At 32.3% G+C, this 72,089-nt stretch overlaps 6 protein-coding genes and 1 long non-coding RNA gene across 10 annotated transcripts; 5 read left to right on the top strand and 2 right to left on the bottom strand.

Annotated features, from left to right (window-relative positions):
• The first annotated feature begins 13,682 nt into the window (after positions 1-13,682).
• LOC102620019 (uncharacterized) lies at positions 13,683-20,446 on the top strand. Of its 2 annotated transcripts, none has more exons than XM_006487490.3 (5): positions 13,683-13,826; positions 15,875-16,369; positions 16,794-16,907; positions 17,032-17,474; positions 19,478-20,446. In XM_006487490.3, the coding sequence occupies exons 2-5, from the start codon at positions 15,881-15,883 to the stop codon at positions 20,157-20,159; spliced, it is 1,728 nt and encodes a 575-aa protein (XP_006487553.2). In that variant the 5' UTR covers positions 13,683-13,826; positions 15,875-15,880; the 3' UTR covers positions 20,160-20,446. The 2 variants fall into 2 exon arrangements, with proteins under 2 accessions (XP_006487553.2, XP_052288323.1); XM_052432363.1 differs by having other exon boundaries at positions 19,429-19,620.
• A 4,812-nt stretch (positions 20,447-25,258) lies between these two features.
• Positions 25,259-28,368, top strand: LOC102620304 (ethylene-responsive transcription factor ERF113). 2 transcript variants are annotated; one of them, XM_006487492.4, is made up of 2 exons: positions 25,259-25,855; positions 27,643-28,368. In XM_006487492.4, exons 1-2 carry the CDS (start codon positions 25,714-25,716, stop codon positions 28,194-28,196), a joined length of 696 nt encoding a protein of 231 aa, XP_006487555.2. In that variant the 5' UTR covers positions 25,259-25,713; the 3' UTR covers positions 28,197-28,368. The 2 variants fall into 2 exon arrangements, with proteins under 2 accessions (XP_006487555.2, XP_006487554.2); XM_006487491.4 differs by having other exon boundaries at positions 25,265-25,855; positions 27,640-28,368.
• Positions 28,369-43,786: 15,418 nt separating this feature from the next.
• Positions 43,787-46,440, top strand: LOC102620754 (uncharacterized). 2 transcript variants are annotated; one of them, XM_025102124.2, is made up of 5 exons: positions 43,787-44,144; positions 44,635-44,998; positions 45,636-45,706; positions 45,910-46,038; positions 46,132-46,440. In XM_025102124.2, exons 1-5 carry the CDS (start codon positions 43,875-43,877, stop codon positions 46,222-46,224), a joined length of 927 nt encoding a protein of 308 aa, XP_024957892.2. In that variant the 5' UTR covers positions 43,787-43,874; the 3' UTR covers positions 46,225-46,440. The 2 variants fall into 2 exon arrangements, with proteins under 2 accessions (XP_024957892.2, XP_006487556.2); XM_006487493.4 differs by having other exon boundaries at positions 43,788-44,144; positions 45,940-46,038.
• A 1,786-nt stretch (positions 46,441-48,226) lies between these two features.
• LOC112499312 (uncharacterized) lies at positions 48,227-50,832 on the top strand. Its single transcript, XR_003066960.2, has 3 exons — positions 48,227-48,466; positions 50,305-50,442; positions 50,608-50,832. It is a non-coding gene; the product is annotated as an uncharacterized LOC112499312 (long non-coding RNA).
• Positions 50,833-55,057: 4,225 nt separating this feature from the next.
• LOC102621048 (glycine--tRNA ligase, mitochondrial 1-like) lies at positions 55,058-60,106 on the top strand. The gene is made up of 9 exons (XM_006487494.4): positions 55,058-55,599; positions 56,313-56,695; positions 56,869-56,986; positions 57,253-57,447; positions 57,559-57,783; positions 58,008-58,067; positions 58,196-58,276; positions 58,364-58,769; positions 59,661-60,106. The coding sequence occupies exons 1-9, from the start codon at positions 55,093-55,095 to the stop codon at positions 59,891-59,893; spliced, it is 2,208 nt and encodes a 735-aa protein (XP_006487557.2). The 5' UTR covers positions 55,058-55,092; the 3' UTR covers positions 59,894-60,106.
• A 9,892-nt stretch (positions 60,107-69,998) lies between these two features.
• On the bottom strand, positions 69,999-70,451 carry LOC127899363 (uncharacterized). The gene has a single exon (XM_052432722.1). The coding sequence runs from the start codon at positions 70,449-70,451 to the stop codon at positions 69,999-70,001; it is 453 nt and encodes a 150-aa protein (XP_052288682.1).
• A 171-nt stretch (positions 70,452-70,622) lies between these two features.
• On the bottom strand, positions 70,623-71,843 carry LOC107174496 (uncharacterized). The gene has a single exon (XM_015525451.2). It carries the CDS (start codon positions 71,841-71,843, stop codon positions 70,623-70,625), a length of 1,221 nt encoding a protein of 406 aa, XP_015380937.2.
• Positions 71,844-72,089: the final 246 nt, after the last annotated feature.

Raw genomic sequence — 72,089 nt, 5'->3', positions numbered from 1 at the left:
TTGGCAATATAACTATGGAGCTAAATATCTTCAACATTGCCAAATAACTACACAATGCAGATTATGGAATTGTTGATGTGGATTTAATAGAAGAATTAATAGATAATACTTTTCTTTCAAACCTTAGTGATGACCCTTTACAAACATGTTTAACTCACTTTGGTTTGGATTTTGATATTGACAGATCAGTTGATGAGGTCAACGCCTTATTTGATTTAGCACCATCCATGGACACTAATAAATAGAAGTTAAGAGTTGAACAACTAGCACCATCAGAGAAGAAACCCAACCCATCATCAGAATCACCACCAAAACTCAAGCTCAAATCATTACCCAACACTTTGGAATATGAGTTATTGGGAGAAGAAAGCGCTCTGCCAGTAATCATTTCATCATCTCTAAACGACAAACAAAAAGGTAAGTTGTTAGAAATTTTAAAAGAGCACAAAAGAGCATTACGATAGACCATAGCTGACGTAAAATGTATAAACCCGGTAGACTGTATGCATTACATTCACCTTGATGAAAATGCTAAACCTACTAGAGAAATGCAACGTCGGTTGAATCGTAACATGAAAAAAGTTATTAGAACTGAAGTCCTTAAACTATTAGACGCATGTATCATTTACCTAATTTCTGATAGTTCATGGGTCAGTCATGTGCAAGTTGTCCCCAAAAAGTCAGGAGTCACAGTAGTTACCAATGCTAATAATGAATTGATATCCACTAGAGTGACTATAATGTAGCGCGTATGCATTGATTATAGAAAGTTGAATTCAGTCACACGTAAAGAAAATTTTCTTTTACCATTTATCGATCAAATACTTAATAGATTAACAGGTCATGAATTTTATTGCTTTCTAGATGGCTATTCAGGATATAATCAGATTTCTGTAGCACCAAAAGATCAAGAGAAGACCACTTTTACTTGTCATTTTGGTACTTTTGCATATAAGAGGATATCATTTGGATTATGTAATGCACCTGCTATATTTCAACGATGCAGTTAAGCTTTTTTCTTATATGGTTGACCGGTTCCTTAAAGTCTTTATGAATGATTTTTCTGTCTTTGATGATTAATTCGATCAATGTTTACATCATCTAACACTAGTTCTGTAGAGTTGTATAGAGAAGAATTTAGTTTTAAATTGGGAGAAGTGTCATTTTATAGTAAAACAAGGTATTGTTCTTGGTCACATCATTTCAAGCAAAAGTATTGAGATTGATAAAGTTAAGGTGGATCTCATTTTCAATCTTCCTCTACCTAAAATAGTCAGAGAAGTAAGATATTTCCTTAGGCATGATAGTTTTTATAGACTTTTCATTAAAGATTTCAGCAAAGTTCCTAGACCTTTATGCAATCTACTTGCTAAGGATGTACTTTTTATCTTTGATAATTCATGTCTTATGGCATTCAAAAAACTAAAGCAGTTGTTGACATCATCACCCATCATTCAGCCCTCAAATTGGAACTTACCATTTGAGCTCATGTGTGATACATTTGATGATATATTAGGAGCAGTATTAGGACAAAGAGTTGATCGAATTCTCCATATTATTTACTATGCTAGTATGACATTGAATGATACACATTTGAACTATTCAACCACTGAAAAATAAATGCTAGAAGTAGTGTTTGCATTAGAGAAATTTTAATCTTATCTCATTAGTTATAAAATAATTGTGTTCACAGATCATGCTGCTCTTAAATATTTATCACAAATAAAGATACAAAAGCTAGACTAATTCGTTGGGTGTTACTTTTATAGGAATTTGACCTTGAATTCAAAGATAAGAAAGACACATAAAATGTTGTGGCAGACCATCTCTCTCGTCTCAATTTTGACACAATTTCAGAACTATTACTATTGAATGAATCATTTTCAGATGAACAATTGATGAGTGTGGAAGTATTACTATAGTATGCTGATATAGTTAACTATCTTGTTATAGGTCAACTTCCAGAGCATTGGACTAAACAGGACTAAGCCAAATTTTTTGCGAAAATAAAGAATTTCTTTTTGGATGACTCTTATCTGTTCAGGTATTGTGCAAATCCAATTGTCAGATGATGTGTCCCAGAAAGTGAATTTCAAAATATTCTTTCATTATGCCATGAACAAGCTTGTGGAGGCCATTTTAGCACTAAGAAAACAGCTACTAAAGTTTTACAATATGGTTTCTATTGGCCAACAGTATTTCGAGATACTTACACTTTTTGCTCTTCATGTGATAAGTGTCAATGAATGAGGAGCGTTACACGAAAGAATATAATACCACTAGCCCTAATTTTAGTGGTTGAGATTTTTTTTGTATGGGGTATCTACTTCATGGGGCCCTTTCCCCCTTCTTTTGCCCATCAATACATATTGGTTGCTGTTGACTATCTATCAAAATAGGTAGAAGTAATTCCATGTGGAACCAATGATCACAAAGTGGTGATAAGATTTTTGAAAAGTAACATTGTTTCATGCTTTGGATTCCCTCGAGCAATAATCAGTGATGGTGGTGCCCACTTTTGTGACAAATCATTTAAAGCTCTTTTAACAAAGTATTCCATAACTCACAAAGTGGCAACCCTATATCATCCGCAAACCAGTGGCCAAGTTGAGATCTCCAATCAAGAAATAAAGCACATATTAGAAAAGACGATAATACCAAAAAAAAAAGATTGGTCATTGAGACTCGATGATATATTATGAGCATATAGAACAACTTTCAAGACCCCAATTGGGATGTCACCTTATAGGCTAGTGTATGAAAAAGCTTGCCACCTACTTGTGGAACTCGAGCATCATGCGTAGTGGGCCATCAAGAAATTCAACTTTGACATGCAGCAAGCTAATTCAGAAAGAAGATTACAGCTAGCAAAACTTGAAGAAATTTGCAATGATGCATACGAAAATGCCAAGATTTACAAGCAGCGAATGAAAGTCTTTCATGACAAGTAAATTATGACAAAATCTTTCACCCTAGGTTAGAAAGTACTTTTATTCAATTCTTGCTTGCACCTATTCCCTAGTAAGTTACGGTCTCGATGGTCTGGCTCTTTTATTGTTCACATTATTTTTCCACATGGAGCAATTAAAATTAATGATCTAAAGAACGATGTCACTTTTAAAGTTAATGGTCAAAGATTAAAGTCATTTCTAAAGTACCAACCATATCGAGAAGATATCGAAATAGATCTGAGTGACCCACCAAATTTGAACTGAGATTTTTTTCTTTTTTTTCGGTGATTTAATTTTTTCTTTTCTTTCTTTTTACTATTCTTTGGTGATTGAAATTATTTTTAAATAAGTGTGTTTGTTTAACCATTAAGTTTTCTTTTGTCACTTTTAATCATGTATGCCTCAACTAGACAGATCCTCTTAAACTTTCTTAGACAACTTCAACGTGTACAATCTCATCTCAGATGCCAGATACGATTTTGTAAAACACATCATATTTGGAACTAAGACCACCAGAGTTAGTATCTCATGTTGAGGCTTTAGAAAGACAACTCAAAGAAATTAAGGGAGGTATCTACGACATCCAATTAGAACTTGAGGTAAATTCAATAAGAGGATGTTTGTGAAATTAATTTTCTTTATGTGCTTTAGTTTGTTACCTCGGTTAAGTGACGGATAATGGTACTCCGTGCCAATCAAAGTCGGTTACTTCAGTTTTCCATAATAATTGATATTCTGAGATGAAATTATGGACAAGAATGCGATTTTAGCAAAGCTCACAATCAATTTCCTTCACTTCTTTAGAATGCCCTCCTTACAATCTATAAAGTTCGGTTCAAACACATGCGATTGGTTATGAGGAATAACATCTCTACTGACATATGTTGGTTAATCGAGGCCAAAGTACGATTAGTAGGTGAGTTGCATCTCAAATTTATTGCATACATGCCTGGTTGTGATAAAAGAAATTACTCAAGAAAACAAAGAGCTCGAAAACTTCCCGTTGCTTGTCATAAGTGTGCCAGAATAAGAATCCATGTTCTTTAGGAATAGTGTCTAATAACAAAAATACAAGATTCAATTCATTAGGGATGACTTGAATAAAGAGTCATTGAATGATATCTTTTTGTCTCTTGAAACGCATCCCAGTGGATACGTACAAAGAGCAATTCTCCAGTTATGGCCATTATTTCAGAAGGAGCGTGCACAATATAGTCTCGAGAATCTGACTATAAATGACCATGTTTGCCAGTTTATAAGAAAATTGGATGGGAAGCCTATCATCAACACATAGAGGGCGTTCAAGTCGTTTCTGCACGCAAAACCAGAGGAAGATGTGAGCCACAGTCACAACTACCTGTAAATGTCTTTTTATTTCACTGTTGTTTTATCATTTGCATTCTTGTCTTTAATAATTTTATTTTATCATTGTTTGCTTTTTCTTTTTACTATTTCTTTTTTGACTCTCGAGTCATGTGCTTTACGCGTTAATTGATACAGACATGTTACCTTATACACAGCTATGAACCATTATCACCAAGATCCTTAAATATGATATTTTTTAACACTCGCAAATTATTTTTGAGAAGTATCACAATGGTAGCTACTCTCAATAAACAATTAAAGAACATTTGTGTACTTTCTAGGTTTAACTATGGCAAATATAAAGAGTTCATTGAGGCAACCATCGATCTTGGTCGAAGTATAGCGAAAAGAAAATTACACTTGGTGTATAGAGGAGGTGACCGATGGTTATTAAAACTGGTCTCAGAAGCTGCTTATATCAAAGGGAGCCAAGTGTTAGGTATCATCCCAGAATCCTAAAACTTTTGGGCTATTTTTCTAACTCACTAATTGGAGAAGCGTTAGTCGTCTCAGGTATGCAAGAGAGAATAACTAAAATGCTAAATCATGCTGATACTTTTATTTTCCTACTAGGAGATCTTGCGACTCTAGAAGCATTAATCACATTAGCATCTTGGGCCCATCTGAACATTCATCATAAACTCATCGGTTTGTTAAATGTTAATAACTTTTATGATTGTTTTATCGCATTTCTAAACCATGCAATAAAAAAACTATTTCATTCTTTTCACAGCGAAAATTTTTTTTTATTTGTGCTCATACTGCGAATGAGCTACTTGATCTCCAGAGTTAGATTCTAGAACCTTTGTGTTGGATTGGCCAACTAATTATGGTAGCAGTAGCCGCACTAAGAAGTGCAAATTAGATTTAACTCTCTGCTTGTAAATATTTTCTTCTGTGTTGTAGCACCCAAGTGATGCCTTCTAAACTCTACTTTTTTCCTCTATAATATTGAGGACAATGTTTCATTCTGGTTGGGGGGAGGGAATAGTTGATATTTCTGGAATGTCTCAATTCTGGTGAAGTTTTTACTGATTTTTATTGTAGAGACTAACTGTGACTAAATTTTTTAGTCGAAGATGGTTGAGTATGGAGTGTAGTGACTCTAAAAACACATCTTCTTAGTTTGGAAGTTAAAAAAGAATTACTTTCCAGATATTTTCTTTTTCTTTATTATCTTATTATTAAGCTTCGACAATCATTTTAAGTGTGATCTTTCTAACTTCTTTTTTTACCAATTAGTTTTTCTACATCATTTTCACCTTTCTGCATGCATATTTTTCATATTTAGAATAGGTTTGAGGGTAGAATGTCTTTTAAAAAAAATTATGACAATTTTATAGGATCTTTTAACATTGGATGACATTATAACTTTTAAATTTTAGTATTTGTATTATCTTTGGTCTTGAGTTATGTTACACCATGTTTGCTACTCTACATGTTGATGTCGGAGACAAATATAAGTTTTTGAGCCTGTCTTTTTTGAGTTTTTGAGCCTGTCTTTTTTCTTGGAGAATAACCATTTTTACTCATTCTTCATACAGCTTAGCAGTTTATTATTTTATACATGATCTCTATATTTCTTTTGAGTCAACCCTCTAAAACAAATGTGTGTTGCTACATCTGAAGGTCTATATAACTAGTAGATATGGAAGATTATTTAGAGCCCTAAAAGATAATGGAAATTGTATATTTGACCCGTTTGAGCCTTTCTAGCTATCCCTTTTGTGAAATATCCATAATTAACATTTTTAAGCCTTTTATATAAAAAAAATTATTTTTCTTTGTCAACTTATCATCTGGACCCACTCCGATTTGGAATATTACCTGATATCTTACAAGTTCCATCACCTATTTATACTTGAGAAAAATGTAAATAATTATTTTGTTCAGTAAAGTTGTGTCATACAAAAAAATAAATTTAGATAAAAAAAATAATAAATAAGCAAAATTTAACTTGTGATTTCCAAAAAATCTCTATTTTTTCTCAAACATATATTTTGTTTTCCCCCTCATTTGTTAGCCATGTCCCTAACCTATATTACGTCCTAATAAAAATCCTTCTTGATTTATAGTTATAACAAAGAAGTTAGTTATACGGGCTAGTCTGAAGTAGAAGTAGTTATACGGGCTAAAAAGATATAATGGTGCATAAAAAATGAATACATTGGTTTGATTAGCATTTTGTTTGACTTAAGATTGTATTATTTCTAAGCTGTGGGTATATTTCTTTCATCTTTGTGAGAATGTGTGATATTACTTCTTTATTATTTTCTCTCAATTTACCATTCATTGGAGTGACTATTTTTATTGGGTTTAATTTCTTTGTGAGAGTGTCACTACTATCGGTGAGATTTTGGGGTTTGACATGTCATTCTTGAAAGTGGCTTGATTATTGTAGCTGTGACAAAGTCTACTGGACTGATTCATGTGGATGGTTGATGTGGAGGTGATATTTCTTTAGGCTGGAGATAATGCTTGTGAGAGTGTCACTACTATTGGTAAGATTTTGAGGTTTGACATGTCATTCTTGAAAGTAGCTTGATTACTGTAGCTGTGACAAAGTCTATTGGACTGATTCATGTGGATGGTTGATGTAGGGGTGATATTTCTTTAGACTAGAGATAATGGTTATACTTTTATTTGATTGCTATCATTAGTCTGATTGAATAAACACGAATGTTTAAAAAAATCAAAAAATCATTTTGGGTTTGAATGTTGATTTCACTTAATTTGCTAGGGACTAGCAACAAGCTGGTTGGGTGTGTGTTGAAGTGCCAGAAAGTGTATATTTATAAAGGACAAAATCGTCATTTTACACTGCAAGTCTCACTAACATCCCTACTTCTATGTAGGGGTGGCAAAAAAGCCCGGGCCGGCCCGGCCCTTATGCATGAGGGCCTGGACAAGGGCCCAAGAAAAAAAGCCCGGACAAAGCTTAGCCCGCTACTTTTTTTAAAAAATAATTTTATAAATTAGAATAATATAATTAAAATTGAAAAGTAATTTTAAAATAAAAAAGAAAACTTAAATTCTTAACTTATAAATCAATTATGATTCAAAAAAATTAAAATTATGATACTAAATTCTCTCTTTTGTGTCAATTAATTAAGAGAGCATTTGAATTAGAAAATCTAGTATTAAAGAAAATTAAAGTTATGAGCTTTTATTTGCTTTATTTATTATTTTAATTTGAAATATTCATTTTCTTTAATTTATTTATGATTTTAATAACTTGTTGATCATTAATTTATTTCAAATTTACAATAATTTAAAATTTTAAAAATAAATAAATAAAGCCCAAGTTCAGCCCGAGCCTGGCCCGGCCTAGGCCCGCACGCTTAACTGACATCGGGCCTGGACCTGGGCTTAAAAAAGCACGGCCCAGGCCCGTTGTTTGCCATCCCTACTTCTACGTATTAAAGTCCCTTGTGTTTTAATTATGTGTGTTTTATTATAATTAAGTATTTTATATATTTTAGGGGCATCATGGTCATTTCACAATAAACGAGAGATCAGATAGCAAAACGAACAACAATTTTGAACTCAGGACAGTCGAAAATTTTAGGAGAAGCATAAAATGATAAACGACATTGTTCACATGTACGGTACTGTTTATGACATTGTTCACATATACGGTACGATGATGTGGCATTTGACTGCTTATGTGGCGTTGAGTAATGATATGGCATTGACTGATGATGTATCACGATCCTATTGGACTAAAATACTAATATGGCGTTGACCGGTGATGTGGCAGTATGTTAGTGGACTGAAAAACGTGCGTACAGTACATGCATATACATAGAATGGCAGCCCTGATGATGTGTTCTATCCAATCAGAACTTGCCACGTGTCGCAATCCTGAGCATCCAAATTGTTTTAATCTGATGGCCATGATTTACTCATTATATCTATAAATAGGGGGCTCCCCCCTAATTTGACACCCTTGAATTCATTTTTCAACTCTATTTTTTGTAATTCATTTTCTATCTTGTATTTTCTACTTATTTTATTAAATTCTCATTTTACCCTAATTCAATTATGAGTAGCTAATTTTTTTTCAAGTTTGGGTCGAAGGTGAAGTCTCAACATGTTCCATGGGCTTAATTTGGTAAATTTACTTTCTCTTCCCCTCAAATTTATGTGGATGTTTTGACTTTTCGTCGATAGATAGTAATAATATTGTCTAGATATTTCACTGGTATAACCGTCTCCCTAGTGTAAGATTATTATTATTTGGCACGATAAGCACTTAACTCCATATTTTTTTTAGTGAGATTTATGAGAAGTGAAACCCCCCCCCCTCATGATTTAATTGGCACTAATAAGGAATATTAATCATATGGTACATGTTGAGTGCAGATCCAAAAACTCAAGTGTTTCATTTCAATAGTTTTCACTTTAATTTATTCCCACCATTTTAATTTAAATTTTAGGATAGTCTAAATTACTTTCACCACAAATCCAACCACCCTCTTAAAAAGTTAACTCTACACACAATTAAAATTCACTTCCTCATGGGATTGACACCCATCACCATTGATCTATTCTACAATAGATTCATACACTTGCGAGTTCAATAAAATTTGCACAACAGCTACGCAACTTAAGAGGCAAGTGATTGGGTTTTTGAAGCGAAAGCATTAAAACTACACAACAATTTAAACTAATGCCTTAATAAAATCAATAAAAATAAGTTTAACAATAAACAATATTAAAAGGATAATGGAAGAGAGAGCAAACAAGAGAGCTTTTATGTGGTTCGACAAAACCCACTTACGTCCACGCCTCCAAGCAAACCAAGCTTGAGGAACTATCCAAACCTCCCAAGGTTTCAAGAGTTGTACAATTGACTTTTATGGTGTCAATTGACCTTTACAATAAGAGATTATCCAAAATCTCTTAACCCGAGTGTTTGTCACACTTACAATCACTCAACTTTTGATAATAAAATGAAGATTAAAAAGAATTCACTCTCACAAGTGTATGTATAAAAATGGTATCTCAACAATGAATCAATGTATGAAGATTTGCAAAATGAAAGCTCAAGATATGTTGTATGAACTGATTTTTCCGAGAAAAACTTATTAGATTTGATTTGGATTTGAGTTTACATAGTTTAGACAAGTAGACTAGCCGTTATTGACCTCCAAAAAATAGCTGGACCACCACTTGAATCAAGCGGTTAACTGCTAGGCTTATGTGGTAACTTACGGTTGCAGTTTTGAAATTAAAAATTGGCCCAGGTGATCAACTGCTACCATCAGGCGGCTAGCAGCTAACTTTCTGTCTTCTCAAGCGGTTAGCCGCCACATTTTGGCCGGCTAGCTGCTACAGTTCCAATATTTACATTTTATAAATTATATTACGGTCTAAAATGTTTTAATTTTTGCAGATATATCCAATTTTGGAATTTAAATCAATACTTATTGAAATCAAAGATTGCAAAACTCTTTCATTTTAGTTCATATCTTGAAAAAACAACCCATTTTATAAATTTACTTATCTTATAATTATAAAACCTTTAAGTTATAAAAAATTATGATTTATTAAATAAAATCTTAAGCTTTTTAAATGATAAATCATGCATATATTAAATCATACCAACATTACAAAAGTTATAGAAATAAAGATCACTTCGAGCTAATACTTGTTCTAGGTCGTGTCGTTATCCGTTGAGTGTCTTGAGCTTGATTTCACTTGATTCACTTGAATAAATTTTGCCTTTCAAGTGCTAGTGAAGTTGTAAAATATAATAACATATGTTTATTATTATCAAAATTATTGTTTGTATACCCCTTTAGGCTAACATAGGATACTACAAACTTGTATGAAAAAGAAATTGAACCAAGATATATCCAATCGTTGACCATAAATAATGCCCCCAATGATCATGTCTATGGTTCACCAAATCTTCTAGTTAGTTGGCCAGCACTTCCTCAAATTAACTTGAAAGTTAGAGAGTTCAAGTGGCTATCGGAGATTTTTAGAAACATGTTTAAAAGGTAATTTAATATATATTTATGAGTAATTTTCTAATAAATGATCATTTATTTTATTAAAATAAGAAATGAATTAAAATATAAAAAGCACAAACTCAAATACAATATGTCTTGTCATGTATTGAATTAAAATTTATGATTTTCTATATTTTAACTTGGTCCTTACCATACTTAAAGTAAGAGATCCTTTATAAAATCATGATATTTATAATATTATTTATTAAAATCATGATATCATTTATTTATTTAATAAATTATAAACATAAAACAATTAATTTTTTTTTAAACTAAGATATAGATTAATTTTAAAAAGTTTATACTAATAAACTACATTAAAAAGTTTAGTTATTTATAAAATCATAACATTTTATGTTTACCTTTCATTCAAAAAAAAAACTTACTTTGATATACTTTGGCTCACATGTTATCGGTGGCTCATATGCCGCATGCTAGCCCACCAATCAAGTGTGCTTATTACGTGTTTTTTTATGTGCCGTGTTTTAACCCATCTCTAATCGTGTCATGTTTTTTCGGCTTAATTTCTAAGCCTGGCCCGACCCGCATGCATGTCGTGTCGTGCCACGTGCCTTATCAAAATGTACTCATATTGTACCGTGTTGTACAGACACGTGTCGTGGCACGTGCTGCCTGGCCCATTGGCCCCACACACACGCACACGCGCGCACACACACATATAATTTTTCTCTAATAAAGACATTCTCATTTTGACAAGTGAGGATTCCACTAAAAGGAGAAAAAAAACATGTTATCTACTGTATTTCTGTATTATTTTGTATTTTAATGGTATTCTCACTTTAACAAACACGTATATATGTTTAAGTAAATTTCACTTGATGTTATATCTATTTTAGTCATTTGTATTCTAACAATAATTTAACAATAATACTTACGAAATAATTAATTGGTTATCTATTAGGGAAATTATCAGTCATGTACCATTAAATGACACCAGTATCAAACGTGTTACAACACTTTTCAAGTGTATCACTCGTATACCCTAAGTTGACAAAACACTTCTGTCATCCACCAATCCATTAACTGTCATTTGCGAGCGCTGACATCATAAGGGTAATCTATTTTTTTAAAAAAAACGACATGTCATCCCATTTACCTAGTAAAAAACGACATGTCATATGATATATTTTGATAAAAATGACATGTCATTTCATTTATCGGATAATTGTTAATAATTGCTAAAAAAAAAGCTACTTTATAACCGAATCTACTCCTCCAAAATTTAACCTAAATTATAGAGGATCTAATCCTCCAAGCTCCAACTTGAATTTTTTATGGTATAATATGTATAATTATAAATAATATGTTGTTAATAATTTTTTATGGTATAAGATGGATATTTTTTATGGATAATTGTTAATAATATGTACCATTAATAATTCATATTTTTTTAGTAAAAAATGTATTGTTAATAACCAAATAAAAAAATTTTGTGTATTGAAAATTTACATTAATTTCAAGTTAAATTTATCTTTTTACCTCATTTTGATTTTAAAGGGTAAAATAGTCATTTTGCTCAAATTTTGTTAAGTTCTTAACGATAGTAAACGAAAAGGTGGACGCCATAACTCTTTTGTCAACTTATTGTATACAAGTAATATAAGCAAAAAGTATTGTAGCATGTTTGATACTAGTGTCGTTTAAGGGTATATGACTGATAATTTCCATATCTATTATTTCCATAACACAACTAACAACAATTATTTCAAAGAATATTATTATTTTACCACTCAATTTTTCTGACCTGTCACTTTACTACTAAAGTTTTTTGACAATTACATTTTCCTATTTGAAGTTTTACTTTATATCATTTTACTATCAAATTGTTAAAATTAACATAAATTGCACTAAAAGTCTATTTTACCCCTAACCTGTATAAGTGTAATTTAACCCTCTAAATTAAAAAAAAATTAATTGTATAAAAGAAATAATACATTTATCGATATCATATATATCTAAAATAATTAATTGGTAAAATTACAAATATTACACCTTGTAAAATTTTAAAAATATTAAATATAATGAAATTTCTAAAATAACTCTGACATTAGTAATTTATTAATACAGTTAACGCTTTCATAATAATATGAAAAATAAAATAAAATATTAAGTCAGAAAAATAATTGTTAGAAAATTTTAATAATAAAATAATATATCTAAAAATATAAAATGATAAAATAATAATATCTCTTTATTTTAAAAGGTACACCATGAGATACTTTTTATTTTTTAAAAGATATAAAAAAAACTGTGGGTAATTAAAGATGGCCAATGGGCCGGGCGGCACGTGGCACGACATGGGTACGACACGTGTCCGTACGGCACGAGCACGTTTCAGTAGGGCACGAGGCGCGGCACGACACACAAGTGGGCCGTACCGAGCCTAGAATTTTAGGCACGCGGGCCTCAAAAACATGATACGATTAAAGATGAGATAAAACACAGCACGCAAAAAAACACGTAATAAGCACGGTTCATTGGTAGGCTAGCACGCGGCCCATGGGCCATCAATAGCACGTGGGCCAAAATATATTTAAGTAAATTATTTTAATAAAAAGTAAATATAAAATGTTATGAAATTAAAGTAAAATATCTTGAAATTAAATGTTTTAATATATTTTTTAGCATATACTTTTAAAAATTAATTTAAATCATTAAATCTTAGTTTAAATAAATATTCTAATTTTTTTATATTTATAATTTATTAAATGAATAAGTAAATATCATGATTTTAATAAATAAAATTATAAATATCATAATTTTATTTATGATATTTATTAAATGAATAATATTATTTATGATATTTAATTTTATTTATGATATTTATTTAATTATTTATTTATGTTTATAATTTATGAAATGAATAAGTAAATAAGTAAATATAATGATTTTAATAAATAAATTTATAAATATCATAAATTTATAAATGATAAATAAAAAAATAAAAAATTTACAACATTAATAATAAAATATTTTTTATATGAAATATTTTTCATATTAATATTAAATCATAACTTAGTTAATATTTAATAGAGATATGTTTTATTTGTGAATGAAATATTTTTCATATTTATTATTATTATATTGGTAGGCTTAAAAAAATACGCTAAACACGTGGACTTGAATAAAACACGTTAGATACATAGACTCTTTTAAGCACATAAAAAAAAAAGTTAGTGTTTTGGACACGGCCCACAGTTACGCTGGGCTGAACTAAAAAAAAGGTGGGCACGGCATGTGCCGTGCCGGCCCACGAGTCCTTATGGGCCGACAGTTGATGGGCACAGCATAGCCCATTGGCCATAGTTACGGGTAATTGCATCTGCTGACGTCCACGTGTTATCCAGTGATGAAATCAGGGCTGTTCCTTTTACCTTTCGCTATTTAAACGAAAAAAGAAAAAGAAAACGTTTAACTGTCAGTGCTTGGCCGTCGCCGTTTTCTTGGCAGTCGTCGTTCATGTTTTAAGGTATAAATTATTCTTGTTGATTAAACTCCTTTTTCATAATTTTTTTTTTTGAAATTCGTATTCAAAATTCTGTGTAATGCTTCGACGCGGATTCATAGGCATTTGAGATTAATAGAACTAATTTCTGTAAATGATTTATCATTTACAAAATTAAGAGAAACGATTTTTCTTTTTTAATGGGGAGGGAGGGAATGTTAGGGTTTTCAGTAAAAATAACTTATGAATTTGTAAGCAGATACTTCAATTTGATGTGCATTGTCTGCATTGTAGTGAGAGGATGATTGCTCTTAAGTTGAAGCATTGATCAGTTGTGATTGACAATTTGAGGAAGGGTGTGTGGGAATTGAGGCCATTTTTGTTTTAATCCATAGAATGAAATTGTCTGTTGTCAAGTATAAATCGATGAATAGTTGGTAACACCTAGCTACTAAGTAAACTTTTGTTCTTTCAAAGTTAAGCAAAAGTACAGCAGTCCTAAACATACACAAGCTTGATAAGTTTCTTGTTAAGGTAGAAGCAATCACATGAATCTTGGCCTGCAAGATGAAGTAGAATGACCTTCTGTAAGTATCAGGTTAAGTAGGGATGCATATCTTGAATGTTGAGGATGACTGCTACCTTTAACAAGTGTTCAAGAATATATTTATCTATTCATTTGCACAACCTGGTGTTGCTGTATGTTTTTTAACAGTGATTTTAGTGGTCTATCAATATATAATGCTGCATTTCTTTTTAAAAAAATTTGGTTGATCTCGTTTGTCTCTATTCAGTTTAGCTCACGTGAACAGAAAAGCTTAAACCATCTGAAGGTTTTTTATCATTAACATTATATTTATTTTACATGTGTAATGATCAATATTTTTTACCTGATTCTTGTTCTTCAATTTGATCCGAGTTGGCAAATGATTGTTGGGTTTATTTTTCATTGATTTAGGGTATATTTTGTAAAAACCAGAATAACATTGTCTTTATTCATTCCTACGAGGCTATGACCAGTGCCGCTGCAACAAAATGTAGTAAAATGTTGCCAAGCTTGTTGAGAATGACCACTGATTACTTAATAGTTTAGTTTGAACCAGTGCAAAATAAAGTAGATGTTTGCTGCTACATCATAGATGCATGCAGTAATGTTTGTGGAAGCCAACAGGTTGCTAACAAGTGCATAATTTTAGTGAAGTCTTTCTTTTAATATGAACATCTTGTGATACTTATGATTTGAGATTCAGTTTCAATCCCTCCTTTTGCTATGACTTTTTAATTTTTTCTCGCATCTAATTGATCACCTTGTAGGCGAAGAAAATTTAGAGTGTAAGTAAGTAGTAATAATGGTTGTTATTTAGTTCAAAAGTATGATTGTTTGCATGCTGGAAGACTGAATGTTGAAGATAACCCCATAGGATTAAAAATGAGCTCATATGGATCCAAATCTACTTGTATTTTGAATTTTTTTCTCTGACATATTGCAAGTGAAATCACTGTTACATCCTTTATGTTTTACCCCGAAAGGACTACTAATACTGGTAGTGAAACTCGTTTACACACACACACACACACACAGAGAGAGAGAGAGAGAGCTTGTTCTCCACTGTTAATCAATTCAAATGTCAAGGGAGATCATTGGAAGATACCATATTTCCTTTTGGTGCATTTCTAAAAGAACTTTCTGTTGTTCTAGAACTAGGATAACTTCCTAGCAATGAACTTCTATTTGCTTCAATTCTCATATATTAGGCTTTTGACTAATCTAAAAGATAGTGAAATTTTGGGACTCATTTCATTTGGTTAAAGTGTAAGCAAATATCGATGATGTACTTTTTATTAATTACTTGCCTTTTAGAGGAAGGTCTAAAACTTTTAACTTATCGACTAGTAGGTAATAAATATCATGGAAGGTTTTTAATGAATTTTGAGACCTTAGTTGCATTATAGTTAAAGATTGATGTTAATGGGGTTTATTTTTTAAGTATAACACTTTTTTCAGATTTGATCTTTTTTATTCAGGATTTATGTCAAACTTGATAACCAACTCATTGATTTAACTGTAACAGGGAATTATGGCAAAGAAAAAAGGCAAGAAGATTAAAGACCAGGGATCATCAATAAATCAGTCGAAAAAGAAGATTGTAAAAGCATTGAAGATAGTTAAGAAAAAATTAAACATAAAAGCAAGTGCTGTGCCTTCTGATGGGCCCTCATCTGAGTCCAAACTTCTTCCTGATGTCACTCCAACCACTGTTATGACATCCTCTATTGTTGCTCGTGGCAATGAAGGTGCATCTAGAAGAAACCCAAAGACGGAAATTGCAGAACAAACTCCTGGGTTTATATTCATGTGCAATGGGAAAACAAAATCTGAGTGCTATAGATACCGTGTTTTCGGGTTACCGACAGGAAAATTAAAACTTGTAGAGAAAATCAAACCAGGTAGCACACTTTTTCTATTTGATTTTGACTTGAAGCTTCTTTATGGTGTATACATAGCAATGTCAGAAGGAGAGTTGGGTTTGGAGCCAACTGCATTCAGTGGGAGATTCCCTGCACAGGTAAACGATTTCATAAGCCACATGGGATAACATTCATGCTAAAGTGGGTGGAATGTTTGATGTAATGCAATGTGTGGTTATTTTGATAAAATTGAGTTTCCAATTGATTCCGTTACCTGGTGAAAATTTCTTCAGTTTGGCAATTAAATTGACCTGAATGAAATTGTCAACTTGGCATTTATCTAGTTAGAAACTGGATTGAGCTAAAATATCCATGGATGAGCTTTATTGAGTTTTCTTGCTTACTAATTAGAAAACAACGTTATAAAATACTTACTTCATGATTATGGGATATGGAGAAATTAGGATCCACTGTCTGCTTTTATGTTTGTGGGGGGGGGGGGGGGGGGGGAATACAATTTTGTGTACTGCATTAATCTCTCTCTCTCTCTCTGTGGTGCTCTGGCTGGGTGGGGTTGTTTAGGTGAAATTTAGGATTTTTATGGAGTGTTTGCCTCTGCCTGAGAAAGTTTTTAGAGAAGCTATTAAGAACAACTACCAGGGTTCCAAATTCAGACAAGATTTGAGTGGTGAACAGGTGAGATTTCAATTCACAATCTTTTTCACTGTACTGATTTGTTATTTGAAATGTTGTTATTGGGCATAACTTAATTGCAACAGTTCCATATTTTTGGGAATTTGGTCTATATTTTGTATTGTAGGTGAAAAATTTAGTGGCTTTGTTCCGCCCCATTTGTGCATCTGCTTCTGCTGCAGCTGCTAACACTCTGCAAAATGTTGCTTCACCCCATACATCACGGGCCCTAGTTGTGCCGGAGAGGTTTCAGCCGCGGGCAAGGCTGACTTCACCACATGGTTCATATTTACCTGGGATACATCATGGTTGTGCCTTTCAAATCCCTCTTTATCAATCCGAGAAGACCATTATATACCCACCATATGATCAATACAAATCAGGAGCATGTGGTGGGCTTGTGCAGCCCCCTGCTCAGTTACAGCTTGTTGTTCAGCAGGCTGCTCATCCTCATCCCATGGATCCATACTATCTGACAGAAGGACATCAACCTTATGTGCCCGAGAATCCTGGACATCAACCTTATGTGCCCGAGAATCCTTCCACGCACATTCTAGGCCCATATGGAAGGTACATTCTATTTTCTTTTAAATTTTTGGCACCATTGCATTTTGCCCTAATATTCTCTCTTTAGGCTGTTGCACGCAGCTCTTAGGACATTAGTGGTTCAATGTCTGATCAAACTTCTAAACTATTTGATTGCCCCATAAATAAAAGCCTGGCAGTAGCCATGGTTCTGTAATTGTAATTAGGGGTGTTCAAGATCGAAACCAATTCAATCCAACCAATTGATCCAATCCAAAACAATCAATTTTTTGTCAGATTGAACCTCTGATTGGATTGGATTGCAATACCAATCCATCATGGAAAATCCAATGTTATTGGATTGGTTTATGGATCAATGTGGTCAAATCCAATATAAACCAATCCAACTGATTAATTTTTATTTTCTTTATTTATATTTTAAAAGAGCATGTCAATTTTATATTTGACTTGCTAAAAAAACTAAGATCTAATTTCCCTAAAAGAATAGAACCTAATTTTGTATCGTTATAAATATAAAACAAAAATATAGAGTACAAACTGTAAGCCACAAGTAGCATTTGCTTTTCTTATTCAAATTGCAATTGTTTTTCTTTTCAATCACATGATAATAAAATATATGAATCATGAAATATAAAAAGAGTTGATTTTTTTTTCCAATTGTTAGTAATTAGAACTCTAGAGAGCAATTGACGATTTCTGTTTATAAATTTTTGTTGTAATCGGATTGATCTGACTGATTGAATCAGATTAAATTGGATTTAGGTTTTTATTGGTTTGCATTCTATTGGATTTCAATCAGTAATTGGATTGGATTAGAGCCAAAATATAAAATCTAGCAAATGATGAATTGGACTTGGATTTGGCAAAATCCAATGAATTTGAACCATTGAACGCCCCTAATTGTAATTGATAATTTTTTCTAAGCTTGCAAGTTTCTTCACTATGTCAATAATTGAGTTAGTAGTGCCCATCGTCTATCATAAGTTGCTGCTACCATCAATCTCCATTCACTACTTTCAGATATATTATAAAGTTATGGTTTTTGGTTTGTTGTATCTACATGCCTTTGGCATGCAACAAAAGATTTTCTAGTTATTTGTACACAGATTTACCAACGAAGTTTATTGTCTTAGCAACTATAAAATATTGGATAAGATGGTAATAAAAAATAGATAAAAATTTGAAAGAGATCTTCCTTTTAATTTTAGAAAATTTTTACTGGTTAAAGCCAAGCTTTCAACACAGTATGAAACAGAAATTTCAAATGATCTCCAAAAAAAAAAAAAAGCCTGTTTTATATCATTTCAAATCTTTCCTGTTTTTGTCATTTAGTGACAACACCCTTTCTATGTTCTCTATAAAAGCAGACTTTTTTTCCTTCAAATCATTAGAAAGCTTGAAAAGTGTTTATAGTGTACATGAGAGTGTGCCTTTAGACGAGAAACATTTTCTAAAATTGAAAGTAAGTTTCCTTTTGGTAATTGTATGAATTTAACATTATCTTCTTATAATGGCTATGTTATTTCATAAATTATAGATAGTATTCTTCTATAGTTTAGTATTAAGAAAGCAGAACAAAATTTTTGAGGCTACACAATAATGTGATCAGCTTTGGTGTAGCATACTAGCATTTGTGGGATTGTTAGGAACTGCTTCCTGCTTTGTTAGATAAATTTGTTTCAAAGTGTCAATGCAAATGTCAGGTTCTTTTAGAAAAGTAGAGTTGTTATACTAGAATATTCCATAAATAATATTGATTCCAAAGTTTTGCTGTTTTATTTGAGAAATATGCCCAAAGGTGGGAATGTGTAAGTATCGGATTGGGTTTGATTGCACATCCTGTAATTTGAGCTTGTATATATATCAACTGTATTGGTTGGCTCAGGTTAGGTCAGTTGGCTGTACTTGTGGCTCTGTTATTTCCTTTCAATCTACAGAAATTTATGGATGACTTATGTTATCTCCTATGCTATGCTAGTGAGCTTGGAAGGAATCCCACCAAATATTTTGGCATTGAATTCTTACAGGTATAGGCAAAATATGGAGGTAGTCCATAGGGAGCTAGTTCCAGGATATGAAAGGGAGTATCGTACATTTCTATCAGCAGAGAATAAAGAAATTGATCAACATTCACAAAATGTGGTCAATTGCTATAGTCAAAACCAGCATCCAGCTCCAGCCTTGTCGCACACTCTTTTACAAACAAATGCACAAGGAGAACATTCACAAAATGTGGTTAGGTACTATAGTCGAAACCTGGCCCCAGCTTCAGCCTCATTGCATGCTCTTTTACATGCATATGCCCAAGGAGAAAATTCACAAAATACGGCTAATTACTATAGTCAAAACCTGCCCCCAGCTTCAGCCTCATCACATGATCATTTACAGATAAATGCACAAGGAGAACATTCACAAAATATGGCTAACTACTATAGTCAAAACCTGCCCCCAGCTCCAGCGTTATCACAAGCTCTTTTACAAACAAATGCACAAGGAGAACATTCACAAAATACAGTCAATTACTATAGTCAAAACCTGCCTCCTGCTTCAGCCTCATCGCATGATCTTTTACATACAAGCACACAAGGAGAAAATTCGCAAAATATGGTTAATTACTATAGTCCAAATGTGCCCCCAGCTTCTGCCTATCATGCACCATTACAAACCAATGCACAGGAGGGCTGCTATCTTTCTTACCAACCTCACTAGCCTGTAATGACCAATGAGGGTTTACAGTGTGCATACGCTGATCCTCTGCAAAGGCCTCTGTCTGGGAGCACTACTAGCTTGGTTCAGGTTGAGGCTAATTTGCCACACTCTTGGTAACAATTTTGCTGCAGCAGCTCCAACATATCGCTAAATGGGATGGGGCTGGGTGAGTTATTACTTACACTTCTGGTAAAAGTTAGTTTTTGTAAATGAGGTCATTGTCAAATTGGAAACCATTTATCTTGCGAATATCAAGTTTTCAACTAGAATCACAAATCTTTTGGTAAGCTCACATCCACCTATTTTATCAGTGCAAGCATTAGAAATAACCAAATTAGACACCATTGGAAGTTTGAAAATGAAGTGTGTGTGTGTGGGGGGGGGGGGGGGGGGAGGAATACAAGTTCTTCCTTTTATTATTATTATTATTATTTTTGGGTGGAAATGCAAGAATTAAAGCTTTGATTTCAACATTATTTCTGAAGTCAACTCAATACTGGAGGTGATAGAAAGCCAATATAAATACTTAAATAGCATAAAAAAATACTTACAAATAAATAAACACCCAACTAGATACATGCAACTTGAACTTGTCATACTGTTTCTTATTTTATGTCTTGTTCTTGAATTTCTTGTGTTTGTTTTTTACTTTTGACTTTTTTTTTTTCAAATTTAAATTATTTTTTAGTGCCTTTTTCATTTAGAAATTTATTGCTACCATATCTAAGTGAAATATATCTTCACATATTTATTCATATTACGTGATTACTTTGATTTTGACTGTGTTTCCATTCAATATTGTGAAGATTTTGATGCTGAAGTGAAATCAACTTGTACAACGACAATAAAGATTTAAATGTGATTTGAGTTCAAATTCTTGCTCGTATACGCGAGACATCCTATACTTGTTCTAAATTTAAAAATAAAAATAAAAGTTATATTCTTTTACGCAGTCACCCCCGTTGAGGTTGTTTTCGGCCTAAATATCTGCGATGCCCTTTTTAGTAATATACCAGATGTGAGACTTTGATTATAAATCTAGCTTGTTTCATAGCAATAAATTTTTAACAAAAATTTTCTTCCAAATATTATGAGGATTATCAAAGATTTTCTTCTAAATATAGCATTGAAATAGTTTTGGGTTCTGATATCTGAACTGTATGTGACGACGCATTGAAAATTGATATAAAAGAATCTTTGACAAAAGTCACGGTATATAATAATAAATTCCCAAAAACAATAGGGTTATCCGTATTGTGAGGCAAGCATGTGGGATAGGGAAGAGTCAACACAAACACAAGTTGAGGGCGTTGGTTCAAACCTCCATTTCTCTAAATTTTATAATAGAATGAGCTTTCAATCAGGATCTTAGACTATGGTAAAGTTGAGATAATTTAAAAAATAAAAAAAATATAAATTTTAATATATTATAAAAATAAAATATATTATATTAAAGTTCTCATTTTTTTATCTTTTAATTCATTATTTATTTTAATATGATCAGAAATTTTTTATTTAAAAATTATTTCATGTATACATATCTCCTTACATCTATGTCGTGAGAGTAAATTTTTGAACTAATAATAGATCAGCAATCCCTGAAGCATACAAATGTCTTTATCCATGGCAGAATCACGTAACAATTTGAAAATAAAGCACATAAAGAATTAAGGGCACATGAGGACGAGACATATAATTGTGTGAGAACATGCGTTATGTAATAGCACATGCACGTACAGACAACTAAATAATTATATAAAATACCTATTTTTAGTCCTTCAAATTCTCATCACAAAATATTCAAAATTCAATTCAAATCTCTGTTTTTTTTTTTTAATTTTTTTTTTTATAGTCAGTCAGTCGTGTGTCTGACTTTAATTTAATGATGAGATCGATGTAAATAGATATGCTCCGAAAAAATTCAAAGCCACCCTATATTTTTTTTTAATAAATATAATACGGTACACTACGATGGACACAACATCAACAAAATGAAACATGGTTTAAAACAATTTTTTTTTTTTAATGCGAACTGGTAAATTTAAATTTTTATATATGATTATGCATATACCTTTTCTTTCACTCTCAATATATTCCCCCCACAAAAATCATATTTATTATCAGTAGCCCCAAGTATTTTACCACAATGTTCTAAATTATACCATTTGTTGGTTTCGTGCGTGCTATCCCCTCCAAAATCCAACTAGTGTGTGTGAGTGAGATTCGGATTCTCTTATTCACTTGCACACTTGTACATCAATTTCTTAAACAATTCGCCAATGAAGATCGAAGCAATTTATACTACGTATGGCAAGTAGAATTGGATTGGACTGAGTATTAGGATCAAACTAGATTAGATTGTATTAGATTAGGTTGGATTATAAATAATCTTATTTATGTTTAGCACAATATTGGATTAGATCATGTTAAATTAAATTTAAATGAAGTTAATTTAATATTTAAATTTAAAAATTAACTATTTATAGATATTTAAATATTCAATTAGTTATTAGGTAGTCATTAATTTTAAAAAATAAAACTATTCAAATAATAAATTAATTAATAATTTTTAAGTAAATCATGGATAACAAAAAATAAATTACTTAATTAATAACAATAAATAAATAAATAATTTTTAAGTTCTAAATAAAAATACTGTAATAAATTATAGAAATTTCATAAATGGACAAACATTTTTCCTCTCATTTTCTAAAAATTGGGATTATTAATCCCATGAATTTTGGATTAAAATTAAAATTTAGTCCATTAGTCCAATCAAGTAAGCATGCCAACCACGGGATCACTACTTTTTTTTTCCCTAAAAATTTGTTGAATTCTTCACTTAATCCCAACATAGCTTTAGTGTTAAAGAAATATTACGAAGTTTACATTTGTGAAAAATGTGTATGTTTAATTTGCAATACTAATTTTTTATGTATGTTATATTCAAATGCAAATATCTACAGGATTTTTAAAGGATAATATTATCTTTTAGCCAAAAAAAAAAACCTTTTTTTTCTAAAAAAGCAAATCATCCTAAAAATTAAGATAAATTTACACGCAGATTTTTTTTCTTTTTTGTTTGGTCTATGTTTTGCAACTACATGTGCATGAAATCCTTCTACTGATCAAATCCATTGTTGCTACTGCAAAATCTATATTAAAATCTGCAGCTTCTTGTCTTCATATATATGTTCCGGGGACCATATATATATATTGGCCGCTATAAAAGAACTAGAATTCTCTTTTATTTAAACTTCTATTACTTAAATAAATATAATAAAGTCAATATGAAGTATTTGAAAACTAAACATTAATGCTGGTTGTTGGTGACTTTCAAAACCAAGATTAATTAATTCTCATAGGACCAATTGGTTTGATGCCGTATTAGTTAACTTGACCCAGAGCCAAACTATACAATAAATTTTAGGTGGAAGTGCAATAGAATTCATAGGGGCTCATATTGTTTTATATATAAGAATAAATTTTATTTTATTTTTCTCAAGTATGTCCTTATCTCAATCTCTATAATTGGGATTAAAACTCTTTGTAAATTGTAATTGAGTCACTCTTGCACAAGGGCCTTACTATGCAATACTAGAAGGGTAATTTATTGTTTAATTGGAACTGGACACTTATTTTATTAAATATATGTATTTTTTAAGAGCGTGATTCTTAATGTTGTATTACTTTTTGTATATTTTTTTACTCTTATATATGTTTGTAGAAATGTTTCATAAATAGATTTGTTAGTAAATAATTTGCATTTTTATGTAATTTTTTTTTATCTCTTGCCATTGTTGACTTGAATGTTAATTAATGTACTCTTCTGAATAGAAAATTACAAATGTTGATCATTTAGCAACAATAAAAGTTATAAAGCATTTATATACTATTTCACTGAAAAGAAAAGATTTTGTTTTTGTTTTTTGCGGTTTTTTTTTTTTTTTGTTTTTTGTGTTTTGGTTTGAATTGGAAAAGAAATTTGGTTGATCGCAAAACAATAGACCTTAAAATCTTAAGTTGGGGAGTTTTAGAGTCACTTAATTAACCAAGTCGATGCCAGCAAAAAGGGCTACTTTCCATAATCAGAATTAAGGTGATGCATTACGGAAGTTGAGGGTGCGCAGTGAGATTTGTCAAAATTGATGGGTGTAGGCGAAAATTAAACCCAACAAAATCAACTGTTTAGAACTATAATATCAATAAGCCAAGAGAAATGAAATAAAATAAAAGATTACAAAGCAAAGATTAATCTGTGAAACAAGAGAAATTTATGTATTTATCTATTTATAATTGGGTGTGACTATTGTACTTCAGGGATATCATACCCCACAGTATGGATACCGACAAATAATTAGATTTTATTGATTTATTGATCATTTAACGATGTCTAAAATGTAAAATATGTACTAATAAAATATTACAGTTAGACCCTTATTATTGATACCCATTCATTATTGATACCTATTCCTTTCATCTAATGGTCAAATTAAAACCTTAAATTCTCTATACGGTGAATCACTAAATTTAACAACTTAAACTTTTGTTTTGTCCTAATTGCTTTAGAAAAAAAAAAAACAATCATATTATTTGAAACATTTTGAAAAGGATACAGCATTTTTCAAATTAATATACCAGTCAAGAAAAGGATGCCGCTAGATAGACAAAATAATTTTTTTTTATCTTTTTATAATACCTTCTTTTATTGACATAGAAGATCTTTCAATAGACTCTAAACAAGAATATTTTATATGGTGGGACAAAATTTGAGGCAATTATCATTTATGGTACATACAACAAACTTATTGGCCAAGTGCATGTGGTGAAGATCTATTCCTCTATTTTGTTTAACCAAAAATAAATAAATAAATTCGAATTCGTCTTGCACTAATTTCAACTAAAATATAATGATAAAGATTAGCGTTTCATGCTTTTAATATGTATTTTGAGAGCACATATTAAAAACACTGTTTATGTTGACAATGACACATACAAAAATGCTAATACCAAAAACAAGTGTCATTAGAGCACGTATACACGTCATATTTTTCATGACAATATTAATGATCACAGTAAAAATGGTGAGACACATTCCCCCAGCTAGTAAGAATTTTAGCCACATTCGGCAGGGGGTAAATTAATCAAAAAAGAGGTATAATTAATTTTTCAAATAATATTAATTAGTACCATATTAAAAACGCCTAAAAACCCTTCAACTATTCCAAACCAAACCCTATTTTCCTCTTCTTCCTTCTCTATATAAATCATTCAAACACTGCATTTCACACTCTCCCATTCAATCCTCAACTTCCATGTCTACAGGTCTGTTAACAAAACCAAACAAAACAATTACTTTTTCCGTTGTATGTAATAAAATCCAATAAAAAAATTATTGCATTACATTAGAGTTTATAGAAGTGCTTATTGTAACTGCAAAAAAGTGGATCATCGAAGGCATGGAAAGCGGCCACTTCCACTGGAAGCATCACCGGAGGAGAAAGAGAAAGAACAAGACAACAACTTCCCTGCTTGGACTACTCATGAATCAGACATGTCTGCCATGGTTTCCGCTCTTACACAAGTAATTGGCACCACTACCACCGACGCCGACGCCGACCCCTCGCCGGCAGCCGTTAAAGAAGAATCCTCCGATAACCCACTTCAACAAACTCAAACTCAAGATCAAGATCAAGGTACTTTTATATATAACTCACTTATCTTAAGTCCTTTTAATTGATTCGTGGAAAGAGTAAAGGATAAGACTCAGTGTGTTCCTGTTGATTATAACTAGTATTAATATATGGCTTAATTTGAATTTTTTTTGTGCAATATTTATGCATGCCACTGTAATTGTTTTGCTTGCTTGTGTATGTTCTTGTCAAGAGCATTTGTCAGTTGATCTTATTATCAGGACAGAGTCAAAATTGAATTGAAAGCCACAGCCAAATTCAATGTATTCAAATGACTTTGCGTAAACAACTCTCTCTCTCTCTTTTTCTTTCCGTCCAATAAAGTCTAAATAATGGTTGTGCAATTTAATCTCTTGCTAGGCACGATATCCTTGTTTTATTTTCTTTATTTCAATTTTCACACCTATGCAGTTTATAGGTGCACATGGGATTACCTGTATTCATGTGTTTTCAATTTGATCCATGTTCCATGTCACACTCTCTTTACTAATTACAAGATTTTTCACATCATTATTCCATTTTAGCTATAGAGCATTGATAGAGACCTTATCTTCTTCACTCAAGGATAAGTGAGGACAACTTGATTCAATTTAGCCAAATCTTCAACTTGTCAACTTAGCTAGTTTGCTACTTCTGTCTCTTCTTTTACTCTCTTGTGTAGATCTCACACAACATTTGACTAAAGTTTCTAAGCGTTATCTTCTAGAACTCTAAAATGAAAATAATCTTTTGTGTATATAATATATATAGAGAAAAAGAGAGAGAGTTATTTTCTAGTGAGGATATCCTTAGATGAGGATCCTACTAATAGACAAGAAAATATAGATTTCAATATATTTCTTATCTGTTAGTGGCATTCTCATTTTCTTTTAATATATTTAATAAGCATATGTAGCATATATTAATTCAATAATATTATATGACTTATGCATTGATGTTGAAAATTTGTCAAACAAATTGTTATATAGTTATAAAAATTTAAACGGAAGTATACATCTATGCAATATTAATTTCATGTTTCGCACCATGCAGTTGATCATATTGTATTCTAATTTCTCTATTGAGGAAAGAAAGAAAAGTGACTGAGCAGAATTATATCCTACAAACTTCTACAATTTAAAAGTAAACTTGGAGGGGGACTTCAGGCTTGCAACTTTTAGTCTAATATTTTGTGAACCGAGAGAGAAAATAAAGGAAGTTGTCGCCGAAAGTACTTAGTGTGGGACTTAAAATTACTTGCATGTGCAACTATGTAATAATGGAAAATCATATATATTAGTAGGACTAATGGCCCACTAATCATGTAAAAGTATTCTTAGTCATCGTAAGTGCATGGCATGCATACACACCTGCTAAGGGTGCATGCATAAACTATACTATATATATAGTTTTGTGGGCTAATTAAGTTTGTGCATGGCCTTGTAAGTTTAGTCCTCAGAGATTTTAATACCCTATTTTATTCTTGGGTTTCAAATAATGATAGAAAAAATACATTATTTTAGAGTGAACGTGACATTTTAAAAAATAAATTTATTAGTTAATTTGTAGAGGTTACAGATAATTATCATTTTGTATACGAAAAGGTCACATTTATCCTTAAAAAAGTTGTCTTTTCCGTTGTTATTGTAACATAGGGATGAGATGGGGTGTTAAAAATCTACCAAGCCCAAAGTTTTGATATTGATCATTTTCCCTTTCGACAACTACTATAGTTTCTATGTTGATCATGTTAATTGGTCTTCGACTTTAATTATTTCAATGTTGCATGTGTGAATGAATTTGTGAAGAAGGTACAAGGAGGAGACATTACAGAGGAGTAAGACAAAGACCTTGGGGCAAATGGGCAGCCGAAATTAGAGACCCTAAAAAGGCAGCACGAGTATGGCTAGGTACATTTGAGACTGCTGAAGATGCAGCCATGGCTTATGATAAAGCTGCCCTCAAATTCAAAGGCACCAAAGCTAAGCTTAATTTCCCTGAAAGAGTTCAGGGTACTACTGAGTTTGTGTATTTAGATTCATCATCATCAAGCTCTGCCTTTCATCATCATCATGAGTCGGTGATGCCTGCTCCTCCTCCTAGGCCTACATCAATGCACCATGGTGCATACCCGGACTTGCTTCAATATGCTCAAATTCTATCTTCTGATGATGCTACTTTTAATTACTATACGTCCAATCTCTTTAATCCACAATCATCATCTTGTTCTTCTTCTACTCCTTCGACGTTTTCATCATCTACCACCTCATTGGAACAACAACAGGAGATGACGAGATTTTCGTCAAATTATGAAAGCTTGTCTGGTTCTGATTTTCAAGATCATAGTAACAACCCAAATGGGTAGCTAATTATTGTTTTGTGTACTTCATAATTTTGTTTTTCAAAAATTGGAGCATGTTGTAGCGATTGCATCTTTTTCAAGTATTATTCCATTTTGTTATAAGTGTATGTTTCATTAAAATCGACAACCACATAAAAGAATAGCTTCAACACGTTTTGGAAGCTTTGGTCAGCTACTTAATTGGGTAATTTTATGAATGATGAATCTAGATTATCTTATGGTAATTTCTTCACTTATGATCTTTTTTTGATGAAATTTTAATCATTATCTTTAAATTTAGGTTGGGGTGGGGCTGGTAAAGTAGTTTTTTTTTAATGTTTTTTAAGATAGTTCAAGGAATCAATTACATAATCTAATGAGGATAAATGATTGAATAGCTTAATTGTGCACACACACACACATATATACCTTTACTAATTCTTGCTGAAGGTGATATATATATTCAAAAACAAAAATAAATGAGTATTTATGGATTTACTTTGCCTTCAACTGAAACTTAACTCCTTTAATTTCCTAGTGTTCTTCTCCAAGAGTCGCTCTTCACTCCTTTTAGCTAGTGCCATATCAGCACTCGAAGTCTGGCACAAGATTAATCTGGTCTCTTCATTTTGATCATTTGTTGATTATATCAAGAGTTCTACCTTTGTCATTTTGTTCTCTCAGTGTTCACAGGGCACTTGGTGTTTTACTCATTGTTATTCAGAGTCCTATTGGTCTTTTTCTTTTACTTATCCGTCACACTCACTCCAAACTTCTTTGTTATCACACGTAAGGGCGTGTAGGTGGTTATTTTTATGGCACCTCCACTTAAAACTTCAAGTGAAATGAGATTTATTTATTAGATGGTGAGATTGAATAATAGATAGTTTTTCATGTTACGAATGTCATCCAGGACGTAAATAATAGGATATTAATTAATTGAAAACTCTAATATTATTCTAGTTAATTTGAATTTGAGATATTATCATTTTATTACGAAAGTTATTCTCATATATCATGTCAGTACCATGGTTTGTCGAAAAGTGTATTTCATTACCAAACGTTTGCGCCGTTATTAATTCACTACAATTCCATTAAGAAAACGTTAATGTTCAACAGAAATTGAGTTAAAAGTCGATTTTATCCCAGGAGCATTAAAGGCAATTTGACCCTTTGTAATTCAAGTATTAATCACAACTAAAAACAATAACAATTTAATTAAGGAAAAAATTAATGAACAATAAACCAATAAAAAAAGAAGAAGTCAACAACTCACAGTGGAGAGAGCAAAGGGTAGTAGAGACGACTGTGAATCAGCAGCAGGGGAGAGAGACAGATCAAAAATGGAGGTTTCACAGTGAGAGAGAGGGGCCGATTTTAGGGTTTAATTTCTTAATTCTTTAATCTGTAATTATTGCCTCAAAACGTAGCGTTTAGGTTTCAATCCAAAATGTCTTTAATGTCTTTATAGCCAGAAATGTCTTTAATGCCCTTATGACACCAGCAAGATATCAGTAAAATTTTACCGCTCTTAACGAAATGATAGTGAATTGATAACGGCGCAAACGTCTGATAATAAAATGTACTTTTTGACAAACTATGGTATTGACATAATATATCAAAATAACTTTAGTAGTAAAATAATAATATCCCTTTGAATTTTCATAACCTTTCACTTTATTTATGTGTATATATATATCATCTTTAATTGATAGGTCTCTATTTTATTTATTTATTTATATACTTGGGGTCGTATGATCCATGCGGATTGATAATCTTTATAACCCATACGCATGCTTGAGCTGCAGTATTAAGGGGCTCTTTCAACCGGACACTGCTTTGCAGAAAAAGGTTGGTGTTGGGTTCAATTAATCATGAAGAAAGGGAAAGAGCCAAATTTTAAAAAAGAAGATCGTATTGAGTGAGATTTCAGAACTGAGAAGCTTCTCCACTCTTTAATAATATTAGTAGTAGTCAAACGTCAGCCGCGTGAACTCTGACGTGGTGCACACAGTGCCCCGTCAAGAAGACATGCGCCATGGCCCCAGTAGCCGTCACTCCTCATCCCACATATGCTAAATTTTTTATAAACGACAAAACTCTTTTGCGCATCGTACCTCGTAATTTTTGTGAGCGAATTGAATCTCAGACCACTTATTTACGCGAGAGATTTTGCTAATTAAATTAGGCACTCAATTATAAGTTCATTAGCCACTTGGGCTTGTAGCCCAGTGGTGGACCATTACCCTCAAAGTTAAGTATGACTATGAGAGTAATGGTTCGGGTCCCCACGGACTCAACCTCCCTCAATTAAACATAATTGTGTGGAGATTTCTTATAGCGTCTTTCTCCCTTACGAAATGCGAGTGGAGTAGAGACATCCCTCCTCCGTGAGGGGTATTTGGATGGGCATGTACTTCATAGAATAAAAATATAATAATATAAGTCTCATGTATATATATCTGATTGTAAATATCAGTGTAATGACATGCTGTCATAGCAGTTATATATATCTCTGTGTAATACAATAACCTGATGCTTAATCAGTTTAAAAAAAAAAAAACTATAAGTTCTTTAGTTGTACCATTCATTAGTTAGTTAGGAAAATAAGGATCGCCTTCTTTTTTATAAGAGAAATTAGCGAAATCCCTCTCATATTTTTAAATAGGTCTAAACCTATCCTTAATCTTGATGTTAGTCATTAAATTTAAATTTCTTGAATATATTTTTAAGCAAAGTGACTTATATACCCTTAATGATTAAATTAATTTAATAACAAATTGCAAAGTATGGAGAAAAGTTACATATGGGAAAAATATCACAAGTACCTCTAATAATTTGATAGGTGCTTAATTTCACATCAATTTTATCAATTTCTTTGTGGTTATTTGATATTTTTAATGAACTTCTTTAATCTTGATTAGTGTTTTATATTTTATTGGTGTTTTGAGCCAAAGAAACAAAGAGTAGAAAAAATAATCAAATTGCAACTTGATGAATTTTGATTGCTTCTTAGATGAATCTTTGGGCTATATTTAACAAGTACTAAGGCTAAGGATCATATTTTGTCATAAAGATTGATTCTTGAAGGACTGACTGGATTTTTACACTAAGCCTATAATAAAAGAGAATTTTAGAGCTATTCTGACACATAAACCTATTTCTTATAAGGAAAAGGAGGCCAAAAATAAGTTTCACTAGTCCTATAAGAATTAGGACAGCAACTCTATATAAAGGCAACAAGTTAGACTCTCTAGATAAAAAAAAAATGAAAAATCAATTCCAAAATAGAGAAGATCGCTAGGAAGAGAGAAGTAGGCAAATTGGAGAGAAAACTTAGCTAACATGGCTATAATGGGAAATTTGTAACCTACCCTCAAATAAATTGACATTTTGCATCGCGTCCCCAACAAATTTGACTTGTTGCACTGCGCACCCAAAAAAATTGACATTTTTGCACCACGCCCCCAATTCCGTTATTTTCTCAGTTAAGTTTAACGGTGGAGGGGTAAAATTGGAAGTTTATTCCTTAAATTAATTTTAATGGGAATTCTCTTTATTGTAATTAAAATAAAAATCTTTAAAAAATTAAAGGAAAGATAATAGTGGTGACAATGTACATGTAACAAGAAATTTTTTTATTACAATTAAAATAAAAATCTTTAAAAAATTAAAGGAAAATAATAGTGGTGATAAATGTACATGTAACAAGAATTTTTTTTATTAAAATTGAAATAAAAATCTTTAAAAAATTAAAGAAAAAATAATAGTAGTGACAATGTACGTGTAATAAGAAATTTTTTTTATTGCAATTGAAATAAAGATCTTTAAAAAAATTAAAGGAAAATAATAGTGGTGACAAATGTACATGTAACAAGAATTTTTTTTATTAAAATTGAAAAAAAATCTTAAAAAAATTAAAGAAAAAATAATAGTGGTGACAATGAACATGTAAGAAGAATTGTTTTTTTTTTATTGCAATTGAAAAAAAAAACCTTAAAAAATTAAATGAGCTAAAAATTTGTTTTTTTACATAGAGGGGCATTTTTGTCATTCAATCAAAAGTTAAACGGAGCCGTTAAACTTAACTGAGAAAATAACGGAATTGGGGGCGTGGTGCAAAAATGTCAATTTTTTTAGGTGCGCAGTACAACAAGTCAAATTTGTTGGGGATGCGGTGCAAAATGTCAATTTATTTGGGGGTAGGTTACAAATTTCCCGGCTATAATTCCATTAATAAGCCTTTCTTGCTCTTGTTTTTTTATTATTTTTTTATTTTTATGGATGTGACATTGAATAATTCAGACATGTGTGAGTAATCTTTTTTTTTTTTGGGTTTGATTAGAGTTGATTTCAAAATTCTTGACATGAATTTTTATTAATAGTGCTTCAAAATTAGAATTTCTTCATCTTTCTTCAGAAAATTTTGTACTTCACTAATTTTAATATTCAAGAATTGTTATCGTGTTTGTTTAGGTAGTCAACTAAATAAACTTGGTGATTTAATTGCTAATTTAGGATATTTGATCTCTAGTTATTAAAAAACTAAACCTAAAAGAATCATAAATCATAATTATTAAAAAAACCATATATTATAACTAAAAGAAATATAACACAAAATCTTTAGAATCCGAAAAAGGCTTAAATGAAGGGAGAATTCTCATTCATTCACTCCGTAATTTGTTTGGTTTGATGATATTTAGCTACGCTTCGAATATTGGAATAAGATTTAAAAAGTCACGACTTGTTTAGATTTTATGGGACCAAAAAGTGAATGACGTGGGGTATTGAACCCTTTCGGTTTCCTCATTTGTCAAATTTTGCGGCTAAAGGCTGGCCTTTGTTTTAATAATTCGCTGCCAAGTACAATCATGATCTATCTCGCAAATCTTTTCTTTAATTATTTTTCTCTGAAAGAAAGAAGAATATAATCATAGCTTTTGTTTTAAGCCGCTTGCACCCACACATGCTACGTCCTTTTTATGATTGAGGTTTGAGAGCTCCACCACACACATACGGCTCTTTCTGCACCGTCTAGAGCTGGTTTTTTTTTAAAAAAAAAAGTATAGAGTTGGGTTATTATTGCATTTGCATGCTCTAATAATTTATATATAATAAGAGAGAGGACAATCACAACAAAACAAAATATAAAGGTATTCCAATGTCGCATATTCTGTAATTTATAAGCAGATTTTTTGGTATAAAAATGAATAACGAAATAACCAGATCAGGTGAATCAATAGGGTAATTTTATCTAACTATAAGTTACATTAAATATAAGGATAATTATCCACCGACTATTTTTTTTTAAATACACAATTTTTAATTTTTTTTGTTGAATTCCACTCGAAGTTATATTATTTTATACATGTCCACTTCCATTTTCAAACTGTTAAGAGAACTAACCGAATATTGTATAAATGATTTTTTTACCCTCACATGTAAAAGGGTAATTATCCACCAACCACATATTTTTTTCGCATTTTTTTGAAAAATGCACAATTTTTAATTTTTTTTTCTGAACTCCACTTGAAGTTATATTGTTTTACACATGTCCACTTCTATTTTCAAACAATATCGTTGTGAAATGATAATTTTACTCTTATGATGTCAGTAAAGTTCTAACAGTGTTATAACGGAAATGGACCAGTGAAAAAAATATTAACTTCAAGTGGAGTGCTGCAAAAAAAAAAAAAAAAAGACTTGTGTACCTTTAAAAAATGTAGAAAAAACAGGTGGTTGGTGGATAATTACTCTAAATATAATTTAAAAAGACCTGAATATAAACTATATGTATATGACACAACAATATTCCTTTTTGTCTTCTTTTAAAGTTTTGCTACTCTTTAAATATAGCCATTGAAGATGGTATAAGCAAATTGTATTATAGTATAGATTGTTCAACGTTTCATTTTCGTACTCATTTGATTTGTTTTTCTTAGGAAAAAGAATGCATGCGCTTATGCCCCTTGTGTTATAATATTAGATAAATATTGTATTAATTGCACAATTGATAAATGAAATTGTCAACTGTGAAACTATTTTAGATCAAAGCTTTGAATTCTAATGGCATGATTGTAAAAAACAAATAGTCTCAAATTTTGCGAAGGCGTGCTCAAGCCTCTTTATGTTTTCCCTCCGTTTTCAGAGGCATGGTTGTGCCCTTTCTTAGATTATCATTTAATTATGTGATAAAAAGCATGCTTTAAGTCATATTATGTAGTAGTCACTAGGCTTGTAATCTAGTGGTAAACCACACGTTTCAACATATATTGAAGGGTTGATGTAAGCTCTCAAGGGCCTTTTTTTAAAAAAATAATTTTAATATATGTAGATATCTTCCATATATTCATAGAAGTAGATTTTCAAACTAATATTTCGTAGATCTCTCGATTATATCACAGAGTGTATCTAAACTCCTACTAAATTAGAAAAGCTATAATATATAGTATTGTTAGTTTAGGATAAAACTAGGGGTAGGCATCGGATCGGATTCAGATTTGAAGGCAAATCCGATTGGATGAAATTTGTGCAATCTGATAGGATTTGGTTCAGATCGGATCAAATTCAGATAAATCTGAATCATCCGATCAGATCTGCACTGTAAACACAAAAAAAACTGAAAATTAAAAAGTAAGTTAAACAACTAAGGAGTAATGACTAACCTAATTCACCAGTTCACTCACTCTCACTCATAGCCAACTCAGACAAACGACTGACGACATAGCGAGCAGCCGAGCAAAAGCAAAACGCCAAAGCCATCTTGAACCCATTAACCCACTGGCAACCCGCGAGTCCAACGACCACGCCACTGTCAGCACAACCTCGTTCGTTTTGAAACTCAGTTGCCGCCGGCCCGCCGACACCAATCGACTGGAAGCTAGCTGATTTCGAGTGAAACCTAGGCGAACGGACCCAGTTAATCGACCCAAACCCAGCTGCCTCTTCAACCATTGATCACGTCCAGTTGGCCAGTTGCCACACCAAACGTCGATAGTCCACTATTCCCGAGTAGCTAGCAACTTTATTTATGGTAAGCAATTAAACCCGACCCATGACAATTCCTTGCAGCTGTAGTTTGTGTTTGAAACTTAGAATTTCATACTTCTTTTAGTCGCGGCTAGCCGCTTGGAAACTGCCCCCAAACCCGAGAGTAAGTGGCTAGTCGCTTGGTCACAGGTTTAATGGTTTTTCTTCCCCTTTCTCTTGCTTTCTTCAACCTCTCTCCATTCTTTCTCAAGGCCTAACACGTCTGTGTCTATGCGATTTGTTTGAAACTTGGAAATTAAAAAATTTACTGTTCTTGAATTGTTCTGTTTTTTTTCTTTTATTTTTTTCTAATGTATGATTATCCATTTGTAACATTAGTTGAGAAAGACATGAATATGTATTGATGTATAACTATAAATTGCACTGGGAAAGACAGCAAAAGATGAATTTATTATTCATGTATTGAAACTTTGAAATATACGATTTGTTCATATTTTCATTCTCTCCACAGTTAAATTTTTTCATTATTTCATTTTCATTGTCAAATAATTCATTATTTAAGGAGTTTAGCTGAATTTTATTAATTATTAATAAACTAAGAAACAATATCGTTTCATCAAAATTAAAAATTTAAATTTATTAATTATTAAATAATCATCATTATTTAATGTATGATTATTCATTTGTAACATTAGTTCATTAATTATTAATAAACTAAGGAACAATATAAATTCTTTAAAACTAAAAATTCAACTCATACCGTACGTTGTGGTAGTATAATTATTTTTTGATAAGTTAATGTCATTAATTGCTTTATTTCCAAATAATAATTTGATGAATGAATTTGTATAGCTAGTAAGCCAAGCTGAAGAGATTATATATAGTCAAAAGTCATATTTATTTTTTAGTTGAAAATTCATAAACGAAAGTTACAAAACAATGATGATTGATATGGTTTTTGTATTTTCAGATGACTAGACATTCAAAATCAAATTCCAATAATGATAATGAAGTTGAAAGTGTACAAGTACCCACAGAAAAGACAAATACAAAGCGGAAGAAGTCAACTCAGAGACGACCAATGAAGAAAAGATTTGAGACATGGAATCATTTCATTTTACTTGAGGACAATCAATATAAAGTAAAGTGCAACCATTGTGTCAAGATATATCAGTGCCATCCTAGGTTTGATGGGATTAGTAATATCAGAACTCATTTAAAGGTACGTGAAGCATACTTGAAAGTGAAGTGAGAGCAATATGAAAGACAATGAATGTTGGCAGTTGAGAGTGGTGAAGGAAATGCAAGTAATATGGTTTTGGCCAAAGGATGGGGTCAAGAAGCTTGTAGAAGGGCAGTTAGTAAAATGATTATCTTGGGCGAGTTGCCGCTTAATTTTGTTGACAACAAAGGGTTTAGACATTTTTGCAATATAGTTGTTCCTCAATTTATTATGTCATCTCATAGAACTATTCGTAGAGATGTTATGGATATGTTCTTGGAAGAAAAGTGAATTTTGAAGAGTTTGATATGTACGAATAAACAGAGAGTGTCTCTTACAACTAACATATGGACTTCAGTTCAAAACATGAGTTACATGGTAATCACAGCTCAATTTATTGATAGTGATTGATGTTTACATAGGAAGATTAGCAGTTTTAGTGTGATTGAAGACCATAAAGGGAAGTCGATTGGCAAAAAGATTGAGGCTTGTTTGCTTGAATGGGGAATAAAGGGGGGTGTGCAATAACTATTGATAATGCGTGGTAATGATGTTGCTATTGATTATGTGAAGAACCAAATGCTTACGTGGAAGAATGATGATGCATCTTGTGTTGCGGGGTGATTACATGCATGTGTGTTGTTGTGCACATAACTTAAATTTGATTGTCACTAGGGGGTTGAAAGAGTTGCATGCCTCAGTTGCCGGTATTCAGAATGCTGTGAAGTATGTGAGATCATCCACTTCGAGGTTAACAGTGTATAGATCATGTGAAAGGCCCTAATGGAACTGTGGTTTTGGATTGTATCACTAGGTGGAATTCCACCTATTTGATGTTGATGACTGCTTTAAAATTTCGGGAGGCATTTGAGAGGATGGCAGAAATGGATAAACCGTATGAAGCATACTTTAAAGAGGAAGAAAACAGGAAAAAAAAAGGGGTAGGGCCACCTGAGCTTGAAGATTGGGAACATCCTGAAAGAATTGTGAGATTTTTAAAGATCTTTTAGGATACTACATTGACTTTTTTAGCCTATTTGAGAGTCACTTCTAATCTTTGTTACAATACAATTGGTTTAATCGAGAATTCATTGAGTGCATTCATTGAGTGCCACCTGAGCTTGAAGATTGGGAATATGCCGAAAGAATTGTGAGGTTTTTAAAGATCTTTTATGATGCTACATTGATTTTTTCAGTCACTTTGAGTGTCACTTCTAATCTTTGTTACGATACAATTGGCTTAATCGAGAATTCATTGAGTGCATTAGAAAAAAGCAAAAATGTTTATATGTGTTTGATGGCTTCTAGTACAAGAGAAAAATATGACAAATATTAGGAGTGCACGAAAACAATCAATATAAAGTAAAGTGCAACCATTGTGTCAAGATATATCAGTGCCATCCCATGTTTGATGGGATTAGCAATATGAGAACTCATTTAAAAGTATGTGAAGCATACTTGAAAGTGAAGCGAGAGCAAGATGAAAGACAACGAATGTTGGCAGCTGAGAGTGGTGAATGAAATGCAAGTAATATGGTTTTGGCCAAAGGATGGAGTCAAGAAGCTTGTAGAAGGGCAGTCAGTAAAATGATTATCTTGGGCGAGTTGCCGCTTAATTTTGTTGACAACAAAGGGTTTAGACATTTTTGCAATATAGTTGTTCCTCAATTTATTATGTCATCTCAGAGAATTATTCGTAGAGATGTTATAGATATGTTCTTGGAAGAAAAGTGAATTTTGAAGAGTTTGATATGTACGAATAAACAGAGAGTGTCTCTTACAACTGACATATGGACTTCAGTTCAAAACATGAGTTACATGGTAATCATAGCTCAATTTATTGATAGTGATTGATGTTTACATAGGAAGATTAACAGTTTTAGTGTGATTGAAGACCATAAAGGGAAGTCGATTGGCAAAAAGATTGAGGCTTGTTTGCTTGAATGGGGAATAAAGAGGGTGTGTGCTATAACTGTTGATAATGCATTGCAATGATGTTGCTATTGATTATGTGAAGAACAAAATGCTTATGTGGAAGAATGATGATGCATTTGTGTTGCAGGGTGATTACATGCATGTGTGTTGCAGGGTGATTACATGCATGTGTGTTGTTGTGCACATATCTTAAATTTGATTGTCACTAGGGGGTTGAAAGAGTTACATGCCTCAGTTGCCGGTATTCAGAATGCTGTGAAGTATGTGAGATCATCCACTTCGAGGTTAACAGTGTGTAGATCATGTGAAAGGCCCTAATGGAACTGTGGTTTTCGATTGTATCACTAGGTGGAATTCCACCTATTTGATATTGATGACTGCTTTGAAATTTCGGGAGGCATTTGAGAGGATGGCAGAAATGGATAAATCGTATGAAGCATACTTTAAAGAGGAAGAAAACAGGAAAAAAAAGGGGTAGGGCCACCTGAGCTTGAAGATTGGGAACATGCCGAAAGAATTGTGAGGTTTTTAAAGATCTTTTAGGATACTACATTCACTTTTTTAGCCTATTTGAGTGTCACTTCTAATCTTTGTTACAATACAATTGATTTAATCGAGAATTCATTGAGTGCCACCTGAGCTTGAAGATTGGGAACATGCCGAAAGAATTGTGAGGTTTTTAAAGATCTTTTATGATGCTACATTGACTTTTTCAGTCTCTTTGAGTGTCACTTCTAATCTTTGTTACGATACAATTGGCTTAATCGAGAATTCATTGAGTGCATTAGAAAAAAACAAAAATGTTTATATGTGTTTGATGGCTTCTAGTATGAGAGAAAAATATGACAAATATTGGGAGTGCACGGAGAAAATCAACAAATCTTGATTATTGCCTCAATACTTGATCCACGCTGCAAAATTGATTTTACTAAACATATTTTTAGTATGATTTTTTTCGATGATAGTGCGAAGATTAAAGAAATGGTCGCGGTGATGAAATGCTTGTTGAATTCACTTTTTGATTCATATAGTAGTTGGAACTCCTTACCACCATTGCCTAGTGAGAGTTTTCCTAGTGGCAGTGCCAGTGGTGGTGGTGGTGATTCTAGTTCTTCTCCGTACCTTGTAGATGACACGGATCGGCGACAAGGGTACATAATAGAATATGGTGATGATACTTTATGAATTGCTCGCCCTTTTCTTAGATACGCTAAAAAAGTTTTAATTCAAAACGAGGGCAAGCTTGTGACGACTGAGGTGGAAAGATACTTACTTGATCCGATTGAAGATCCTAGTATGATAAACTAAATGTTTTATTATGGTGGAAGGTGAACGGGTCGAAATATCCGATATTACAGAAAATGACAAGGGATGTCCTTGCAATTTCGATATCCACTGTGGCTTCGGAGTCCGCCTTTAGTATTAGAGGTCATATCATTGACGAATATAGGAGTTCTTTAACTCCCACTATGATTGAAGCATTGATTTGCACTGAAAATTGGTTGCAGTCTAAACGTTTTGTCACTCCCATCTACAACCTTAATCAAGAGTTGAAAGATCATATATACCAAATTGAGTTACAAGAATGTAACTTTTTTATATTACATTTTATATATAATACCTTTTAAATTTATTATAACACATTGTTTTTATATTACTCATGCACTAATTATAAGTTATTATGTTTTTTTTTTCATTTTAAAGAGTATGTACAATCACAAGCTTCAACAATTACAATGGTGGGTGCTAGTACTTGTCATGATATTTGAATAGATAACTCTTAAATTTAATAGATCTTTTGGTTTCAAGGTATTATATTTGTAATTATTTTACTTTTGGTTTTAAGTCAATTGTAACATGATAATTGTTTGTGATCTTATGTTAGGAAAGTTGAAGTTGGTAGTTGGAAAGCAAAAGTTAAGGACTCATCAAAGTGTGTTGTGACTTTAATTTGGTGTTATGGTACTTTTGGTTTGAAGAACTTATAGTCTATGTAAATGTTTTTGGGTGATAATTTTTATTTTGGTTTATTTTATTGTTGGATGATATAATGATAATATTTATTTTGTGATTTTGTGCTGTTTATTTATTTGGAGACTTGGAGTAATGTTTAATTATTTATTGGGAAATTATCATTTGTATACCCTTAGTTTACTCCATTATCAAAAATACTACAACACTTTGAGGGTGTATCAATCGTCCACCCTAAGTTGACAAAATGTATCAGCTGACCACCAAACCGTTAGTTGCCGTTTAAGTATGATGACATCAGAAGGGTAATTTGGTCTTTTCATATGATACAAGTGATAATTTAAGGGTATACAAGTGATAAAAAGAGAATTTAAGGGTATACAAGTGATAATTTTCAAGGGTAAAATCGTCAATTCACTGTACTTCCGTTAACTTTCAAACGACAACTAACGGTTTGGTGGTCGGCTGATACATTTTGTCAACTAAGGGTAGACGATTGATACACCCTCAAAGTGTTGTAGTATTTTTGATAACAGAGCAAATATAGGGTATACGAATGATAATTTCCCTTGTTTATTTTGTGTTGTTTGTTTGGAGACTTTGAGTAATGTTTTTTTTGTTTTGTTTACTTGTTGGATGATATAATGATAATATTTATTTTGTGATTTTGTGCTGTTTATTTATTTGGAGACTTGGAGTAATGTTTAATTGTTTATTTTGTGTTGTTTGTTTGGAGACTTTGAGTAATGTTTTTTTTGTTTTGTTTACTTGGAGACTTGGAGTTGGAGCAAAGTTTATTTTGTGTTATTCATTTGGACTTTGGAGAGTTGGAGCAATGTTTATTTTGTGTTGTTTATTTAGAGATTTGGAGCAATGTTTATTTTCTGTTGCTTATTTGGAGGCTTGGACTTGGAGTAATGTTTATGCATCTAGCTTGTAAGAGCATTACTAATTAAATGAAAGGGAAATTATCATTCGTATACCTTAAATTTGTTCTTTTATAAAAAAATACTACAACACTTTAAGGATGTATCAATCGTCCATCCTAAATTGACAAAAGTTATCTGTCAACCACTAAATCGTTAACTGTTGTTTGAAAGTTAATGGAATTGTAGCGAATTGACGATTTTACCCTTGAAAATTATCACTGGTACACCCTTAAAATCTCTTATTATCACTTATATACTTTTAAATTATCATTTGTATCATATGAAAAGATCAGATTACCATGATATTTAAACGACAACTAATAGTTTGGTGGACGATAAATATATTTTGTCAACTTAGGATAGACGACTGATATACTATGAAAGTGTTGTAGTAAATTTAATAACGAAGTAAATTAAGAGTATATGATTGATAATTTCCCTTAAAAAATAGGGCTGTTTGTACAAAATGAATGCATATGAGAATATAAATGGGCTGTTGGTTATAGATTATTAGATTTGATTAATTAAATATTTTCATTTTAATGGTTCATATATATATATATATATATTTTGTGAATGGAAACTTTGTATCGGCTTGTTTTCTTGGTATATGTCAATGCCATATTGTCAAGGAAACAATACATTGTCATGGAAACAATACATTGTCATTTGTCAACTTGTTATTATTTTCTTTTTTTTTAATGGTTAGTAAGTTTTCATTAATTATAGATTTCATAAATTTTTTGTGAGAATTGTTAAAAAGGTCCAAATCTAATTTCAATCCGAATTATTCCGAATCCGAAATATAATCCAAAATCCAAACTCACCCGATCCGATCCGAATCCAAGTAATTCAAAATTTTTCATCCGATTTGAATAATTCGGATCAGATTTAAAGTCGGATTGAATTCGGATGAATTTTTTTTCAATCCGAATTATCCGAAATCCGATCGGATTCATCCGAATACGAAATTACCCACTCCTAGATAAAACCATTCTTGTGATTTTATCTCTATTTTATATTTTTTGAATCACACTTAGATTGGGTCAACGGAACAATGAATGTCACTTTAAAGATAAGAAGTTATTCAACTAAATAATGGACAAATCTACCCAATTTACCATTACTAGGGTGGAAGCATTCTCTTTAAAATTGGATAAGGGATAGGTGAGAACCACTCCATAAATAACTTAATTTAATTGTTAAATACAGTTCAAAATTTTGGTATGTTTACCTATCATTGCTTATCAGAAAGATCAGTTCCTAAAATGATGTTTACGAAGAAAGACTTTGGGCTAAAATCTCAACCGAGATTTAAAAAAAATGTATGGACCCAATCCTCGCCAGGCCCAGACCAGGCTTACACCCTGTCAGTAAATCTATCATTTTAATTTTTAAAAAATGCACCCACCTTGCCCCACTTTTTTTTTTAAATGTTAATTATAAAATTGTCAGTTAGATAAAATTACTAACATATCCAGTGATTCATTCTAAGAACATTACCCATACAAGTTAGCTTATCAATTTTTATTTTTCAATCTTTAAAAACTGTAAGGAATCTAATTATATTTTCAAGATTATATGTCAACTTGAAAAGGCCACTTAAGACATTGATTTTTATTTTTATTTTAATCTTTTATTCAGCAGTAAATTGAATAGCTTTTCTTTAGCCTAGCTCCCAAGGCCCATTAATAAAAAATAAAAAAGGTGGTGTTATTGGAACGCCTCTAATTTCCTGAAATAACTCTTTTTATTGTCACGCTCTAAAATAAATTGGTGATTCTAAAGTAATTTTGAACCCTTTTTTATTTTTAAATTAATCTCATTCTTCTTCTTCTCTAAATAGCACTCTCTCTCTACTATCTTAATTTTAATTTTTTCTTTTACTGTGATCTTTTATCTCGCTCATATATTGGTTAATCTTTCTTTCTTCTTTATACGTGATGAGATTGCGCATAAGCCTAGTTTGGACGGTAATAAATCAAATATACCTAGGTCAAGGTTGAGCAAATTGCTGGTAGATTGATATGATATCAAAAGGGGTTGAACAATTTAAATAATAAGAATTTCTCAGTACACAATCATTTCAATTAGGATCTACATTAACAGCTCTTAAGTACCAGCATTGATAAAAACAGGGGGGCACCCTATCAATCCTCCCTTTTCGAGCATGGCCATCAACAAGAAATCTTGATTATTAGGGACGTTGTTACCGGCTAAAACGATTATAATTGTGATTGTTTTCTTTACAACTGGAAAAGGGAATGATTGTGAATGAAAATCAGTAGTTGAAATAAAAGGTAAAGAGATGAGGGTAATTTTGAAATTAACGAGGGGTTTCGAAAATGGTTTATATTTACGGGGTGTACTTAAAAATGGAGTTATATAAACTCAGAGGGGTGCCAATAGCTGTACTAAAAAATATATACTAGGCCGAAAATATTAAGCCCAAAAATTAAGGAAAGAAAGATCTGGATTTCATTAGTCGAAACTCGCGCTTAGAGTAAGACTTTGTACTCGCTTTCTCAGACAGAGAGATAAATATCTGAAATGGAATCGAAAATATTTATTAGATAAATATCTGAATTACTATTCTGTCACAGCTCTCCTCAACGAACAACTAAGTACAAGGAAAACGTAATAGTAGTTCTAGAAATGGCATCGCGCGTGTTAGCCACGACCCTCGTGCCTCCGACCAAACTCAGCATAAACAAACCCTCTTGCTCTGGCTTTGGCTCTGGCTCTGGTTCAGCGTTATCTTTGTCGTTTAAGGTTTCAGCTAAAAGTAATGGAAATTCAGTTAGTCCAAGGAGGAACATAAAGTGCAAAGCTCTGGGTGAAAGCTCTCAGCAGCCTTCTTTTGATCAAACGGTTTATAATGGTGCTTATGGTCCCTGGACCGTTGATCCCTCTGATGTCCGTGAGGTAAATTTTCTTTTTCGAATAAGCTCAATTGGGTTTCATTTCATTTCTCATGCATGTGATTAGTAACGAACAAAAGAAGACTGGATGAAAGCTCTGATGAAAACTCAATTGAGAAGATGATTTGAAGTTAGTTAATTTACGAGAAATAAATATAATTTTTAAATAATATTTTTAAGTATGAAACTGTCTAAGCTACAGCTCCTCAACAGTAGTACCAAACGGATCCTTAAGGTCACTGGCTGAGCCTGACTATTGTATGATTTTGCTATTTTATGCTAACATAATTTTGTTGTTCAATGTTACTGCCTTCACAGTTTATTGTTACTTGTCTGAATCATTAATACGATTAGTATGCCGCTCAGAACTACCCCCATTACATTCCATAAGTTACATGTTAATGATCAATATCATTACATTGACTTAGTATTCTAGAATTGGAGAATAATCCACGATAAATGAATTAAGTGATAGTTTGATTTTGTTACGACAGGTGATTTTGTACCGATCAGGGTTAGTAACTGCTGCTGCATCATTTATAGCTGCAGCATCGGTTGCTTTTGTACCCACTGACTCATTGTTTGGTGAAATAATCAAGCAAAACATTGACTTGTTTTACACACTTGGGGCTGCTGGGTTGGGGCTATCATTAATTCTAATTCACATCTATGTTACTGAGATTAAGCGAACTCTTCAAGCATTGTGGGTTCTTGGTGTTATGGGATCATTGACCACATACACAGCCCTTGCTCGACCAGCTGGTGAGAATTTGGTACAGTATGTTATTGATCACCCAACAGCTGTCTGGTTTGTTGGTTCTCTCTTTGCTGCACTAACAGGACTTGTCTTCAAAGAAGGTAAACTTTACGATTGCTTAATTCATCCTTTAATAGTTTAATTCTGTTATATAATCTTAATTGATTAATAAGCTAACATACGATTGTTTGATGAGAACTTGATAAATTCAAGTTAAATTTTCTGTCTTTGAATCATGCATTGAACCTCCCCAGACTAGTCTATGTCAGCTACTAATTGTTATCATCTTTTACCCTTATCCAAAGGACATAAATTTGTAAGTTATGCCCAGGAAAAACTTGAGGAACGCAAAGGGTAGAAGCTGCTAAGTTTATTCATTTAATTTCAAAGAATTGATATGAATAGGAGATAAATTGAAGGTATCTCTTATTGCACATATCTTCCATTTCTTATTGCACGTATCTTTCATTTATACAAGAAACCACAATTATATAACATCTGTTGCTAATGTGTTCATAATTCTGCTTTGGAACTAAGTAGATATTCGATAACTAGGTAATAATATGCCAGGAACTTCGAGTATCTCAAGACTAATGTTTTCACATAGACTGATTTATTGCATGATGTATTTCTTTGCCTAGTTGTTGCATTATAACTCATGGTACGAGATATATTTGTTAGAAGAATCAGTGACATTTTTTTGGTATAATTTTCTGAGTGCTTGAATCTCGCTAACAGGCCTATGCTATGGGAAGTTGGAAGCCGGTATTCTTACATTCATTATACCTTCAGTTCTTCTTGGTCACCTGGTACTCTTCTTGCAACTTGCTCTGAAGAATTAGCTTTTTGATCTGCGGAAACTGCATTGCATTACTTGTTGGAATTTGTCCAACTCTGTGATTTCCTGAACTACTTTCAATCCTGTAAATCAATGAAGAAGCTATTACTTTTAGAGTGTTACAACCTTGAGCAAGGTTTTCTATCTCTAGCTTTTAAATTCTGTATTATGTAGACCATGATGAGCTTTTCTTGGAATATGCAGTCAGGCTTAATGGATGATGGAGTAAAACTTTCTCTTCTGGGTTCTTGGATGGTATTGTTTGTGATATTTGCCGGGAGGAAGTTTACTCAACCCATTAAGGTACATTATAAACAAATCAATTATTCACACTTGTACACATTCTAGTAATGTTATCGCTGATATGCTGATATTTTTTTTCATAAAATTTTCTAGGATGACATTGGCGACAAATCGGTTTTCATGTTTAACGCTCTCTCGGAAGACGAAAAGAAGGCGTTGATTGAGAAGCTTGAGCAACAAAATTAGAGTTAGAATAATTAACAGGGGATCAGAGACAAGAAGAAAATAAAATACTGTAAATATTTTTGCCGTTTCACAGATTGAGGATCCTTGCGAGCCTGCTTCTGTGAGAAAAAACAATGTTTGTTTTATTTTTTTTGGGCTCCCCCTCTCTTTCAGTCTATTGGCCAGACAAACATTGAACTGTATTACAATTACAATTTTATGTAGAGTTTTACATGAGAGAGTTCGTAGAAAGAATTTATTAGGATGTTTTGGCATTTGAAAAGAAGCAATATGAATGCTTATTCAGTGTAAGCAAGGAAGGAATGGATTCAAATGTAAACTGGACCAATGTCTATATAATTTTCGGGTGAAAATAATTGCAGATTGTATAATTATCAAATGTAAACTGGACCAATGTCTATATAATTTTCGGGTGAAAATAATTGCATATTGTATAATTATAACAAACTTTTAATGAATGGTGGGTGGGTTGTATTGGATTTGGATTCAGTGTGAGTTAATATTTTTGTTAAGAGTAATAATACAGCTACAAACTCTTGTACAAACTTATTTTGTACAAACTGATGTGGCATGATAAGATTGGTTAAATTAAATATTACTTGGCCCACATGATTTTTTTTTATTAATTTATATTTTCATTCAACCAATGAATTAATGCCACGTCAGTTTGTACAAAATAAGTTTGTACAAGAGTTTGTGGCTGTATCATTACTCTTTTGTTAATTTTTTTGAGAAATATAATTTGTAGCTGTTGGATTCTTTAAAATCAATTAAAACTTAAGTGTATTGTTACGTATGCACGTGTGATAAGATTATAAAGAGTCGAGTATAGATCAATTTAGTGCTGGATCTAAATTTTAATTATATTTTTTAAATATTTTTTCGAGTAGTCTACGTAAGCATTATTTAGCAGTAAAATGAAACAATTTGAGAAATGTTATAAAAAATTTTAATTAGTAGTCTTCCACATCATACTTTGGCTTTCTTACTATTACCAAGCATGATATCATCTTTAAAGTTTTAGTTATTTTTCTTTTCTTTAAATTTACTTTTGGTGTCGTTTCCTTTACATTTTTGTTAATGGTCAACCACGGTCAAAGAGGATGTAACTGTAAAACAAATAAAATAACAGGACTTTAGTGCAAATATTTATGTAAGTTTTAAGGTGTGTTTGGTATATTTTTTATTTAGTGTTTTTTATTTTGTTTCATAGAACATGAATGATTAGTTTTTGATAAAAATAAAAACATGTTTGGTAAGTTTTTTTTTAACTAATGTTTGAAAATAAGAACTGTGAAAATGCATTTGGTAGTTCGCTGGAAAAATAAAAATAATGAAAAATTATTTGGTATATATTTTAAAAAAAATTATATTGCAATAACTACATTATAAAAATATATGTATCTAATTTTAATGTTTCACATTAAAAAAATATATGTATCTAATTTTAATTTTTTTAAGAAATAAAAATTTAGTCAAAATTTAAGAAAAATATCATCTATTGATTTTGTAAATTTCCTTAGATTTAAAAAAAATTAATTTTGTATTTTGATTTTGTAAATTTCTTCAGTTTTTAAAGAAATTAATTTTGTATTTAAATGATTTATGAGAATTTTAAATTTTATTTATTGATTCTTGCATTTATTAATTTATATTAATCACATTAAATTCATTTTTTTATTAATAATATATTTATAGATACAAAGTAGTGTCTAAGCTATAACTTGAAATGTATGCATAACATTTTTTTTCATTACAGGTTTATAATATTATAATAAACGATTTATCTAATATGCGTGGAACCTATCAAATTTTAGTAGCAGTTATTGCATTATAGGTGAGAGACCCATAATGACAAAAAACAAAAAGATTGAAAATGCCAATTTAGTATTCCCTACATTTATGAAGAAAAGGTGAAGAATAAGAATTTTTTTATTTTTTTTTTTTATGTTTATAGTTGCAAAACACATCCACCAAACAAGTTTTACATTTTTATTTCTATGAAACAAAAAACAGTTAGCCAAAAACAATACTAAACACACGCTTAGTCTTTTATTTGTTGATTTTCAATAAACAAAAGGGTTTGGAGTGTCGAAACCCCAGTCAAAACCTCACCAATTAGAGAGCTCAGAGATACGCTCACCAAACTTCATCGACTCAGGGCACCCACCCACCTACCTACTATTCACTACCCACAACGCCGCTAGCTTGCCACCGTATCGTGCCGTCGCCGTCAGCTGAGGTCAATTTGTCATTTCATTTGCTTTTGCTTTTGCAAAATTTTCATCTTTTTTTGAAAAATTAATGATATTACAGTCGAACTTTACTTTAGATCATTCATAAACTATTTGGTTGTAGAGATAAATGCAAGAAAAAGCCAAGAAAAAAATTTATTTTAATTGAATATTTTGTTGGTAAACAAACTCAAAACATCACCAAATCACCAAATCTCATTACTTTCAATAAATTATTAAATTCATGTAGTAATGCATAATTAAACCCTGATATTTTGATTTCGGAAATGCCCTTCATGTGCACCCAATCTCTTTCTTTTTGTATAGTTACAACCAATCACTTTTTAAATCGTTTGCTAACCATTGTTAATCAATCTTTCACTCTTTGTATTTGTCGTTCCAAACTTGAACAAAAAGGAAAAAGAAAATTGCATTGGCATCTAGCGGTATGAAAATAAAATTATGGATGTTGTTATAACTTCTTGAGCACCATATATATATTTTTTTAAATTGGGTAACTCTTTTGCAGTTGAATTAATTTTAAGACATGAAAAGAATCAAACATGACAAATTAAACTTATACTTAAAGACAAGAAAACTGAAAGAAAAAAGCTGTAAATATCAAATTATATGCATGATAAAGTTGATGATATTTAGAGATATAATTACTGTAAAATTTTGTTAAGAGAGGAATTAATAGCAAAATTGTTAAAATAATAGAGAAGCGATAGCCATCTTAAGAGAAGAAGAAAATTGATCTAATTTATCTACCATTAGGTTAGCAAAGAAGTGATATTTATTTCAAAATATCAATTTTACCCTTTTATGTAATTTAAATAGGGATAAAATTGTAACTTTAGGAGAGGAGTTTCATAAGGATTTATGGGGGGTGCTACTCATAAATCGTTAAATCGTCTCCATTAAACACAAAAAATCAATTGAAGGGTTGTGGGCACAGTAAAAACAATGCATAGATAGGAATAAATAAAATCAGTACAAATTTATACAAACTCCACAAAGTGACAATATACAAAAAAAAAAAACAAATACATTAAGGCTTGGAAGTAATGCTACTGCATCTCCAAGTCCTTGAACAATGAACAAGTAAGGAAATTAATATTACTCTTATCCCCGTCAAATAACACATAACAAAACACACCCATATATATAAAATTAATGTACCTCAAAGCAGTACCATATATATAAAATTAACTGATGACCTAATTATTAACTAACTTAATAGATATAGCATTAAATATTTAGTAATCAAATTATTTTAATTAGTTAATTAATTAAAAGAAATGAGCTGATGATGATGAGGAAGATGAACTAAAATCAAACCCATCAGTTGCAACATCAGATGAAACCGATGGCATCCCCCTAAATAATTGGCCGCTACGCTGCTGCTGCATAAATTACTACTCTGCAGTCTGCAGTACTAGCAGTACTCAAAGATGATGATGAATAATCAAAACCCGTTGCTTGATCATTCCAAGCTCCAAAACCCAAATCAGAATTGCCATTTAATTTAATCCAGCAACTGCAGCAGGCTCATAATAATTATAATAATAACAAGAACTGGATGAAGCATCAGAAGGCAAAGTGGGAGCTCACAAAAATCCCAATTTGTATACGTTTGATGATTATCAGCTTGCTCAGCAGCATCCATAATACACGTAATTGGCTTGTAAATAGTAGACTCACTTATTGTTTCTGCTGAAAACTGATCAGAAAAGTTGAAGAGCTAGTTAGTATTATTTTGTTAGTGTTGTTGATATCATCTCTAACAGCAGCAATAACAGCAAAGAGTGATGAAATGACATCGTCTTGTTGTGGTGGTTGGTAGTGGTCAGGTGAGATAAGGGAGGTGATGGAGAAGCCAGCGGGCATGTCGAAGTTGACAAAGCTGGTGCAAGCTTTGGAGCCGTGCATGGAGCCGGAGGTACGGTCAAAAGCCAAAGCAGCATCCTCGGCAGTGTCAAAGGTACGAAGCTAGTGCCCCTCCTTGGTCGCTGGTTCTCTTATTTCAGCTGCATATCTACTCCATGGCCTTCTTCTTACTCCTAAGAATCCTATTTCATCTTGTTACATCTGCTTTTGTTGTTGTTGTTGCTGCTTCTACTACTTTCTTTTGGTTTTGCTGATGAAGGTACTGATCACGATGAGTTGGTTCTAAAGTTGCTGAAATTCCAACAGATAAAAAAAGAAGCTAAAAGATGAGATTTGTAGAATAAAATGAAATTTGGGCTTCTTGTTGAATTTGAGGCATTGCATGTTTGGTATTTATATATAAGGTGAGATTCTAGATTAACTCTATTGTACTATACACTCACTTAATACATGTACGGCATATGTATATTTATTTTGAAAAAAATATCATATAATTGGTAGTAATATTTAATTCATACATATATATGTGTGTGTGTGTATTATACATGCAATAAGCAAGTGTAGAAAATTAGAGACATTCTAAAATCTCTACAATACTGAATATCTAAATTCTAAGTACTTATTAATTATAATTTTATTGGAGTTGCCTGTCATATCTAATTCTCAAATTAATCTCATTCAAATCAAATGACCGAAGGCCTCATGACATAGCCATGGTACCCTCCTCTTGACCTAGCTCTGGTAATTTTGCACAGGCTAATAATAAAGTTTATGGGCCCTTGATTTTGACTCTATTAATCATGCATAAGAGCTCATAGGCTCGTGTCCTTCGTTATGAATCACTTAATTCTGAAGAGTTATTGTCCTCATTTTTTTTAATGCAGACACGTCATTAAAACAAGTGATTTAATAGCGTATTTTTACTAACTTTATTAACCTACATAATTTAACAAGATGTCCTCATGAAATAAAAAAGAGCACCTGCAAGAGAGAAAGGGTCTCTCTCTCTCTCTCACTCACTCAATACTCACACACACACACACAAACAACACTGTAATTAGTGATTTGGTCTAGAGGATTTTATTAAAGTCTAGGACAAATTGACAATAATTTGAATATACTTTTAGATCGTTCGAAATTGTTTGATAATATTATAAAAATATGCTCATGATATTGTCAACCCACCCCAAATTTTAATCCCAAATTATAAGTCTGAATTAAAAAATTTTCCAATAAGTATATATATAAAAAACACAAAATTCAACACTTCTCTTATTTCATTCTGTAAGCCGAGGATTACAAATTATATTATTAAGAAAGAGAGACTAAGTAGCACATCTAGAAACGTACTTTTGTTAGTAATTACGAAATAATACAAAAAAAATTAATGTATCCCATAAACAATTAACGAATATCATGCATGTAAAGCAATTATTAATGTTCCAAGTATTTCTCTTAGTTCATTAGGTCTTACCATGAAAAATTAATCTCTTGAATATATATTTAATTTAAATTTTCTCCTTGCATTCTGTTATTTTCAGTCAACAAGCAAAATTAATTCTTCAAAGATGTTCTCAATTAAGGAAAATGATATTTAACCCCAATCAAACTCCAAAACTAATGCAAACGACGCCATTTCATCTTTTTTTTTTCATTTAATTTTCCTTAAACCGACGTTGTTTTAGGCTTAGTTAAGGCAAAAGCAATGGCAGCCCTAAATTGCTTTCTCTTTCTCTTCCCCTTCGTCTCACAGTCATTCGCAATTCACGATTGGCAGCTACCATCACGCATACCCAACCACCGTCACCACTACCACTGGCAGCCTGAGGTAATCCTTTGATCTTTGCTTCGATTGTATGGCTGATTTAAGTTATGGCAAAATGGGGACAGTTTGCCAACACCTGGCTATGTAGAAATATAATTAGGTTATGGTAAATTAATTTAATAAAAAAATTAAGACAAAATAGAATTAAATGACATTGAAATAGGTTTAAATGACCTAATTAATTTAAAACATGTATGAAGGTGAAGTAGGAGGCAAATTCTGTGATGGTTATAATTAAGTATCTGAAAAGAACTAAGAATCATATGCTTGTGTATTCTGGTGATGATCTCATTCTAGTGGGTTACATTGATTCTGACTTCATGTCAGATAAAGATTTCAGAAAATCAACTTTCTAGTTATGTGTTTACATTGGGAAGTGGAACTGTGAGTTGGAGGAGTGTGAAACAAAGTTGTATCACTAACTCTACAAACAGAAGATGAATATGTGGCTGCATCTAAAGTTGCTAAAGAAGTTGTTTGGGTTTATAAGTTCTTTCAAGATCTTGAGGTGGTACCTGCACTAATTGCACCTCTTAAACTATTTTGTGATAATAGTGGTGCAGTGCTAAGTCAAAGGAACTAAGAAACCACAAGAAGCAAAAACATATAGAAAGGAATAACATCTCATAAGAGAAATAATGCAAAAAAGGTGATGTACCCAGATTACCTTAGAACAAAATTTGGCAAATCTTTTTACAAAGGCAATACCTGGGAAACTTTTTAACCTACACTTAGGAATATATGGACATGTGTGAGTTGCCACATATGCTTTGAGAGCTAGTGGGAGATTGTTGGGATTATGTGCTCTTTAAAGCATATTGATTTATTTATTTTCCGATTAATAAAATATTTGAGATATTTTTCAAAAATCTTAATTGCATAAAATTTTTGAATAAGGTCCATTTAATCATATTATATGTATTTATGTTTTAATCATATTATATGTATTTATGTTATCATCATATGGATTCACAGAAGACATAAATACAAGTTATCTTATGATTAAATAAATTAAGTTCGCAGTTGATAAATAGAGTTGGACAATCTATTTATGTTTAGACTATAGTAAATTCATTGAATGATTGTCTTAATCATGTATGAATTTACTGATGTGGTTTGACTACACTGAACTGGATCACATATGAGATTTAATTAACCTTGAAATTGCTGTCAAACTTATTAAATCTCATAGGCATTGATTTTATTACAATCTCAATCTTGAGTTAATTATAGTTTCATGTTTGTGATTGTCATTTCATTTGAGTTACTAATAGGTGCGACATATATTTGTAATTAAGATTACTCGGTATCTTTGTGGAAGCAATTATGAGTAGTGAGATTATATATTAATAATATAGAATTTGTATAACACATCTCTTGACGGATTTTCGATACTTGATTATAGAAATCTCTGGCCAGAGTGTGTCAACATAATTAGTATGTTGAAAATGACCATTAGAAAAAATCAGTAAATGTCACGGAACATGATGTAATTAAATTGATTGGATAGTTGACATATCAATTTAATTAGCGATGTGGTACAAAAGATTGTTCAGTAAGAAAATCAATGTGGCATGGGTCGAATTATTATTCTAGAAGCCTATCCTAGATAGTATACAATTATGAAGATCAGTTCCAATATTTTAGTGGAGTAAATTTAGAATTAAATAAATTTGGCTATTTTAATTACATGCCTAATTATTGTACCCACTATTGTATGTACCCATATGATCTCCGGGTTAGCTCATTTAATTGACTCACTACTGGATTAATAAACAAGATAACTAGTTATTTGATTTAAAAGTCTAAAAATATTATTTAGTGGGAGACTCCATTTAATATGTTTGTGTGTAAGGAGTCTTATGTTATTTTATAACGTGGACCCTATAACAAGAACAAGTAAAGCTTAGTTTTTTAATTTAATTCAAATTTGATTTAATAGAATTAAAAAAATATAAATATGGAGCCTAGGATTTCCACTAAATAAAGATATAAAATAAAGATATAAAAGGGTTTATTTTCTCTAAAAGGAGATAGGAGCTACAGATCAGAGAAATTTTTTTTTTCTTTCTAACTTTGAGAGAAAATTTTATCTTACTAGTTGCTTTTAGTAGTGATAAAAATGCCCACACACCGAGTGCAAATCAAATTTGAATCATAACCTAGAAGATAATTGGTGACGGATCATGATCTGACAAAATTAATAGTGACAAATTGTAATATGAGAATCTAGATTACTTCAGAGAAAAAATAAAAGTACAATTTTTAGATTATAATTATTTTATATATTGTATAAGAATTGTGATCCAAATATTTCCGTTACAAAATATTTTTCAAACCAACATTATAATCAGCTAGATCTCCTTTTTATTGCCTTGACCTTTGAATATCTTTTGGAATGAATTCTGATTATCTTCTATGTAGCTAAAGCTTGTAAATAGATCTATCGATTCTAATTAATGTACATAAGTTATGGTTGCTCTTAACGCGACCTTGGGGTTCCTCTTATGATTTCTTTTGCTTCATTCTTCTTATTATCCTATTTTTTTCTATTGCTTCGTTTAATCCGAACCGTTATTGAACCGAACAAGGAATTTTTAATCCGAACCATTATTGAACCGAACACCGAACCTTAAAAAATTTATTATCGAACCGCTATCTACTCGAACCGACATCAATGCGATCCATCGGTTTAGGTTCGCTTTTTATTTCAATTTTAATCTATCTTTTATATTTTCAGATCGAACCAAATAGAAAATGTTTGGTTTTTAAAATCGATCCGCGCCGAACCGGGGCCCCCCCCCCCCCCCCCCCCCCAATTAGCTAGTCAAACACTCCCCGATTAAATATACCATACTACCCTCTTAAAACCCTAGTGACAAGATTTTTTTTTATATTTTTTCTTCTTATGGTTCTCGTATGCGAACGTTCTCCACTATCATAGCCTCATCAACTCCCATTGGTCGGTATCTAATTTCTCGTCTCAGTTTGCGCAGATCACACGCCATCTCTGTCAAGCCCCAAGCCTCGACTCCTCCAATGGCCGCCGCTGACGCCAGCAATGAGGAATCGCTTCGGCGAACCCTAGCCGAGAAGCAATCGGCTGTCGACGCTCAAGGCAATGCCGTCAGAGCTCTCAAAGCCGCAAAAGCTTCCAAGTCCGAAATCGACGCTGCTATTGAATCACTCAATCGATTGAAACTCGAGAAGTCATCGGTCGAAAGGGAGCTCCAGAGTGTCGTTAGTGGTAGCGGCGGGGGTGCTTCTGTTAACAGGGAGGCTTTCCGTCAGACTGTCTTTAACACTCTTGAACGGCGTTTGTTTTTTATTCCATCTTTCAAGATTTACCGTGGTGTTGCTGGTCTTTATGATTACGGGCCACCTGGCTGTGCCGTTAAGTCTAACGTTCTTGCTTTTTGGCGTCAGGTAAGCAGGCTCTTCAATTTATAGTAATTTTATCAATTCATATCGTTAATTCAGTTATTAGCTACAGTTTAGTTTTGCAAATCGGAATTCGTTTTTAACAAAAATTTGAAGCTGTATGTTTTTTTCTTTTGTTTTTAAATTGTGGTGTTATTTGATCTTTTGTCATTATTAATTTTGCTGAAATAAGCTAGCCTTCTGGTGTTTATGAAACATTTTTTCTTAAGCAATTTTGCACAATGATATTGTTCTATTTCTCTATTTTCCGGTCTTACAATAACATATTAGCCTTGTTATATAGGGTTCTATGTGCTTATATAAACATAGTAAAACCAAACCGTGTTAAGGAAAATTATATTCTGGCAACAAATATTTTTCTTTGCTCAGAAATTCAGGAAACCGTGCTCTCTTGTATTATTATTATTGATGATGACGACGACGATGACGAGGATGATGATGATGATGTACTTTTTTTCATTTTCTTTATTTAAGCATGAGGCAATTAGTTTGTTATTACCAAGATGGAGAGAGAACTAATATATAAGGACTGCAACCGATATTTATTTTCAGCAAAATTAAATCTTAAAAAAGGAAAAGCAGCTGGTGCACTACTTATGCTTCTGATGACGCTATTGGCCATTTAATTCGTTCTTATATATATATATATATGTTGGGAGTTTTCATGATATATTTTTCTATTTTTCATTTTCTCTTAGCACTTTGTTCTGGAAGAGGATATGTTAGAGGTGGACTGCCCATGTGTGACTCCTGAGGCTGTGTTGAAAGCGTCTGGTCATGTTGAAAAATTTACTGACCTTATGGTTAAGGATGAGAAAATGGGGACCTGTTATCGTGCTGACCACTTGCTTAAGGATTTCTGTAATGAGAAGCTTGAGAAAGACCTTAGCTTATATGCAGAGAAGGCTGCGGAATTGAGACATCTACTGGCAGTCTTGGATGATTTATCAGCCGAGGAGCTTGGTGCTAAGATCAAGGAGTATGGTATTACTGCTCCTGACACAAAGAATCCGCTGTCTGATCCCTATCCATTCAACTTAATGTTTCAAACATCAATTGGCCCCTCCGGCTTGATCCCTGGGTGAGTTTTTTTGTCAGTGCTCTACCGCATCATTATACTTGCATAAAATACTTGTGAAGGACTTTCAGTAATTCAAGTAGTTCAAAACTCTGCTTTTTATTAATTTTAGTTTTCCACCATGTGCAGTGTTGGATATTTAGTCATATTAAGTAATAATTCCCTTCTCTATGCAGGTATATGCGCCCTGAAACAGCACAAGGCATATTTGTGAATTTTAAAGATTTGTATTATTACAATGGAAACAAACTCCCTTTTGCTGCTGCCCAAATTGGCCAGGCTTTTAGGAATGAGGTTTATAATATTTCTTTTAGTTTTACGTCTTGTGCATTTTTTTTTTGGGTTGCACAGTTGCATAATTTATTTTGGGTCTTTTTGGAAATGGCTGTACTAAATGGAATTGATAGTGTTTAATGGATTAAAATTGCATGTAGTTTCAACTATTACTGCTGATTTTTCTTGGTTTTATGCAAAATGCACTTTTCTCTTTGTTTGGGTGCATTTGGCAGTGTGAATCAGAGAGAGCATATAAGTTTATTAAAATCTTTTGACATGTACAGATATCACCTCGCCAAGGCCTTCTGAGAGTTCGTGAATTCACACTTGCAGAAATTGAGCACTTTGTTGATCCTCAAGACAAATCTCACCCAAAATTCTCAGAAGTTGCGAACTTGGAGTTCCTGATGTTCCCAAGGGAGGAACAGATGTCAGGTAAATCTGCAAAGAGGATTCCACTAGGTGAAGCTGTTTCAAAGGTTGGTTTAAAATTGTTTTTAATTTTACCATTTCTTGTCCAATGACATTTTTGGCCCTCCGTACCGCTTCATGTGCTCTTCTTGTTGATTATTTTCTCCATTGTTGTTCAGGGAATAGTAAACAATGAAACTCTTGGCTATTTCATTGGACGAGTATATCTCTTTCTAACATGCCTTGGTATAGATAAAGAGCGTTTGCGGTTCCGGCAGCATCTTGCAAATGAAATGGCTCATTATGCGGCAGACTGTTGGGATGCTGAGATTGAGTGTTCGTATGGGTGGATTGAATGTGTCGGCATTGCAGATAGGTCTGCGTATGACCTGCATGCTCACACGGTAATAGATTGATATACATTTTCTGGATAAGTCTTATAAAAGTACTCCCATACTAGATAATTGTAAAGTCATTTTCACATCAGCTACTATTCTAAGGAGACGTTTATAAGTGCTAGAAGCATCACAAATTCACAACATAAAAGTTGTATTATATCTTTTTAGCTGTCTGAACTTGTTGTGCTGCGAACTAATTGAATTTTTTCTCCCCCTCGTTCACATAACAGGAGAAGAGTGGTGTCGCGCTTGTAGCTCAGGAGAAATTTTCAGAACCTAGGGAAGTGGAGGTATGTTTTTTTATGCTTATTACACTTCTTATTGCTTGTTATTAATTGTATGAAGTATAAACATGTGTGCTTAGCATTTCTTTTTCATGTGGGGTGTGAGTAATATGATTGCTTGCAACTTTTTCCAGAAATTGGTAATTGCTCCAGTGAAGAAAGAGCTGGGTCTTGCATTCAAGGGAAGCCAAAAGAATGTGGTTGAAGCTTTGGAGGTAAGTATGAAATAGTCTTTCTGTTGTTGATGCTGTAAGTTTAGGAAGTCCTGCCAGTAAATAAATTATAAGTTCCTTTCCCATTAGGCTATGAATGAGAAAGAAGCTATGGAGATGAAGGCCGCATTGGAATCGAAAGGGGAGGTGGAGTTTTATGTCTGCACTCTGGGAAAAAATGTTTGCATTAAGAAGAACATGTTGTTAATTTCTAAGGAGAAAAAGAAAGAACACCAGAGAGTTTTCACCCCATCAGTTATAGAGCCATCTTTTGGCATTGGTCGAATTATATACTGCCTCTATGAGCACTCTTTCTATACAAGGCCAAGTAAAGCTGGGGATGAACAGTTAAATGTTTTCCGTTTCCCCCCTCTTGTGGCACCTATTAAGTGCACTGTTTTCCCACTGGTTCAGAATCAACAGTATGAGGAGGTTGCCAAAGTCATTTCCACGTTATTAAAAGTTGCTGGAATCTCTCACAAGATTGACATAACAGGTTTGTGCTCTGGGTAAATAGTCTTTCATGGTTAAAGTTTCTGGCAACCTTTTTATCGATTAATAAAATATTCCTCAGAAAAGTTCTGACTAAACAAACATGTATTAGTTGATTTGAGCTCATCACTTAGAAACTGTGAAATATTAATACTCTGATGACTCCTGATTTTCATAAATTTCGTTTTGAGATAGCCCGATAAGAACACACATGCAAATGGAGAGACCATTTTTAGGCCAGCTAGTTGATCAAAATGACTGTACTCAAACATCTCAATTCAGAGATGGGTATGTGGTGGGATGGGGATTCTTTGCCAAATTAGGGACAGTGACAGGCCCCTGGGGCCATTTTCCTTCCTGACTTGTATGATTGCATATATGCATGGTTGTCTACGATGTATTTATAAATAAGAATTCAGCCATTTAAGATTATCTAGACTTTTTTACCGCTGGGCTGGGTGACTGACTGGTATGAGTTCAAATTTTGGTATACAAATCTGGAAGCCGCTTATCCTTTTGAAGAGATTTAACTACTTGCTGGTGTGGATGCTGTCTTTCATTGCTAAGGCAACCAAAAAGGCACCTTGGACTTATATTGTTATACATTTATGCCGTAGATTTCTTGAAAATCATAGAGAAAATTGCATATGTGTATATGGTAACCCATATGTTCCAGGAAGATGTTCTTGGATGTAAATATTTCTCGATGTACGTTATGGTTATTTGTGTTCCAAAGTCCAAATGAGGGGGTTATTTCCATCTTTTTTCCTCATGGTTAAATCATCTCTGAATATTATATAATAACTCCATGCTTTTTGTTCTATTAATATTCTAGTACATTTTTTTGGGTCCATGAACATCTGACGTTACTGTTATTGTGTACTAATATGTGCAGGCACCTCCATAGGGAAACGGTATGCAAGAACAGATGAACTTGGTGTACCGTTTGCTATAACTGTTGATTCAACATCCTCGGTGACAATCCGAGAGCGAGATAGCAAGGATCAAATCCGTGTCAGCGTGGATGAGGCAGCATCAGTTATAAAGGCTGTAACCGATGGACAAACGAAGTGGGAAGATGTGTGGTCAAGTTACCCACATCACTCCTCTGAGTCAGCGGATGCCTAAACTGTATAACTCCCACCATTGGGATTAGTGTATCCTACTATGATCTTTCTTGATGACACATTTTGGGTTAGGAAAAAAAAAGAAGAAAATCTCAATTCAACTTTTATTTCTGTAACAAAAAGTTTAGGAACCTTTTTGATGTTTGAGTACTGGACTCAATATATTAAAGCCGAATCCTTATATTAAAGCCAAATCCAAAGATTCATGATCTCACCAGTTATGTTAACACTTTCTTTTGTCCCTCTCGGCACAGAATCATTCTTCCGCTGCTCGTCTACTGTTTATGTTGTCTTCATTTGTGTCATGTTTTTGCAATTGCCAGTTTTTGCCGTAGCATTTTAGCAAAGAGTAGATTAGTTGTAAGTTTTTACTTCTAACGACCCTTCTGTGCTTCTATGTAAAGAATATTGTTTTCTGAAATTTGACAATCTTGGTAATAATGGTCAGACTTAATTAAATCATATTATTTGATCTTCCATGGGCTTGAGGTCTTAGGGATCCATTTCAAATGTGATAAATTTTAAATAATCTTTAGGAAATGGGGTGAGAAATAAAGAAAAAATAATTCTGACGTCAATAGGGTGAGATTTGGTTTTATATTTACCACCCTAATTCCTGTTATATAAATATTTTTTATTTTTTATTTTGTTAATTATAATGTTGGTTAACAAATTTTGTTTTATTTTTACCTAATATAAAAATAGTATTATTATGTTTCCTTTCTTTTTTAAAGTGTTGTTCTCTTTAAATATTTTACTGTTTTAATATCATTTTAAAATATTGTTTCAAACTTTTGAAGATATTTTTAATAATTTAAATACTTTATAATAGGATTATGATTTTATTTAAGTTTCTATATTTTAGTATTGAAATTATGTACCCGTTTCTACTATAAAATAAATAAATAAATGAGGAATGAGACGAAAATAGGGAAATCATTTCCTACATGAGAATTTTCTATTCGTACCCCAATAAATATTTTTGGAAATGAGGTGGAGAATGGGAACAAAATTTTTAGAAGGGTGGGGAATGGGGTATGGCTCCTCCCCCTCACGTCATTTCACCCTGTTGTCATCCCTAATTGTAAAGATAACTTTATATATATTAATTTCAATTATTTGGGGGCCACTCAAAATTGTTTTTAAGATATTCAAAAGTGATTTTGAAAAATTAAAAATTAATTTTTAGTATTATAATAATTTTTTAAAATCACTATTATTAAAATTACATTATCCTACAAAAGATTTTAAAAAAGGATGAGTAATTTTTTAAAATTTCATATTGAAAATTGATTTTATATATTAATTTCAATTTTGTTTGGATTTTCTCATTAGACACCCTATTGTCTCACCAATTTATACTGTTGGATTTAAGTCCAACAGTATATGCTGGTAGCGGCTGGAAGAAAAATAAGTTATTTAGGGTTTTTGGTTTATACCCCATGGCACCCTATAGTTTCATTATTTTACGGTAGCCCAAGTGTTTTTGGTTTTGGGCTGAAAAATTCAAATTCATTTATATTGGATCCAAGTCCATTATTGGCTATCAATTGGATAATATACATAGAATTTTGATAAGCCCAATAGTTATTATTTGTCCAAATTTATTTATATTGGTCCCAAGCCCATTTAAGAGATTTCAAAATTGAAATGAAAATTTGGTAGAGCCATAATAAAATTTATTTGGCTTAAGAGTTTTTGAAGATAAATTTGGACTTATTTTATTAAATTCATTGGATCGATATATATATATATATTAAAAAAATAAGACCCAATAGAATTTTTATTTATGTGTCCAAATTTAAATATAAAAATTGAACTACGCATAAATTTTAAAAGCCCCATAGTCCCCAAGCCAATAGTTATATGGATAAGAGCAATACAAGGAAAAGAAAGAAGAAAGATGGACGTTGACTTGAAACCCAATAGATATTAGGCTTATAGATTAAGTCGATTTTTTCTTAGGAAAATCATGAATTGAGATTGTTTAATTATTTTTATCTATATGATTAATAATATGTCATGATAACATGTCATATAAAATAGGAAGTGTCACTTTATGCATCATAATACTGGTATCATAAAATACATGGCATCTATATATTATGAATCTAGATATATATATTGTTTGACATTTGCATGTGCTTAATAATATTAGATTTGTTCTAGATAATATTATTTTAGGAAGCATCCAATTAATAATATAAGATATAATATGTACTTGTTTGAAAGGAAAAACTAACTTTAAAGTATTGAGTGGGAGAGGGAAAATTTAAGATTATTTTTCTCACGGGCTCCCTTGTTAGTGCAATAATAAAATTATATATATACCTCAACTTCATGATACAGTGTTACTCCCTAAAGAGAGTATATATATTAGACATTTTATTTAATGAACTTCTTTACAGATAAAATTGAATCTGGTGATCACCCTAACAGTGGCTGCATGATATGAAAGATACGTAGATTAAAACAACGGTTATACACTCAACAAAAATTTGTTAGCCTTCCCAACAAAGCTTTGTTAACAAATTTTGGCCCTAAAAGATAACGATAATTATTTATCACGTTTCAACATGAAAGTAAATAATCTAATGATTAATTGAGTCTAGTAAGTGTAGGCATGCCTTTCCTAATGACTAGCTTGCCAAAACAGTACTAAATTATTGTTACAATAAAATAAAAAACTTTGTTTTTTTGCATTTTAGATTATTTATTGTGAACATTATTTGTTTCAAAGTGTTTATACATATCTATTTTATTTTTCAGAAAATGTCTTTCCTAAGCCCACTCACCATTATTCTGAGTCAAAACAAACTCATTGGCGAGAACTACACAGATTGGAAATGAAATCTATTTATAGTCCTAACTGCTGAAAATTATAAATATGTCTTAACCCAACCATATCCTCCTGAACCAGCAGAGGAGGCTAGTAGAAATCAGAGGAGGCTTTATGAAAAATGGCAAAAAGCTAATGAAATGGCAAAATACTACATTTTAGCCTCTATCTATAATATTTTGCAGACCAAACATCAGAACATGGAAATAGCCACTGAAATAATGGAGAGTCTTCGAGAGATGTTTGGGCAGAGTACTCGCTTTGCGAGACAAGCAACGCTAAAAGGTGTTATGAACTTCAAGATGGGAAATAGTACAAGAGTTCGTGATCATATCCTGAAAATAATGGATCATTTGAATGAGGCTGAGATTAAGGGTGCACAGATCGATGATAATTTAAAGATTGACATGGTGCTAGAATCTCTGCCTAAAACATTCAAGGAGTTTAAGGTCAATTATAATATGAATAAAAGAAATATGACTTTAACAGATTTGATTAAAGAACTTCATTCAACTGAAGAGATTTATCTTGTTGAAAAATCTCATGGAAGCATTAACCTTACTAAAACAAAATGTACTTCTTTTAAGCCTAAGCCAAAAGGCAAAAGGAATAAAGTTGAGAAAAAGAAACCGTTTACTAAGAAAGATGGCAAGTCGAAAGGCAAGTGCTTCAAGTGTGGACAAAAGGGTTACTATAAAAAAGATTGCCCTAAGATTGTAAAATCACGTATGGAAAATCTTTTAGTCATAGAGACTTACTTAGTTCATAATCTTGTTGACAGTTGGGTCTTGGATTCTGGAGCAACTAATCATATTTGTAATTCATTTTTTTGGTTTCAGGAAACTAGGAAACTAAGTGAAAAAAGCATTAAACTACAGTTAGGGACATACCAATTCGTGTCAGCAGTGAAGACTGGATTTGTTTTATTATCTTTTATTAATGAGACTTCAGTTTTGAATAATTATCGTTATGTTTCAGACATTAAGAGGAATTTAATTTTAGTAGCTTGTTTGTCAAAATAAGGGTACACTATAAATTTTAGTTCATCTATTTCTATTTTGAAAAATAATAGACTAATAAGTTTTGGTACATTGGAAGATAATTTATATCATTTAAGTCCTTTAATCTATTATATGCATGCCACAACAATGATAAAAAATGGACTTTTAGGTCCATTGGAAAATGAATCGTTGCCACTTTGTGAATCTTGTTTAGAAGAAAAAATGACCAAAACGCCTTTCTCGGCTAAAGGAATACGTGCAACAATACTACTTGAATTGGTACATACAGATGTATGTGAACCAATCAATGTACAAGCTTGAAGAGGTTACGAGTATTTCATCACATTCACTGATGATTATTTAAGATATAGTTATGTTTATCTAATACGTCATAAGTCTGAAGCTCTTGAAAAATTCAAAGAGCACAGGACTGAGCCAGAAAAATAATTAGGTAAGAACATAAAAAGACTTCGATTTGATCGAGGGGTGAATATTTCTCAGGAGAGTTTAAAGAGTATCTGGTTGAAAATGAGATTATATCTCAACTAACAACTCTAGGAACACCACAACAAAATGGTGTAGCTGAAAGAAAAAATAGAATTCTTTTGGATATGGTGAGATTTATGCTTAGTTATTCTATATTACCCATCTCATTTTGGGAATTAACACTAGAAATAATGACATACATATTAAACTTAATTCCATCTAAGTCAATGCCTAGAACCCCAATAGAATTATGATCAAGTTGCAAACCAAGTTTGAAACATATCCATATTTAGGGTTCACCAGCACATGTGCTAAAACCAAAGGCCGACAAAATAGATTCATGTTTTGAGGTTTGTATGTTTGTTGGGTATCCCAAAGGAATAAGGAGAGGTTTATTTTATAATCTTCAAGACATAAAAGTAATTATTAGTACACATTTCACTTCTATTAAGGAACATTATATGAATAACTTCAAACCTAAGAGTAAGGCAATACTGGAAGTGTTATCAAGAGATAATGTTGATGCTCATATTTCGGTACCTATTAATCAACATGAAGAAAAGCAACAATATGACCATCATAATATTACCCTTGAACAACAGCCACCCATAGAACCTCGTCGTAGTGGGAGGGTAGTTAAATTACCAGCACGGTACATGTTACTAGGAGAAACTTGTACATCTATCTCAGATGGACAAGTACGTGATCCCACTAGTTACAATAAAGCTCTATTAGATGGAGATACTGAACTATGGAAAAACGTTGTAAATTAAGAAATTGAATTTATGTATTCCAATAAAGTTTGGGAACTTGTAAAGGCACAAAATATGGTAAAACCTATAGGGTGTAAGTGGGTTTACAAGAGAAAAATAGGGAGTAGATGGAAAGGTGGAAACATTTAAAGTAAGATTAGTAACCAAAGGGTATACTTAGAAAGAAGGAATCGATTGTGAGGAAACATTTTCACCGATTGCTATGCTTAAATCCATTAGAATTCTGCTTTCTATTGCTACAGCGTTGTATTATGAAATTTGGCAAATGAATGTCAAAATTACGTTTCTTAACGGGTATCTTGAAGAAGACATCTATATGCAGCAACCAGATGGGTCCATTAAAAAAGGCCAAGAACAGGGATTTGTCTGTGGTATACCCCAAAAATAGGGTATTTGTCTAAAAATAGCCCCATACTTAAAAATTATCTGTATATGCTTTTTTTTATGTGCAGTTACGAAATTAACCTAATGAAAAACCTAAATCAACCAAACTACCACAACCAATTAACAAAACCCCCAATTCTCTCACGAACAGAACAACGTCTCCTTCAACCCTTCTTCTGGATTTCTCTTTCTCCATTTTACAAATCCCTGTAATTTTACAACAATTCTTCTACACGCTCTAGCCGAAACGCAGCAAAACAAGTAAATCGACGGCGCTTTTGTGCAAACCAGTAGCTGCAATTCCCCCACTCTCCTTCAACATCTCATCTTCCATTTTACAACAACTCTTCTACACTCTCATCGAAACGCGGCAAAATAAGTAAAACGAGAAAAATTGAAGGTAATTTATCAATTTAATATCTGTGGAAATGTTAGGTGGGACTAAGATTTTACTTTCCATCCATGAGGAGTATATGGCCCGGTTAAGCGAATTGAGTTTTGAGTGAATGCAGATGGCAACGTGTACATTTTGTTGTTTTGTTCGTCTCCATAATTTCATTTTTATTTAAGTGGACCACATTTGCACACACGGCAACTTTCTCTCCTTGCAAGGTTCTTGAATCTTTAATTCTTTTTGGGCAAATTACACATATAAAATGCACATCAATTTCGAATTTGGTGTCATTTCTATCGAGAAATAATCAACCCAACTTCAATACTTATAGTTGAGAACTAAGACTAGGAGTTGTCTTGAAATTAGTTCATGAAGCTGTGATAAAGTCATTGAACAAATTAATTGCAGTTTATTTGATTAATAATGTTAGATTAGAAAAGAGAAAAAGAGGAATAACTTGTGGTTTACAAATTTGTCAGGAAAAATGTTTTACTGCCAAAATGTGTTTCTGTTACCAGTATTTTGAAATTGGGAAGTACTTCAATGTTGAAATCACAATATGAGAACTGAGATGCCTCTGTATAGTACCTGCAAATACTTCAATGCTGAAATCACATAAAATAGCCATAACTAAAGTTGATTCAGGAGCTGAACAGTTCACTGTTGATACATCTCACCAATTAATTTGTTTATATTTTTTTATTGATTTCGTTTAATTAATTGTATTCTACTATGTGTAGTCTATGGTTGTGATTTGCAGCTCAATTTCCTTTTTTTAGTTGTTATTATAATCTAACCTCCAATGCAGTTGTGTAAAGAATTTCTTTACATGACTTTTACTATGGAGTCGTGTAAAGAATTCTCCAATGCAGTTGTGTAAAACATTTATTTACCTGACTTTTACCCCGAAGTCGTGTAAAGAATTCTTTACACAACTGCTGTCGTGTAAAGAATTTCTTTACCCGTCGAGTAAAGAATTTCATACACAACTGCTGTCGAGTAAAGAATTCTTTACATGACTGTTGTTGTGTGATGAATACTTTACTCGACAGCAGTCGGGTATGAACATTTTACTCCACTATATTCGCATAATTAGTTCTTTACTGGACTGTAGTTTGTAAAGAATTCTTCACTGGACATGCATTGGGTATGAACACTGTATTTCCAATGTTACAAAAAATCTATAGTTTATATAGTAGACTGTAGATCAATGCATGTTTTACTCAACTGTAGTCGTGTAATGAATGATTTACTCGACTGTAGTCGTGTAATGAATGATTTACTCGACTGTAGTCGTGTAATGAATGATTTACTCGACTAGTATGTCGTGTAATTTTTATGATTGGTTTAAAATATATTATTATGTAACTTTTCAATCATTTTATATATTGATTGATAAATATTTTTGTATTTATGCAGATGGAACCGAAGATCAAGGAATCTGAATACTTCAAAGCAAAGATTTCAAATCGATCATCACTACAGGCAGTGAAGGACATTAAAGATAAACTCTCTGAGGCGCAGAAAAATATTTTCAGGCGTTCTTGTTTCGGTCATTTTTTGGATGTGAAAGAGTTAAAGTTTTCTGCTCAGTTACTCCACAGCATATTATTGAGAGAAGTGAAATCAGATGAAAATGCAATGTGGTTTAGGATCGGACGAAAAAATATTCGATTTTCATTGGAGGAGTTTGCCTTGGTGACAGGCTTAGATTGCAGTCCATCGTATGAGCCCGATACTGAAAATAATGATGATGATTACACAATAGTTGATGAGTTCCTAGATGGAAATTGTGCAATCACAACACAAGAATTTCGTACAAAGTTCTTGCAGGCTAAGTCAACTGATGACATGAAAATGGTCAAGCTGGCCATGTTGTATTTTGTTGAGTCCGTGTTACTTGGAAAGGAGAATAGAAATCATATAAATGAAACTAATGTACTCCTTGTGGACAATTTTACCGAGTTTAATGAATTTCCCTGGGGACGCATTTCTTTCAAGATGACCATTGGTAGTTTGAGAAAAGGCATTGTAGAGCGTGTGGTGAAGCCTAAGAAGAAGTCAACTGCGGATTCTAAATACAAGGGAGCAACGTATAGTGTACATGGTTTCCCTCATGCTTTTATGGTAACAAAACTAAACTAATTTATTAATCGCTTATTGAGTATTATCTTTCTATTTAGAATTTACCAATTTTTTTGCTGAAAATAAATTGTGTCAATGATTATATAGGTGTGGGCATATGAAGCAGTTTCCGTCATCGGTGATAAATGTGCAAAGCGTTATGGTGATTTATTTCCAAGGATTTTGAGATGGAAATCAACAAAGCCTAAAGAGTTTGAAGAGATTCAAATGAATGTATTGAATAAAAAAGCCTCCAGGATGGTTTTCATAGAAAAATTACATGCTACCGGAGATGTCGAGGCAAATAAGCATTACATGAGCTATTTTAGTGAAGATGAGTGGCTTGAAGAGATCGGTGAAGAGAATGATAATGCTATTGAGTCAGATAGTCATGCAGAAGAAAATCCTTCACATGAAGATAATGAATCACATGATAGTGAGTTAAATAGTTTTGATGGTTTTCCTGATGATAGTGATTCAGATGGTGCACCCACCTCCAGTGGTCCAAGAACATTGCCTCCAGAACATTTAAATAAATCAGCATCAATACCAGCTGAGGTCATAAAAAAAAAGGTAAGTCACTGTTCTATTAAACTATGCTGTAATTTATGCCATAAATTGTTTACCTATTTATGCATATCTGTTATGAAGGGAGTAAGTAACAAAATACTGCGATACTAACTTATTTATTATCCAATAAGTTCATTACTTAGTAAACAAAATACTAAGTTGCAGCCTATTTATGAGCATCGACTTTGGAACTTTTGATTTGATTGCTTTGTTGTTGTAATATTTGTTTCATTTTCTATTGAGTCAAATGATTTTAGTTTATGGTTATTTGTATTTCTCAGTCCTCGAAAATATATATTTGCTTCAATAGTTTTGATACACTACTTCATTTTCTACTATACACGACCACAGTCGGGTAATAAATACTTCACTCGACTGTGGTTGTGTAATGGATACCTTACATGACTGTACACGACTACATCAAGGCTAATATAATATTTTGAAAATTTTTACACATGTCAGGGTGGTCCGTCTCAACATGCCTCCCGTGCGTTTGATGGTTCTATTCTCGAGGAGAAGGTTACTCATCTTAGTTGTCGCATTCAAAACATTGAAGAAAATATTGCCAAGATGGAAAATACCATGAAGAATATGGACACAAAGATTGATAACATTGAGGGGAAAATCGATCATATTAACGTGATCGACAATAAATCGATCATAATAGTGTCATTTTTTGGACTATGAAATGTAATAGTTATGACGAGGATGTTATTGATATTTGATGTCAATAAAGACAATTGACAACATTAATATATTTTATTTCTTTGTTAATTATATTAATGATAGATAAGATAGTTTGTACAATCTATGTGATATATAACAGGATTGCCATATATGCACAGGGAATACACTGTAAGAAAATACACGACTGCAGTCGAGTTTATGTACAGATACACGACTGCAGTCGGGTATTTGCACAGATACATGACTACAGTCGGGTATTTAGAAATCAACATGACAAGCTCTCTGTGACAAAATACTCGACTGCAGTCGGGTATTTGCACAGATACACGACTACAATCAGGTATTTAGAAATCAACATGACAAGCTCTCTGTGACAAAATACTCGACTGCAGTCGGGTATTTGCACAGATACACGACTGTAGTCGAGTATTTAGAAATAAATATGACCAGTTCTGTAATAGCCAAAATACACGATTGTACTCGGGTATGTGCACAGAATAAAAACTCTTTTCAATCATTAATTATATTGATGACACAATCAATATAGATTTTAAACATATCAAACTTCAAATAAATGACACTAACTACATAAATAAGTCGTAATACAATGGAAGTTGTTTAACATTCATCATAAATTTTTGGCATATTCAACCCAAAAACGCGGTACATATTTTATAAGCATCTGGTCACCTCCCTTCAATACTTATTCTTATAAAGACACACAAACACGGTTATTCATCTGCGAAACAAAAAGGTAGAAATTTATCACTAAATATGAAAGATATTAAAAAAATGAAAACAACAAAAAATAACAAGTATATAAGGTTCATAGTAGTACATGTGCTTGTTTATGTTTCATTTGGTCTAACTACGGGCTCATTGTTAGACAGTGGGATTGGTGCACTGCAAGTTAGTCGATTATGTCCTCGAGAACCACACCTACCACACTTACGGCGCAACTTCTCTTCGCCTTGTGATGGTATCCTAATTTTTTGTGGCCGACCCTTTTTCCGTTTTTCCACAGGGGGCAAAACCTCATTACTTTGCACTTCTTCTGAAACCTCCCATTCTTTTTCTGTGCCAACAGGATATATTGTTTCTGCGTATGCTGCAACCCATGCTTCACTGGAATAGTAACGAGAACACATGTCATATACAGACAATGTTTCTCGATACCTACAAACAGCTAATGCATGTTCACAAGGTAGTTGATCGAGTTGAAATTCCCGACAACTGCATGTCTTGTCAAGAATGTTGACATGACCATTAAGGTCACCATATTTAACAATAAACTCATACATATTTAGTGTCACCACTTTATATGTACGAGAATTCTCAGATTTTGTTAACAACTCCTTTTCAGCCCATTTTGTAAGTCGAGTATGACAATTAACTGCCTCTTCTCGCCTATCACAAAACCACTCCCGTAGCTTATCAATGATTGAATCCAATAACTTGTGAATGGGCAACTGTCAGGGGTTTTTAAGAACAGAATTCATGGATTCTGCTATGTTTGTTGTCATAATACTATAACGCAACCCATCAAAATGACAACGAGCCCACTTCTCATACCCTGCATCTTGAAGATATTTAACAACTCTTTCATCGACCTTTTGTATCTCATTCATAAAGTAATTAAAATGTTGTGGTCGATAAGCTTTTGCAGCTAGTTCAACAATTGCACCTACCTCGATTTCTTTAAACTTAGCTCGTAAGTTTTGCTTTAAATGGTGCGTACAAATACCATATGCAACATTTGGGAATGCGATGTTAACATTCTTTTGGATACTTGGGTGCCTATCAGAAATGAAAAAAAAATTAGGAACTTCGCCTATTGCTACTTTTAACTTCATTAGAAACCATCCCCATGATGCATCATTCTCACTGTCACCAACACCAAATGCAACAGGATAAAGTTGATTGTTACCATCAAGTGCTGTCGCAATGAACAAAGTTCCTTTAAATTTTCCCTTCAAGAACGTGCCATCAATTGCAATGACTGGCCTTATTGATGAAATAAATCCATGTATACAACCCCCAATTGCCATAAAAAAATATTTAAAGTTATTTGCATTGTTAACTTCAAGAAACGTGCAGGTGCCCGAATTTTTCTTCTTTAACATTTCCATGTATAAAGGGAGTAACTTGAATGAATCCTCAGGCGTGCCTCTAACTTTCTCCACTGCATATTCTCTTGCTTTCCATGCCTTGTGATAACTTATTTCATACCCAAACTGTTTCTGAAAATCTTCTTTGATATCACCAGGCCTATATGAGGATGAAGCACCATCAAACTTATGACAAATCTTATGTCCGATAAGTTTAAATGAAGCATGACGATGATCTCTGTTACGGACATCAAGTGCACAACTATGGACACTATAGTACTTTGTGATTTTAAACATATTCAAACTCCCAAACTTCAGAGCACGAAGTCGCCACTTACAAGTATCGTCAACACACTTAACAACAAGAATATTCTTCCCCGACTTGAAGGTTTTAAACTCAAAATTTTTCCTTAGAGCTTCCATAAAAAGCACTTGTTGCAACTTTTCTTTCGAACTAAACAATTTTTTTCCCATTAACCAATCACTATCACCAACAATTTCCGTAGATGGCAAGTTAATAGTATTAGAATGTGAGTTATCAGTGTCGAATGAACTGCTGCATGTAAACAAATTAACTCTAGGCATATATCTATTATTGGAATGTGCTACATTCCCCAGTGTTGGATCACTAACTGTTATCCCATCAACATCATCATGAACAATAACATTCACATTTTCCTCATTTGACCTTTGTTGTGAAAATTTTAATGTACTCGCAAGCGCACGAATCTGTTGTAGTATAGATTAATGGTGACGAGTGTCGATCCCACGAGGAGGTGGATTTTAATTGTGTAGAATTAATTTTGTGAATGGGTGATTGGATTTGTGGTG

The sequence above is a fragment of the Citrus sinensis genome, chromosome 8 (genome assembly GCF_022201045.2).
Source record: "Citrus sinensis cultivar Valencia sweet orange chromosome 8, DVS_A1.0, whole genome shotgun sequence".
Classification (NCBI taxonomy): Eukaryota; Viridiplantae; Streptophyta; class Magnoliopsida; order Sapindales; family Rutaceae; genus Citrus; species Citrus sinensis.
This window is presented reverse-complemented; position numbering and strand designations above follow the sequence as displayed.

Bases quoted from the DNA above. Each gene is read 5' to 3' on its own strand.
- LOC127899363 (XM_052432722.1), bottom strand. From the start codon at position 70,451: ATGTATGAGTTTATTGTTAAATATGGTGACCTTAATGGTCATGTCAAC.
- LOC107174496 (XM_015525451.2), bottom strand. From the start codon at position 71,843: ATGCCTAGAGTTAATTTGTTTACATGCAGCAGTTCATTCGACACTGAT.
- LOC102620304 (XM_006487491.4), top strand. From the start codon at position 25,714: ATGTCTGCCATGGTTTCCGCTCTTACACAAGTAATTGGCACCACTACC. The intron at 25,856-27,639 runs GTACTTTTATAT...GAATTTGTGAAG, and splicing joins AACTCAAGATCAAGATCAAG to AAGGTACAAGGAGGAGACAT.
- LOC102620019 (XM_006487490.3), top strand. From the start codon at position 15,881: ATGGCAAAGAAAAAAGGCAAGAAGATTAAAGACCAGGGATCATCAATA. The intron at 16,370-16,793 runs GTAAACGATTTC...GGGGTTGTTTAG, and splicing joins GTGGGAGATTCCCTGCACAG to GTGAAATTTAGGATTTTTAT. The intron at 17,475-19,477 runs GTACATTCTATT...GAATTCTTACAG, and splicing joins ATTCTAGGCCCATATGGAAG to GTATAGGCAAAATATGGAGG.
- LOC102621048 (XM_006487494.4), top strand. From the start codon at position 55,093: ATGCGAACGTTCTCCACTATCATAGCCTCATCAACTCCCATTGGTCGG. The intron at 55,600-56,312 runs GTAAGCAGGCTC...ATTTTCTCTTAG, and splicing joins TTCTTGCTTTTTGGCGTCAG to CACTTTGTTCTGGAAGAGGA. The intron at 57,784-58,007 runs GTAATAGATTGA...TTCACATAACAG, and splicing joins ATGACCTGCATGCTCACACG to GAGAAGAGTGGTGTCGCGCT.
- LOC102620754 (XM_025102124.2), top strand. From the start codon at position 43,875: ATGGCATCGCGCGTGTTAGCCACGACCCTCGTGCCTCCGACCAAACTC. The intron at 44,999-45,635 runs GTAAACTTTACG...TCTCGCTAACAG, and splicing joins AGGACTTGTCTTCAAAGAAG to GCCTATGCTATGGGAAGTTG. The intron at 45,707-45,909 runs GTACTCTTCTTG...TGTATTATGTAG, and splicing joins CAGTTCTTCTTGGTCACCTG to ACCATGATGAGCTTTTCTTG.